Genomic DNA, 62,081 nt, shown 5'->3' with positions numbered 1-62,081 from the left:
AAGTACAGTCGCAACTGCCTTTCTGTTGTAACATCACAATAATATGTGTCAGGCCTGGAGGATGTTTCACGAAGCTCTGGAAAGGCTCAAGAACACATCCACTTTGGGTCTTCTGAGCCTCTGTGTGATGCTGCTTCTCTTCAGGAGCCCAGACACATTTGACACCCTACCTTGCCTTTTTTGTCTTTTGCGAAATGTACTTACAGCTCTGTTGCTTTGGTTCATTACTTCAAACAAAATCTTTCTCTAATTATTGACCTGAAAAGGAAATGTTTCATCCCCAGCTGGGTGAAACAGAAATACAGACTGGGGAATGACTGCAAGCACATTGCATTTCTCCTTTTTTTTTTTTTGGATATCATCTGTTTTTCCTTATTTCATATTTTCATCTGAGTTAGCTGATGCTGTGTAAATTAGGCTATTGATTTCAGAGACGTTCCTTTACTTAGTGTGATGCTTTGTGAAATTGTCAGCTAAGCATTAATCATCATTTAGCCTGTCATTTTGTCTGTGTCTGACATATATTAAACTGTACCTCAGGATATACACATCTGTCTGTGACAGTCATTTGTTAATTGAATGTGACTTTTAATGAACTTTTCACCCAGCAGGCTATTCCAGGGATTTATAAACAACTGTATTTGTTACAAGTGCTTCTGTAATTTTTGGAAGCGAACATCAAACAACAATGTCATGACTTCCTGGCAGCTGCTGCAGCACGCAGAGCTGCGTGTCTTGCCCATTAATCCCCACAGGCATCAGATTCACCAAAGTTATGTCTGACTTTGTAAATGCAGATTCCTAATGGCAGGTGTTTCATAGCCACTCTCCAATGCCTCTCCTGAACATGTCCATGCCTCACACCAGCCATCTCAGCGAGGTGCCTGCTCAGTGGCAGTGTCGCCAGCCAGACTGGGCTTCCTTCTTCTCCATCCTTTGAAGAGCAGACTGCTGTCAATGGCATGGTGCCTGTGCTGTTGGTGAGGCTGCCCGTGTGCCTGTGTTCCCCATGGCAGTGACTTGGGAGCAGCTCACTTTCCCTTGGGAACCAGAAAAAGCCTTCAAAGAGTAACACAAGTTTTTCATACAAAAGAAGTGAGGATGACCAAAATGGTAGGACACCAATCCACTGTATGTATATCTGGGATGCAAAAAACAACTTTATAGTGGGAAAAACGCTTTCCTTATTCTTTTGGTTCTGTTTATAATAGGGATTTGTTTGTAACAACTAGTTCAAGAGATGCTTCTTTCTTTATCTCAATTTCTGATTCCCATTGTAAATATTTCTTAGGAAGAACTGGAGATCAAACACAGAACAGGATGAGGGAAGCTTTGGAAATTAGCTATGTATACAGAGATTTGGCAGAAGCATTAACAGATGCAAAAGAAAACTAAAAAAACAAAGAAAGAAAATAATCTAAATGAAGGCAATACACAATATGAATATGAAAAGAGAACAGTTTGGAAATGGAAATACAGCACACTTGGAATTAATGTAGACTCTTTCTAGGCCTGGCATGATTCATGCAGTGCCAACAGGCTGTACAATTTGCATCAGTATCTATGTTTCAATACGATTTTGTAACCAGGCTATTTAAATCCTCTAAGGCTTTTATGAATTCATGTGCGAGCCTGGACATGAGGAGGGGCAGGAGACAGGAACTGGATATCTGCAAGGCACGTCACACATGCAACCTGCCAGGGCCAACTCCGGGCTGAAAACAGCATCTCTGTTCAAACCCTGGCTTTGTCATTCTGATACAAACACACATTTCAGCTGCAGATCCTTTGGGCAATGTACTCTCCCTTCTCCTTAGAGTGCTTTAACTCCAAGTGCATTTAGAGCCATCAGTTCTGTTTGAGGTCACAGCAAGGCATGATGCTTAAAGCTGTATCACAGCCGACAGTTTCCATGTATTTGGATGCATGCATGTAATCAATCTCATTAATCAGAAGCTTGATTTTTGCTTCCCAGTGCCTTTCAACTTCTGTGGAGTTCACTCTCGCTTTGTGCTAATTCAGAGGCCAGTTGCTGGAGGCCAGCATGTTGGAGGCCCTGTCCTGCTTTGGATCAATGTGGGGGTATGATGGTAACAAAAACAAGATCCCGTAATTTAGAGTAATTGTGCTATGCAAATTAGGGAGTGTTCCATGCAGTGCTCATGCTGCAGGTATTTTAATGGAAATATTGGTAAATACGTAAAAAAAAAAAAAAAACAAACCAAAAAACAACTAGCATTCCTAGTGAACACCTTTCCCAACTAACATTCTCTCTGAGAAGATTTCTGAATATCTCCAGAGTCTGAGCTTTCCTCAAGAAAAGACCACAGGTATTAAAGCTGCAAGAAGCTGAGACACGGGTGATGCACTTGCTTTTCTGTTTCTGTACCCTATTATAAGCCTTGTCATTTATTAGAGGCCTCATATATATAAAGAACTAGGAATCTCAATTTTTGTGTTTAATTGCACGTGATAAATCTTTCTCCCATAATTTGCACTTTTTTACCCATTTATGATTTTTGTTTCTACATTATTCTCTGATTATGTGGGCAAAGTGTCATTTAATAATGAGTGGCATAGAACAAGTACTTCTTTTTATTTGTTTCAAACAGTGCCTAAGGATTTCATTCAGTAACTCTTTTCTTGTTTTGTGAGACAGAAGTTGAATCTGGATGACTTTCTTTAATATCCTTAATAACTACTTAACTTTTAAGTAGTTATTAATCCTTTTGATCTCAAGGTAATTGAGACTCCTTATAAAGGTCTTCACAATTCTTTCCAGAAAGACCTAGACAGAAGTATTAATGAAATATAAAAGTTTATATAAAGTGGATCATTTACATATGAAGGAGCTTGATGAAGCCTCCAGGAGATGGGAAGAGGCACAGCTTCCTCATAAGAATTATACTATAGAATCAGACAATAGGATCACAAAATCATTTAGGTTGGAAAAGACCTTTGAGATCATCGAGTCAGCCATTAACCCAGCCCTGCCATGTGTACCACTAAATCGTGTCCCTAAGCACCACATCTACACATCTTTAAACACCTCCAAGGGATGGGGACACAGCCACTTCCCTGGGCAGCTTCTTCCAATGCTGAACAACCCTTTTGGTGAAGGAAGTTTTCCTGATATCCAATCTAAATCTTACTGGTGCAGTTTGAGACCATTTCCTCTCATCCTACTGCTTGTTACCTGGGAGAACAGATCAAACTCCACCTGGCTATACCCTCCTGTCAGGTATCTGTAGAGAATAATAAGGTCCCCCTGAGCCTCCTTTTCTGCAGGCTGAACAACTCCAGCTCCTTCAGCTGCTCCTCATAGGACTTGTGCTCCAGATCTTTACCAGCTCCATTGCCCTTCTCTGGACATGCTCCAGCACCTCAATGTCTTTCTTGTAGAGAGGGGCCCAAAACTGAACACAGAATTTGAGTTGTGGCCTCACCAGTGCTAAGCACAGGGAGAAAACCCTGGTGCTGCTAGCCACACTATTGCTGATACAGGCCAGGATGGTATTAGTTCAGAATTATTCATATGACAAGTGATACTATTTTTTAGGTTATTTTTAAGTGGATTGTCTGGAGCACGTCTCAAGATTTTGTACCTGTCTATTTGGCTGAGTTCAAAAAGTATTTGAATGCCAAATTTACCTCAAACTTAGTGGGACAGTTGTTCAATACCTGACCTCTCCAGAGGATTCCAGGTGAATAGGACTCAGGCAAGCTGATTCTATTATCCATTTTCCTTATATGAGCTTTTTTTCCTCCTTCTAACCATTCAATAGGGGATAACTGCAGATCTGATTTTTGTAAAGAAAGTGGATGGATATGAATGTCTCCAAGCTCTTTGGTAGAGAAATTGCATTAGCATCTCTTTCTTGAACTTTTTTGCGATCCTCCTACTCCTTGGTAATCCCTCAGCTCTGCTTCCTAGTTCTTGTGGTCTAAAGTTTTATGAGTAACTTTTATACTTGCCTTTAGCAAGTTGTTCTACAAACTCTTCATTTATATTTTTAAGTATAATTTGATCTATAATAATAGATCTGTGTAAGCTCCCTTGTTTGCACATAACTTCTGCTTCTGGAAAAATATCTTTTACCTTCAAATAAGATCTCTTCTTTTTAAAATCTCTTCTATCTGTTATCTTATTTGTCTAAGAATCTTTCTCTTTTTTTTTTTTTTCCCCAAGGAATATTGATTTATTTTGCACCTCTTAAGTTGATGCTTTTAAGGAGTCCAAAACATCAACTTTCTAAAATCAGTGCTCTAGCAGAAGAGAAAGAGTTCAGAAGCCTTTGCTGTTGCAAGATTTCTGCCTCCAGCTTAAAAGGCAGCTTCAGCCTCTGATACATTGCTACATCCAGTACCACGGCTGCTCAGATCCTATGAAAACCCAACTCAGCAAAGCTCTATCCCCAGGGAAGGGCCATTGGCAGGAAGTTCTCTGCATGGCCTACCCAGTAAGGTAGCCTACGGAGAAGGATGGTGCTCCTGCAGCTCCCCACTGCTCCCCAGGTGTAATCCCCTTCCCCTCCTGGCAATACTGCCAGTGCTTGCTGCAAACAGCAATACGGTCATAAAAGTCTGAATTTTGTCTTTGTTTCATTTTTACTTTATATATGTCCTGTTTATCTTTAAAATTTTAGATGCCAAGTGGAACATGGAACATGGTCACAGGACTAGCAAGGATCTGGGCCACTGACTTCATTCCCTGTCTCCTTGACACCCCAATAAACCATAATCTCCTTCATAAATTTTGCAACTGGAATTCAAAAGTAGTAATCTCCAGTATTTTCCTCACTGGTTTGTTTCCTGTGACAGCAATTGATTTCATTAGAAGCATCTTTGGGAGTCTGAAACTCCTAGCAATATGTACAATAAAATATAAAGAAAGAGAGGTTTGGCATGAATAGTATTAAAGTAGACTACAACTTTTTCCTAATCCTCCAGATATTTGAAAATATAGAAACTGCACAGGGCTAAAACATGAAAATTTGTAAGCAAGACTTACAAATACAAAATCTCTTTTTCAAGTGACATTGATTTTGCTACAAGAAAGGGGAAATTAAAAGAAAGAGATAGCAGTTTTTAATAAAGAAATGAAAGAGAAACACAGTTGTGGCTCTAAGTAGGGACGTTCCATATTTCTGTCAAGGCATGCCCACAGCAGTTGATCCCAGCTGCTTCAAAGCAGTTTTCCACTGCTGAACACCACTAAGGTATCTGATTCACTCCGTGCAGAAAGGATTTTTCTCTCAGTGCCACACTGGGAACATGCACATCCCTGAAGAACTCGTTGTCATGGAGTAATCATCTCACTCATAGGCATCAGTGGTTCCTCCAGGCGTTTGTGTTGGATCTGATTCAGAGCAGGTGTCTGCAGTGCTCCACTCCAAACCCCACACATGAAGTCCCACCTGCACACAACATGTGCCAGCTGCACCAGGGAAGGTGAGGAGCATCTCCTCCTAGAACTCCTACCATTCCTCACTCCTACCACTCCTACCACTGCCTCAGCCTGAAAGAATACACTGGTTGGGTTTCTACTCAGAAGACATACAGGTGAGCTGGAAGGATGTCAAGGCCTTCATGTCACCAAGCTAAGTGCACGACAGGACCTTGGCACTAATACCTGTGTATTCTCCTTAGCTCAAATGTTCTCACACAAACAAAGCCCTGAAGGTGACCAGCACACTGAATTTCGGTTTCTGCTGAATGTAGATCTACAGTACAAATACTAACTTTGTGAGAGGAGAACTGCAGAATCATTCTTCTGAATAAACCTTCCTTATAACCTGGAAAAGGAAAGACACCTACCAGTTATTTTTGTCATTAAGATAAAAATAGTAGTCATAAGAGGATTTTTTGAGAAATCAAGCCATCTGCCCAAATAATGAAATAAATTGCAAAGAAACTAATCATTAAAGGAGAGACAGCAAATTATATTCTAAGAAAAATATTTTAGAGGGAGTATTGGCAGGACTCCAAACTACAGCTCTTGTACTTTGAGAGGACATTTGGAAAGATCTAATAAAAATGCATCATAATCAACCGATTCTAAGCCATTACCTGAGTTATTTGGAGTTTAAAGTTCCCATTGTAAATAGGATTACTTTAACAACATGGCTTAAATAATGTTAAAAATAGATCCTAAGTATTCTAGGTCATGCCAGAAATATGTAAGAAATTAAACCAAGGGATTTTAGGTTCATGAAAGCCAACCTCATTTTCAAAATGGAATAAAATTCTAATCCTCTGTTTCTCTTTATTTGTTATCATAAATAAATATGATAAAAAGCTTGACATGGTTTGTAGTGTAAACACTGAAAAGCACAGGTAAGATACCCACCTGTGTCTGCATTTTTCCAGTTCTCAGAATATAAATGGAAAGTTTCTGAGTATAAATAGAAAACCTTTGTGCAGGTTCCCTTTTAATTTGGCTCTGACTGGATATAGGGAAACAGCTGGATGAAGTCTCATGTATATATGTATATGTATATAGATTGATAGATTGTAGTGTGATTTTCAAAACTGTTTAAAATTATTTCAAAATAGAGTCCTTTTGGTACAATTAAAAAAATAAAAAAACAACCTACAAATCTATGCTATGCTCAAAATGTCTACGTCTTTTAAAAAGCTTTCAAAACCAGTTTGGTATAATGTGGTAGAATATGCCTGAAGATGTTAATTTTGTGTTTCCACTGAACACAGTCTTTAAGATAGAGAACTTGCAGCACTCTTCACAGGGCACCATTTTAAGCGGAGAACAGCAAAGACTGCTGATTCCAGGCCACGGCTGGATTTTTCCAAACTCCTGCATGAAGGCCCATGTCCCAGAGGCCAGCAGCCTTGACAGAGGTGTGCAGCTGCACCACGGCCTCTCCCTGTGCGACTGTGAGGTAACAAGGCTCGGAGCCAAAAAGGGTCACATATGGCTACATCCAGGTGCCAACTTCTTGTCACACGCTCGCTGCTTGCGTCGGGCAGGAGTGGGAGGATGTCCTGTGTCATTTTGCTGGTGCAGTTTGAGGGACTGCAGCCAAAAAGAGGAGAAAGAAAAGGGAGTAAAGTCAGCAAAGCTCCAGGTAAGAGCTGTTTTCTCTATTGTTTTTAGGGCACCAGGACCTGCTGTTTCCCCCCACATCAGTTTGCAGCGGGACAGGGACCCTCGGCAGCTGCGTCCCTCCGCACAGGCGGCAGGGGAGGGGGTATCCCAGCCAGGTCCCCTCTCCCGGCGGCAGCGGCAGCCTGAGCCGGCCGACGCTCGGTGTTTAGGGGAATGGTGCCCCACGCCGGCCACCTCCAGTCCTGGCAGCCCCTGGGGCCCGGCCCCCGCGCTGCTCCCGCCGGGACGGGCTGCGGGGACGGGCGCGCCGGGGGGGCGGGCACGGCATCCCGGCGCCTCCCGGCGCGGCACCCCGGCACCACATCCCGCGGCATCCCGCCGCCCTCGGGCACGGCCGCGGCTCCCGGCGCAGCGCGATCCGAGGGCAGGGACCTGCGGCGCCGGGTGAGGGCGGCGGCGGCGGGCGGGGGAAGCCGGGGCCGGGCCGGGGGCGAGAGGCGCGGCGGGGTCCCGCTCCGCCCGGGCCGTGGCTGCCGGGGCCGGGTCGGCCCCCCGGGCCGGCTGCCGGCTGGGAACATCCCGCAGGAGCGGCGGGGTCGCGGGAGGAGCCGCCCGCCCTGCGCCCGCAAACCCGAGCGTTCCCGGCGACGCGGAGTGCCCAGGTACCGTGCGCGTCCCTCCCGGCCCTGGGCAGCCTTCGCGCATCGAAGGGAACGGGGAGAAGTTTGGAGCAGAGAGCGGGCGGCCCGGCAGCTCCGGACGAGGAGCGGTGAAGCTGCCGGGAGGGAGGTCCTGGGGACGTGATGTCCCGTGCCCGACCACCGCGTCCCAGGCGTTCTTCGGGATAGGTCACGGGTGATCTGCTTGTGCCTCCCTGCCCTGGGTACTTCCGGACTGAGCAGGTTTAATGTTTCTTAGCGCCAGGTATTATTTAACTTTAGGGGAAGCCGCTAATCGGTGTCATACATAGGCTGCCTCTCACGGCGAAGGAAAGTGAAATGACTTTTTCTACGGCAGAAAAGCAATCAGAAGTGCGCCAGGTGCGATTTTAAAGCACGTCTCCTTCCTGAAATTATGCTTATATGGTCAAATTCATCAGTGGTGACAACACGAAGGCTAGAGAGTAATTTACTGCTTAGGTATATTACATATTTGAAACATAACCCTTGTGCATTAAATCCATAATTTAAGTTGCACGGACAAGATAATGAACAACTAACATGCAGTTTGTGGATGCAAAATATATTCCTAGAGAACCAGTTAAAATACATCACTGACTTTCAGCTTTCTGTGTTTGCAAGGAATGTCCTTGTACTTAGATCACATGCGAGGCAGGAATTTTTTTTCTTTTTGATTGCCACAGAATGTTGGCAGCAAGAGAATTGTTTCTTAATCCAGTTATAAATGATGCTTCTTAGCAGTTGTTGAAGTTATTTGTGGACTCTGTAGAGCAGGCAAGTGTTTTTAGAAAAGAGAGAAGTGAAAGAGTATTAACAATTCCTGAAGAAATGGATAAAATTACTGTGTACATTTGGGGGCATTGTGGTTAGGATTGGTTAATGTGGAAATACACAGGGCATATTGACTTGCACAGTATAACGTCATCACCTTCTGTATCTAGGAAAAAAAATCATGATGAAAAATTTGATCAAAACAGAGACCTTAAAAACAGCTGAAGGAAAGACAATGACACTTTGTTTACCTTTTCTGACTGAAGAAGTCATGGGGATGAGAATGGTCTGAGTTATTGAGTTTTTTTATTTCAACTTACAATATTCTCTTTGAAGTTTTGAACTTGAATGTGAATGCCATGATGGTTTTGAAATATTACATTGTGGTTGATAGCAAATACTTACAAATTTAAGTAAGATAATTTGAAACTTAACTCTAAATACTCACATAACTTCTAAAAGCACACACTTTAGTGTTCTATTAGAGTGGAGGTTTAGTTTTGTACCTTTGTAATACATCCTGTTGGAACAGAGACCAGTGTCTTTTCCTTTTTTTTTTTTTTTTTTAATTAGATGGGTCATGACAGTCACAAATTAAGGCAAAACAGCATAGCACACCAGTATGCTATAAAAATATGTATGAACTTCAAATTCACAACAAATTTAAAAAATATTGATGCAAATCATGAAATGCAGAGAAACTCAGGTCATATTGTTAATCTGTCTGAAAGTGCAAAACAGTTCTCTTGTGTCCATCCACTGACTATCCTGTTAACAAATAATATTTTCTGTTAGTAATAAGCCTTTCAGAATGTAATTGTTTCCTTCAGTTTCTAAAACCTGGGGTGGAAAATCTGTGAGGAATCACCAGCTCAAGATCATATGTTTCCTGAACTCCTTCTGGCCTTTTTGCTGGACTTTGTTGATTTCTCCTCAGGACCACACTTAGTTCTCTAGGTGTGGCTTCCTTTTGAATGGCTTTGCAGGGAAAGTGAGGGAAATTGGTGTGTTCTCTCCACTTCTTGATGTCCAAAGAGCCTCTGTGCATTGCAGCTTCTCCCTAGGGTGCACCTCATTCTCTCAAATAGTTTTGTGAGAAGTGGAACAGTTCAGGATGTTGGATTGATTTTTTGCACTCTATGGCATCCAGACTGGCCACTCAGACCCATGGGATCACCCCCACCACTGAAAGGGGAGAATTACAAAAATAAATCCAAGTGATCTTGTCTGGTAGAAGTATTTAGACAGTCAAACATCTGTGTTAGAATGGATTAAGATTCTGGTGTTTGCGTTTTTATGAGGGGATCATCCAGCTTTTCATTGCAGCCTAAGAGTGTGGCTTAGCAGAAATCCTAGAAAGTCAGAAATGGTGATCTGTTTGTGAAAAGCTCCCACATCTGGCTTTCCTCACGTGAAATAATGCCTTCTGTACTTGACTTAAAAAATCCGGTTTTAGAAGTTTTTCCCATTTTAGATTTATGTTTGTTATTTCTTTCCTTCTGCCCTGACTATATTAATTTCAGCCTGGTTTCCTAAGGAGATGAAGCTGAAACAATAATAATGCTGTCTGACTGATAGCTCCCCTCATTGCCTTGGTGTATTTTTTTTTACCCTTGGGGATTAATTTCTGCCAATATAAACAGAAGAGCAGAGATTTCAAAGTGACAAAATTTTACAAACCTCAAGGCTTCTGGCCAGGGAGATGAGGGAGATGCAGTTGATGCCCTCACTGAAGGAACCACTGTAGCAGGCATTCAACTTAATAGACATCTGAAAATTTGTGCGGGTGCTACATAGAATGCTGAGCTTTATAACTTCTGCTGCTCAAGGCTTGGTGATTATATTTTTCAATTTCTTTGCTCTGTGGGAGTGCACAGTAGTGGAAGTTTTGATCGTTCTTTTTTTTTCTCCATAGCCCTCTCAAAATAAGCTCAATAGGTCTGAGATGTTTCTCATAATGAGCTATGAATACAAACACTGTCATTCCTCAAGTTCATAAGATGATGTGTTGCTTTCCTTGTCCATAATTTAATGCTTCTTGATACAGGGTTGATAGCCAGCGGTGCAATAATTTTCTTTGTTTTCTTGACTCAGTGCTAACACTCGATTACTGTGGTCACAATAAAACCTAGCTTCTTCCACAATCAGTTTCTCTCAATTGCTTACAAGTTTTTGATTAGACTTTAATTTGCTTCCTACTGCCACTGCTGTTTCTTCTGGTTAAGGCTACATCTGAACGTCCTCTTCTGCTTTTTCTGCACAGCAGGATGCTGTAACACTCTCCCCGTGTCATGAGAAGGATAATGGAGGAGAAATATGAAAAGATGTTGTGAGTTTATCTAGCAAGACCTTTATGAATACATGTGCTTTTATTGACTTTTAGGTGGTGGTTTTGTTCTGATTATTTGTTCTGCTACACAGCTGAGGAGCTGTGTTTACAGGTAATTGCCCATTTTCTCCTTTCTTGTCTTGCCAACATTAATAGCATCACAATACTTGTGTGTCTTTTCTCTTTCATTATCTCCCTGTAAAATTACTGTGGACAGGTTTTTTTGAGGTGGTTTGGTTTGGCTGATTTTTTTTTTAATTTTTTTTTTTCTTTAGAAAGTTTTAATAGTGTATTAAGTTGATTTGCTGGCTTTTGTATAAATTGTATCAGCTGGCCTTACTCTCTGGGCATGAATGTAAATATATAAATAATAAAGCGCTCACTGGATAATGTTGATTTCTTTGAAAATATTTTTCTGCATTTATATTGCACAAAGCTCTCTTCTACATCTTTTCAGTCATTTATATACATTAAAGCCTTCATTCATTCCCCACTAAAGACAGAGCACCACCATGCTTGTATAGCAATTCCATTTGACTTTATTCTCTTGTTTGATATTAGCAAGAGGAAGGATAAGGTGCACAATGATGTCTTTTTTTTTTTTGTTTTTGGGAACAAGCACAAATGCTTATGTGGCATTGTGCCCCGCCTCATCCTCTTGCACTTGGATGGAGCCAAACATCCTTCCCTGCTGCAAGGACCTGGCCTCCTGGCAGACCCACATGGCTCTCCCTGTGCTCCAGGTAGCTGCGACCTTGCAGCCTGGGCTGGGTGCCTCCCAGCTGGTGTCAGAAACAACTCCTACAGAAGTTTCTCACCAGTGGTTGCATCGCTCCCAGAAACGTGGGAAGTAGCATCATAGGTAGGTGCTATCCAGTCTGCTTCAGTTCAAATGCATCCAAGGGATGGATCTGAAAACCCTGTCAGTGGAATTTTTTAACTTGTGCTGTGGTGAAAGATTGGGTAGGACATGCAAACTTGTGCCCTTACCTTGGCAGGGCAGAGAAGGGCAGTCACATACTTCAGAGAGGGAGTGTGGCATCTGCCCAGAGACCAGGGGGAGGGCTGGGGTAGGCTGGCAGAAGGAGTCTTTCACATGGTTTAGCTGTGGCTGAGGCAGCACATCTGACTACAGCCAAAAAAACCACTGTCAGCAAAGGGAGGTGATGATTTGACCAGGATCAGGTTTGCACTGTACATGGGGAGACAGACCTTGAGCAGCCTTGCGTGTGGAGCTCTGGCCAGGTGTAGCCAGGCTGAAGCATTTTGACAGGAGGATTTCAGCTGGCTTCCCAGAGCACAAAAAGCACTGAATATATGCAGCAGAGGTTTTCTGCATGTCTTTGCTTTGGTATGTGACATCTTTCCATGCTGAACCCAGAGGCAGGGGCAGTTTCTGTGCTGGGTTGTGCTGCAAGGATGCAGCTCTGAATTAAAAATATTCCATTTTATGTGTCCCCAGAAAAACTGCAGATCAGGGAGCACTTGCTTTTTTCTTTTTCCTTCTTCTTCTTTTAATCTACAGATTAAGCAGTATTTACTACATATATAATAATAGCAAAGCTGTCTCTGTTGTCTTTCCCCATCCTGTCCACATATTCCATCCAACAGAGGAAGGTGAACTGGGTTTACAGTAAACAGTGATGTTTATGCTTGCAGTTCTGAATACCTGCTGAGGCAGAACAGAGGGAATAATTTATACTGCTTTCCATCCCCCGTGGACAAATGGATAGCCTTTTATTTTAGTCTTTTTTGCAACCAATACACAACATTCTGCTGGAAATCCAGGAGTTTGTCCATAGGCCCCTGAGCAACCTGGAACTGTGATCAGTAATGCAGCTTTGGAGTTGTTGAAATGCCCTTGGAAGATGTGCAGCATTCAACACCACACAACTTGGTGTTGTGTCTGGATAAAGTGCTATCCTTTGCTCAGGCTCAACATCCCTTTTAAGGTTTGTTTTGCCTACCTTGGAATCTTGTGTCATTTGTATCCTTTAGCTGAGCACTTGACCCATCGATATTTTATATCTTCTTCATTTCAAGGTACCTTGGTCTTGCTCAGACAGATGCAGAAGCATTGGCAGCTCTTAAATATTTCATACTAACTGATGAAAGTGCACATAAGATTGTGGTTCCCTGGACACAGGGAGTCAGATGATGTGGAGTGTGTCAGTGTAGTTCACCTTTCCTGTTTCCTTGCAAAACAGGATGGACTCTCCTCCAGGGAAGGAGCCATTTTCTAGAGTATCAAAGCCTGATGGTCATGGCTGGAGCAGTTGCCCCATGAGGAAAGGCTGAGGGACAGGCTGCCTCAGTCTGGAAGGAAATGGCTCTGGAGGTGCTGACAGCAGCCTCTGGTACCATGGGGAGGGAGGTGGTCAAAAAGAGAGTGCCAAAGACACAGGGGGCATCAGCTGGACCAAGCCAGAGAGGTTCAGATGGTCCACAAGGAAAAGAGTCCAAGGAGGAAGAGGTGTGGGCTGCCCACAGTGGCTGTGCCAGTTCTGCTCTGGGGAGTTCCAGCCCCAAGGGAGCACAGCCGTGATCAGCCTAATCTGACCTTGGTGCTGGACCAGGGAATCCTGAGCCCCTTCCAGCCTGAGTTGTCCCGTGACCCTGTAATTCCAAGCTCAAAGCTGAGCCTCTAAAAAGTTGCTGTGAAGCCTTTGTTCACCATCTATGCATGAAAAACATAACAGGGAAGAGGAACCTTATTTAACAGACTGAAAGAAGGCCGGTTGACTGTACCTTTAGTAAGAAATAACAAATAGATGCTAACAACAGCACAGTGGTTTGCAGTCCTGCCTTAAAATATCTTGCTAATAGAGTCTGCCTTAGATAAGGTTAAATTCAGTGTTGTAAAACAATTTCTAAGTGTACAACATGTGATCTGTTTCAGGCTTCAAGTCTAATTCAGTCTGCTGCAGCTTTTGTTCACTTAAGAAAAGCTTTCTCCAAGGCACAATACAGTATAATAAAAATGCAGGGACTTCTGTAAACATGTTTTGCTAAAGCTTTAATGTGATAGTTATGTTCTACGTTCAAAAATGAAACAGCCTACTGCTTTCTTGGAAGTAGGCATCATGTGCAATGGTGTGACTTTAAAAGAAAGGTCCGAAGTGGGGATAGGGTCTTCTAATGTGTCTCGCTTGTTTTTCTTCTTGGAAAGGTCAGGTGTTAGAAATTCTGTTGTTACCACCCTTCTGATATTTTCTCTAAATTTCTTCTCAGAAGAGCTGGATTGCAATGAAACCTCTTGATGACAAAGCCTCCAGAGAAGACAGCCGCTGACTAATCTATTATTAAGACTGTGAGTTGCTTCTGTTTAACAAAAAAATACTAAAGAACCACACCAAAAAGTAAATTATAAGCAATTGCTTCTACAATAGATGGAGTTTCATTTAAGCAAACATCAAGCAAAAAGCTCCTCTCCATGTTGTCAAAGCTGTTTCATAAGCAGTGATTGAACATGTGTTCCCTGAGTAACATAAAAGAGTTGGCATTAAGAAGCCAGTGGTGCTTTCAACCACTTCCCCTCTCTTCCCCATCATTACTCAGAAACTGTCACTAAAGTGCTTGCTGTTTACCTCAGAGAGCTTAAAAAAGCTTAAAAAGGTGAGTATGTGAGGGTTGGAGGGATATTTGTTTTCTTTCCCCTTGAACGTGCATTTGTTTGCTGGAAAAGCTAGAATTGTGGAAGTAATTAAATTGAATAAAAACAATTCTCAGCCAATTTCTAATGAAAACAACCTATTATTGGTGTGATTGGAAGGTCTCCACTTGAACATAGAAGGTGTTTATCATAAGGCATGATGCTTTTAGGAAAAAGCATCACTGAAAAGGCAATGCTGGCTTTTTCTGTTCTGAATTGGTAGTTTTATTATTTATAGTTTGAAGAGAGAGTACATGCTGTCCACACAGTTCCTTTTATTAATGAGTAACTCATTTTTATGTTCCTTCTCTCCTTTTGGATTCTCATTAGTTACAGGTAACTGGAAGCAACAGTCTAAAGTAAAAGAGAATAAATTGGATGGTGTGTTTCTCAAACAGATTTCCGAAGAGACTCAGTGTGTTCTGTTCTAGCAAGTTTTTAAGCTAAAAAAAAAAATATTATTATGGTGTTAATATTATTACACTGATTCATTTAGCTTTACTGACTATTAAAAGAATTCTAAATGGAAACCTACTTGCTATAATCCCATTTAAGGAGATGCAGTTTCTTGGGTTGAGTCAACTATAATAATTCACACATCTTAGCATGGAAATTGAATGTTGTTACAGAAACTTAGTTATCTTGAAGGGATGTAATGACACATTCAGCTGTATATTTATTATGTTAATTAAGTGACTGGTTAACAATCCAGCCGTTGTAGAGAGTTAAATTTTGTCATATAAAGGGAGAACGAAGAAAGCTGGAGGCCTCTTTAGTAGCAGTTGGTGGTCTACAGAACATAGAAAGAAGCTGAACAAATTTATCCAGCTGATCAATTTTGCACATCCACATGGAGTTATATCCACCTCATGATTCTGACAACTAAAAAAGTCAATTAAAACTTCACACCTTAATGATTTTAAAAGTTGCTTGCTCTTTAGATTTTTGTAAAACCTAGAACCTGAAGTTCTGTTACTTAAAATTAAATAAATACTCTGGAAGAACTGAAAGATGAGATTTAGAGATGCACCCTTTTTTTTAAATGAAGCTTTTAATGGCTCAATGTCTTGATTAATCCTTACTATAAATATTAACTATGCATTTTTTCTAGGCGTATATTTTGAGAGGGAATGGTAATTTTTTTTTTTTTTAATCTGTATCTTGGCCTCATTTCTGTACCTTTTCAGAATGTAGGAAGAAGCATGTAAGGTTAGAGGTGAATCAAAGCAAATTAAAAAAAGGTCAATTTTAATTTGAATGACTCAGTACCTATCCACCCCCACTCTCACCTCTCTTCCCAGTGCTGTTCCATTTGATTATAGCTGGGATTTCCAGCCCAGGCCTTTCTGTATGGCTGCCTTTCAGGGTAGGATTGAGTGCATTTGTTACTGCTCTACTCCTGGTTGAGAACTGGAGAGCAGAGATAACAGCCGGCAGTGCTGTCTCGGGGCAAAGGATGTCTCCTGTAATCCCAGTTTCCTTGTTCAGACTTTCCAGCGTCAGTGTTACATGGAGGAGGAGAAGCAAGGCTGACAGCCCGAGCTGCCATCTGACAGGAGTCACATTTGATGTACGGATGGCAGCGGATCCCTTGGTTGGGGCTGTGGCAGGGGAGGCAGTCCAGCCTTCAGGCTTAGAAAAGCAGGAGCCCCTCAAAGGTGGAACGTAATTACCATCTGAAGTTAAGCTGTTCCCAAAATGGGGATATTTGTTCAGATGTCTTACCAGGAGCTGGCAAGGGGATCTGGCTTCACTCCTCCTGTGCCAGTCTGAGCTGCTCCAGCAAGACAGCAGATCCAGCCTATTTATACAACTGAACAAAAGAGGTGCAGGGTAAGGCCTCGTTCTGGTTTTGGGGCAAAGGCAGAACACATAGAGACATGCTCTTTTGTTGGAGCATGTCTTTCTAAGGCTCCATCTCCTAAGTGAGAATGTGGCATTCAGAAGCTCGAGGATAGATGGCTCATCACTAAATGGGATGTGATGAGGGGGAAGATGCTCAGCCTCAGGCAGCATGGGAGCTAAAAACAGCTCGGTGGTGTTGTGAGCTGTGTTTGCACAGTGCCAGCACAGCCACTGCTGAACTTGGGAGAGGCTGGAGATGTTCTGGAAATGTTCAGAGGAGTGAAATCCTTGCGGGGTAATAGCCCTGAAACTGAGGAAGGAATATTATGGCTTGTTCGTGTCTGGTATCAGCATGGGAGTTTCAAAAATTGTTAAGAAAATAAGCATATGGACTGTATAAAAGGCACATAAGCTTATTTTGGGTGAGGAATATACATGATGCTGTTCTCCCTTTTACATCTCTTCAGAAAGTATCTTGGCACGTTTTCTGTAGATTTGTGTCTCTGAATTTAGAGGGGGAGGATGAGGAGGAAGGGAAGCTGAGGTGAGGAGGAAGGGAAGCTGAGAATACAGTGCTGCTGGGATATGACAGAGTTTAGCACCAGTTTGTTTGCAAGTGGAAGATGCAGAGGAGCTGCAGTGATGTGTTATATTGTTAATTATGTTTCAGTGTAGCTCTGGAGTTGTAGATCCTAGGAGAAATGCCACTCTGAGCAAATATGGCGTTCAGAATTTGTTGGTGAACTGTAACATCTGAAATTATACTTCTCTACAGAGAAATAGAGCTTAACTGTGCTAAACATGCAACAAACACTTATTGCAACTCCAATTTGAATGTTTACACTGTGAACAAAATACCAAGAAACACTCACTAATAATTCTGTGGCATCTGCTTTCTGGAGAGAATTGTGCCCTCATTTTCTAAATTAGAGGAATGAAAATAACAGTTAATTATTTTCTTTTTTTTTTCCCTCAGGTCATACTGCACTTGGTAATAAGTCACTGGTAAACAGCTCATGAACTGTCTGTGCTTCTTGTCTTGGATGTTGAGTTAACAGGATGTTTACTTGGAAGCCTTGGGAAAGGCAGCCAGTGGGAGAGAGGGGCAGAGAGAGGTGACAGAACAGCGAGAGCTCAGGGAACAAGGTCTGTGGCACATGCAAAGGGCTTGAGGACCCTTGTCTGTACACTTTGACAATGGGCATCAATGTTACTGTGCAGAGGAGTGAGATAAAAGGTCAGGATGGTTTTGTTTCGTAACCAAAACAGGCAGGATGTCTGTTGAGGAGAATAGTGGCTGTCTAAATGAATGTACTTTGGTAACAGCAGTTGCACCCAGGTGTTGTCTCATCTTTTGGGGGCTGTGGCACGGTATCCCAATGCAGGTTACTTTTCTTCTTCAAGGTAGAGGACACTTTGAATACCATTTTAAATCTTGGGTAGCTCCATCCTCCACTAAAAATTAATGGATGCTATAAAAATACCAAGGCTAGAATATTTCCTTTGGTCATAAATTTCCCATAGGAAAACTGCTCTGTATTCAACAGTGTAATGCTGGGGTTGGTACTGATGCTTGAGTTTAATAGGGTTTATTAAAGTATCTTCATTATTCAGAAGAATAAAATTGTTCCAGTGATTTTGCACTATTTTGCACTGCATAAGCAGCACTCTTGTGGTGTGGTAAAGATTGTCTTATTTTTGTCTCCACAATTCAGGAAGAACTGGGATGTTACAGTGTACTGCTGAAACTGTATATCCAGAAAAGATATTGGTAATCAAACACGAATATCTGTAGGAAAGGTCATCTTAGTTATCAGATGCATATGCCCTTTCCCAGTCCACCAGCTTGCTGTTTTAATGGCTCTGGGGTGGCACAGATTTGTGACTAATCCTTGCTTTGAATCAGCAGTGCCTACTGAGATAATGCAGGAATTGTTCAGAGCTTTAGAGGGATGGATGGTTCAAAATTAAAAAAAAAACCAACCAAGGAACAAAAAAGCCAAACAGATCAAAAGAGCTTTTCTATTACACCACCAAATTGATTACTTCTAATTCAGAAATTCATTTAAGACATTCTTATTTTTCATAACTTGATCTTGAAGAAATGTTTTTACCATGTAACCCTGATTTTTTTCTGCATTGTGGTTTTTTCCCCTGGGACTGAGTGGTGAGGGCAGCTATCCAGTTAATCCAGAATGAGCTTCAACAAAGCCTAGATGTGTGGGCTTACAGTACCTCCAGGCAGCATAGCAAGTGCTACCTTATCCAAGGATATAAACACCACTGGCTTTGGCCTCACACCTCCACCTCAGCTTCGTGGATTTGTGGCTATTTGTGGCCACAATTTCTGCTGATCTTCAGCTTTTACTTCAGCCTGATGATGAGCCACATCTTGCTGTCAGAGTTGTTTTGTGCCACAGTCTAGGCTGTGGCACCTGAAAGATCCCCTCCACTGTGTGGTTTGGTGACATGGATGGTTGTGGGGCATCCTGCATGGGAAGTGTTCTTCTGTGGCTGGAGACCATCCTTTCTTTGGAGATCTTTGAGGTAGGAGCAGGTTTTCTCATGAATCTCTACTTGTCCCAGCTAAAGTGGGAAAATATTGCCTTCAGAGTTGTGAGATGAAGCCTTCAAAGCACAGAATAGACAACTGTGTCACCAGGCAGGCTTCTTGAAAGACTGAGCTGTTTTTGTCCTCTAGTGAGGCGAATGAGTGATGTGCCCTGGATTTAGCTGTGCCTACCATGTGATAATAGAAATTCATTGTGAAATGTTTATGATCCCAGAAACATGTACTGACATGCTGCACAAAGCTAGGGTTCTGCCACTGCACACACTGGACAATGTTTTTTCACTCAGTTTGTTTTTCCCTACAGCCCCTGACTCCAGGTCCATTCAACTATTTTGGGTTACTTTGTAAGCAATCTGTAACCACCCTCTACTAAATACAGCTTTCCTGGATATGTAGGTTCAGCAAATTTCCTTCTTGCATGAAATCTCAGAAAGGCTATTAGTAAATTCTGAGTTTGATTTTTCTTTTTATAGTCATTTACAATTTCAGATAAAATTGCCACTTGCACTAGTAAAAGACTTAATGTGTACCTGCAGCTCACTCTCTTTTGACTAGGTTATTTTATTTGTGTCAGTTTGCGATATCTGATGCCTGTTTTTCAGCCTTTGTTTCTGTGGCTGAAAGATCAAAATTTCAGGAGAGTAGTTTATTTGTAGAAGTTGTTTCCTTTTTCTTCACATAGATACAGTTTTCATATAGATATCGAGTATTTTGACAATCAGTTCCCAGATGTGATCAAGGTACATATCTCTAAAGAGACAAGTGAAACTCAGTGACCATGAAAACTGAGAAGACACTGTAGGACTGGTTAACTGGTAGATCCTAAGAGCATGTGGTAGGAAGAGGGTTAGGCACGAACCCCTGACTGAAAGTATTTTGGGCAGAGTAGCTTTTGTGCTACTAATAGACATGATAGTTCTGCTAAATACCTGGTCTCTCCTCTCCTTCTTGCTGCCCTGAGGATTCTTTGGAGAAGCAAAACATTACTAAGGACAAAGAGAAAAAACTCAGAGCACTGTATGATAATTTGACTGTAGAGCCTGGACATCCTTCAGTGGGAATGGACATGCTTGAATTGCTATGCACGAATATTTTTATGATATTGAATAAAACTCTGAAAGGAACTTGGCTGAATACAGGGAATCTTAAGGCCCTATGCCATGTGTCTCTTCCTTTCTGTGAGATGTATCCTGCCCTATTTCTGTTTCAAGGGGCTTTTATGCATTTGTGTGGAAACAGTGCATCCTTAGAAGAACTGTTTAACAGCTCTTGGAAGAACAGTTTCCTGCCTCACAGGGTATTTTTAGCCAGCTTAGACCCACAACTCATCAAGACCTGAGGAATGGACCACCCAGGACTTGAAGGATAGAGTTTTGTGTTGGTACCGCTCTGCTTTGTGGAAGTTGAAGGTAAATGACAGTGAATTTGGCTTCTGATATATATATTCTGTTTGTAACAGAACATCTGTTAGAAATCTTGCCTGGCTACAGTAGCATCTCAGATGGATCTCTGCAGCACAGCGGTACCCTGGTTCTGCTTTTTTTTAGGAGATGCCCTCCATACCAAGGGCAAATAAAAAATCCATAGATCTGCCTGCTTGTCACTGTAAAACTGCATGGTTAATTGATGTGTGGCCTGACCATATGCTTATGTAGAGTACTGACATGTGAACTGTGCTCAGAATAAGCATAAATGCATTCATCCTTTTCCTTAGTATAGGTGAAGGGAAGAATTCACTCCTGGAATGAACAGAGGGAATGTTGTTGCTGTGCATACCTGACAGATGGACTAGGAAAAATACCTGGTGAATTAATATCAGAATTATGTGCTCTTACGGGCTGCTAAAAGCTTCACAGGTAGTCTCCCACCATTTCAGTGGTGTACATACACAGCAAAGAGAGGAGCAAGAACAGCACCACATTGCCTGAGGTTTGCTGTCACTCACCTGAGTGTGCAGGTGACCTTGAGTTCTCATTTGTGTGATACCCCGCATGCCAAGGCTTCCTTCCATTGTTTTATTTCAGCTTTGATCTCTGTGACACCAGAAGTGGAATATCACCTGGTCAGTCACAGCCTGTGAGGTCAAAAAAACCATTAATAAATGCAGTTACAGAGCCTGTCTGATAGATACCCTTGTGCTGACAGACACGGGTGTTATCATGCAGGAGGACACTGTGCAGGGGCAGGGCAGGAGAAGGTGCAGTGACAATGGGACATGAAAATAGAGAGGGATGCAGTGTTTGAGGACAATTTGAATGAGGCTTTTCATCCAGGCTTCAGGCTAATTGTTCTGCCATTAATATCAGTTATCTGATATCAGTATCTTAGTCTTGTTATTTGCTATGTGCAGGTATAAATACCATGTTTTCATGACATGTAAAATTGCATTCCCCTACTGATAGCAGCAAGGAATCTTGCAGGGAGGATTGCAAAGCACTTGTAAAAATCCTGTTCATTGAATGAAGCCATAATTGCAGAGGTTAGGGTTTAATGATACCTGCTTTTCTTCTCCTGCTCTTTGCAGAGATGCTGTTGTTCCAGGAAGTGTTAGGAAACCCCTTGGGCTGCAGCTGTGTCTGGTCTGCACAATGCAAGAATAAAGACTGAAGAAACCCCTTTTCCACTTCTGCTGTCCCTCTGCATCTCTTTAGGGATCAGATATGATTCATTGTCTTCCCTGGGACTGCCTTCCTCTCACCTCCAAATGCCATTCAGCCCTCAGAGAACCCCCATGAGAGCAGATTGCTTTACTTAAACATTGGCAAGTGACCACATCCTGCAGCTGGGGTCAATCTGGGCTCCTGGCCCCCTTTCCTTCTCATCATAGGTTTTAAAGAGGGATTTAGTTTTGGAACTGCTAACTTCAGCTCTCACATCTATGCTGATGGCTTTATTAACAGTAGAGCCATCACATAAATTGTCATCTCCTGCTCTTGACTGCCCAATGTCAGACATGTCACTGGCGGTGTCTCTGTAGACAGGAAAGCAGGTGTTGATTCTTTGGGACATTTGACTTTTAAATTTCCTCGTCATCACCTTGCTTTTAAGGGTACTGTTACAAGGTTTGGTTACTGGTTTTGGTGCCCTTTCCGAAGGGCAGCACTGCAGGGCTGCCTCTGCAGCCACCAGCCAGAATTGCTGGGTTTTCGGGATTATCAGTATGGAAAAAACTCTATTCTTCATCTCTTTGTGCACTGTGAAACTTTCCATTTTACCATTCAGGCAGAGTTTAGCCCAAGTGAAGGGGTAACATAATTTCAATAGAAAAATAAAATTGATAATCTTAGATTCTTTTCTGATTGAGCTCTTTCAGTCTTTAGAGTGCTTTTTCATTGTCTAATGCTTCTTTGAAGTAAAAAAAAAAAAAAAAAAAAAACCTAAACTGAATGAACAGTTAATAAGATCCTTTCCCATTTTCATCAGAAGGCTGATGTCTTATTAGCACAAAATACCCTTGTAATATTCCACTTTCAAATTCTGCTTCCTACCTCTTGAAAATCAGCAGACACAGTAGACTTCTTGCCACAGGAGAGAATAGTCCTTCCCCTTTGCAGGAGATTATTGTGGGGCTAGTTGGAAACCTCCTTACACACTATCTTACACTCCAGCTCTGGAGGTTGAAATCAAAACTGAAAATATTTTTTGTAGTCGTCTCGTTGTTAGAAACTTGATGTTCTGCCTTGTCACATAAAGGAATGGGTTTTCTGCAATTGGTGTTGAGTAAATGACTTGGACTTCTTTTTGGTATGGAAAGCAATTTTTTTCTTTTGCTTAGAACTGACATAATGGGGATTTCTTTTGGGGAGTTTTTGTTTCTATGCTTTTCTCCAGAGCAGTTGTGAACAGTTGAGCTGGTTCTTATCAAATGGGTATCTACTGTGTAGTATCTTGTTGCTGAAAGAGGTCAAAAGTAAGGGAAAGCACTATGAACACATGAAGGTGCTTCCTGTTTTATAGTCTCTGTATATATGTCCTGTGCTCAGCAGCTCATGGGTTACTTGTGTAAGACATAATATTTTTCTGTTTAATAACTTTTGATAGATTTTGCTTCCTTCAGGTTTTTTATCACCTTCTCAACATTATTGATTACCTCCTGAACCTCCCACTCAACTCTTTAGATTGAATGCAGTTTTCAAATCCAGGGTAGATTTGCCACAGACATCCAGAAATTGCTCCCCAAATCCACCTTCCTGACATCAAGTGGGTTCTGTCTTGGAAACAATTGTTATTTGTTGCCTCTTAATTCTGTGAATATTTGAAATACTAAGATTATGTGTAACAGGAAGCAAACCATAAATCTGTGGAGGTGAACGAATTTGCAGAGTGTTGGTTTCTGACAGACATCCTGGCCAAGTGACAGAACATCTGGAATGATAGCACAATCTTCCCAAAGCCAAACCTCATTGCTGCCATATTTCACCTCTTTTTTGGATGTTACTGTTGTCTCATCATCACCTTCTGCAAGCCGGTGGGATTCTCTCCTTGTCCTAACCACAGCTGTTGCCATTGTTTTCTTGTCCACTTCAGGTATGTAGAGATGTTGCCAGTGCATTGCAGGCTGAGCAGTTTTGAAGGCAAAAGCATTGCTCTTGTGCCTCTCAGCACACACATAAATAGTGTGAGGTGAGAAGTGGTGCATGTGCAGTGAACACCCCTCAGGTAACGTATCTATTGATTATACACACGGTTTACACTGAGATGTCCCAGAAGAAAATAATGAAACAGGAAGCATTTACAGCTCTGGAAGAAACAGGAACTCTGCTCTGTTGAGGAGAACAGTTACTCATTGTATTTGAAGATCTGAAGAAAATGTAAACCCATCTGAACTTGTGTAATTAATACTTAAAGCCTAATTATAGCAGATCATTTTTACACTCTATCATTTAACTTCAATTCTTAGAGATGCCACATGAGAAGTGCAGATACTGAGCAGTTCTGCAAATGAGTAAGAAATTCAATATGTACTTACAGCCAGGACTGTTAAGGAAATGTTGCTTAATTAAGCCTCATTAATACAGACAGTTCTGTTTTTTAAGAAAAAATTCTGCTGCTGAAAACAATCTTCATTTATTGCTCATTCCTGAATGTTTAGAACAGATTTAAAGTTTTAAATACTTATCAATAAATATTAATAACACTGTGTATGGAAAGTTTTGGGTTTTTTTCCCTGCATCAGTAAAATTTCTTCTGAAAGTAGGAGGATTTACTTATGCAAGTTGCTGGTAGAGGAAAGAACTGCAACTGTAAGCAAATTTGGCTTAAGCATAAGATAACCTACCAAGCAGCTATAGGCATTTTTTAACATTGATAAAAGAACTGATGAAATGTCATTTTTTTACATATGTTACTGCAGATGATGCTTATGGCATAAGTTGTTTAGCTTAATAGTTGTAATGATGGGTTCAGAAATTGAATTGACCTCCAGTATCTGTTCAGATGTAGAGCCCCTCTGTGTATGGGAATGGCAAAAAGTTGCAAATTGATAAGCTCCATCCATTTTTTGAAAGATAAACTCTTCAAATATGGGTTTACAATGTGGAAATCATGCCTGCCAATATCCTTCATGTTTAGTAGAGGCTGTGTGAGGAGGATTATGTCATTGTGCATCCTCTCAGGTTTCAAAGATGCTTCACAGAAGGCAGAATTACTTGCTGCTAGTCCAAACCTGTACAAAATCCCCCTCTTTGACCCCTGTCCTGCATTTGAGATCCTGGAAATGTTCCCACTTACATAAGTGTGAGTTGGATAAAGTATTCAATCCACCTTAACATCCCATCTTTATTTCTTCAACTTAGACATTTTTTTTTACTTCAAAGCCTCCAGAGACTGGGCACCACGCTGAAGTGAGGAAACAGTGCTCCAGATCAATACAATCACACAGTGCACAGTCTAAATTGGTACCATATTTGTGTATTTCAGAAGAAAGAGCAAGTTTGCCTCTTACAGTCTGTAAGATGCTGTAATTGCAGTAATGGAAACAGGAAGCATGAAGGAGAATGGTTTGTGTATAGGCTGAAGTTTGGTCCCCCCCTGCAGTGGAGCTGAGTTCAGCCAGCAATCTTGTGCCTCTCAACAACTGGCATAAAATGCCTCTTAGTAGAGATCAGCACTTAGGAGGCTGCCCCTAACATAGATGGAAATTCAGCTGAAGGCAGAATGAGGCAACAGTTACCATGAATTCTCTCTTAGGAGACTGTCACAGATGAATGGTTTAGGTCACTTAAGGAGTCACTGCCAAAAGTAATAGCAGCAACAGGTTTAATCTGGATTTGGGAAGGTGCATCTTGACAACATTCAGTGGCAAGGTTAATTTTATGACTGGCTACACAGACAGAACATACAGAGCAAACTTCGATTAGAACCAAATTTTAGATGATTGACGTGGAGAACAAGGATGAAAAATGATAAAGATCTAAAAGGTAAGGGAGATGATCCCAATGAGTCATGGGGTTCCCCTTGCTCTCTAAATTCCTATTGGAGTGTTGGTGCAGCTGAGTCCAATCTTAGTCCCTGCCTTGGTCAATGGTTCATGTCTAAAGGATTTCATAGGGAAATACAAGGAGTAGCATAGACCGTCTGTCTCCAAATGTTTTTTTAAGCAATTTCAGGCCATGCTGCCAGCAGCAAGGAGGTGAATTTTTGCCTTTCTTCCACACTGGTTCAGAGGAATGTTGGTTTTTGATGTTTGTGAGTGAAAATTCAGTAAAGCACATTAACCTCATTAATCACAGTGTGAAGAAAAACCCTGTCAGTGAATCCAGGCTTTATCTTTGCCTTTTGCTTTTTGAGACACTGAAAGAAGGAGAAAAAAAGACATCAGATGTGTCTGAATGATAGTACTGAAACTCAGAAATTATAACTGGATTAGGGAAAAAAAAACCTTTACCATAGGTGCAAGGAATGGAAGTCTGAATCTGAAAGGGAAACTTGAAAGGCAGACTGTCTGACATGTTTTGCTGGAAAGGTCTGCTGTTCTGATCCTGTTTTCTCTTTATGGACCAAATTTTTATCAAGTTGTAGTTATTTCACTACTACCTTACACAAGTGCAAAAGGAAAATATATTATTAAATCTAGTGGCTTTGTGTTTGTACTTGTATAAATAACTCTTTAGCAAGCTATTTATTAGTTATTGCTACTGTACAGCATCAAGGCATAAAAAAGACTCCCAGTGTAGATGTGCCTACACAAAGATTGTATTCGTAAGGGAACACTAAAGATGAACACCAGCCTAAAAGGCAGATGCCATGTCCACTATCTAGAATTTGGTATTTGAAGTTCATACACATAAGGACAGTAGCAGCCTTATCAGAAAGCATAAATTTAGCATTTATTTCAAAACTTGCAGTACTAACAGCTCCTACAGCACTGATGAGTTGGCTGAATAGAGGTGAAAGATTTATGATCTTCCTGTCAGCAAAAGCATATGTAGACCTGATAGAGAAGGTAATGAAAATATTCATGGCAGTTTTGACCCTCACTGCTATTTTTTTTGTGCTGACTCTTCATTTATAAATGGGTATGGGAAACAAATTAATCATCATTTTGTGGTGGCAAGTATAAGGTTCAGCTTCCAATCTGAAGAGCGTAGTTAATTCGTTATTGACAACAATGCTCTTTCAGAGTGAGGGTAGACTGCATTTGTGTGTTTCACTGCATGGATTATGTTGTTGTCTTTAAACCAAGAATTTGGGAAGGGCAGGTTTTGAGTACTGTTTTACAGGCTGATAAAGCACAGGAAGCCACAAGAGCTTTCTCAAATCCTGCAACATCATTGGAGTCTGTTGCCCTGTTGAGCAATAATGCCATTTACTGTGAGACACACGTCAGAAGCACAGCTGAATAAATGCAACTTCCACACTATGAAAGCAGATTTAAAGCTGGACTTCCTCATATATAACAAGACTGCGTGACAGCTAGTGCTGACTTGTAGAACATCACAGACAGTATAAATACCTGGTACAGCTGCTGGGAATTATTTGCGTAACATATTGAGGGCGGACAACAACTGCCACAAATATTACATATCATCAATTACTTGCTGAGCTAAACAAGTAAAATTTGACATTTCAATTTGATACATGCAAAGTGATGTGTGTATAATATATATACATATATATATATATATATATATATATATCATAACCACCCAGTTACTGCACTTTCTTTTTCAGAAAAATCCTGATAGCACTCTTCTTGAACAGCAATAGTCACATCAATTTTTTAAGCGGCCATCTGATGACTTAAGGAGTTAGTTCTGGATATAACCAGAATTCTGGAAATAAGTTTTGGAAGCATTTTCCTAATCAGCTTTTGTATTCAGTGTAGACATGAGCTCAAACCATCCATGGCAGCAGTTCCTGTGCACATAATCTGTTGTGGTTGCTCAGCAGTGAGGAGGGCATGGCAGAGGGGGGCCTGTTCTACTGACTTCAGTGAGCTTATGAAAGCATGTCTCGTTACCTCCTTGGACTCACGCGGTTTTTCCACACATCTCCAGGATGCTGTAAGAGTTTCTGTGCAGATTTGTTATCAATTCTGTGGTGGTTGGATATCCAGCTTTTGTCAGTCAATGTCATTTGCAGATTCAGTGGCTCTCCTGTTCTGAAATCTTACTCAGTAAAGGGGAAGCACTGTCAGAACAGATGATTTTAGCTCTGAATTACTTGGAAAAGGGAATGTAGAGCAAATGGAAGACAACAAAGATAGAAGCCATCTGAAAAGAAAGCCTTTTTCAAAGGAAAATTAAGAAGCAGACTTTCAATTAATGAAAGTAGCAGTAACTTGAGATAGAACTAAATAGGAAATAACAAGACTGTGTTGGAAATACTGCTGAGGCTGTTGAACTTTTTGCATGAGGTATTTTCTGGGATTATTTGTCCTTACTGGGATAAGAGGAGGCAGCAGACTGTTGAAAGAGGCAGAAGAGCAGTCACAGCACAGAGAACCCAAAGGCTGTTGGGCTGGAACTGAGCTGAAAAAAAACACAACCCACCAAAAAACCACAGAGACTTTAGCAACTACGTCTGCCCTTTGGCTGCTGGATGTGTCTGGAGGGCTGGTGGCAGAATGTACTTCAGAAACCCACAGTGCCAAGCTGATTGCAAATATCACTTCCTTATATATATTTTTCTTCTTGTACCCCCATGAAGGAATACAACTCTAATCAATGAAATTAAATTGCAGATTTGGAAAGCAAAAAGGGAGAAAGAAGCTGATGACATGTCTGGGGTATTTTAACAGTTAAGGGAAATCTGTAGTCCTGGGAAGGTGACGGGGGCACTACAGTAGGCACATTTCTATTTTGTTTTAGCAACCAGAGCATGGACATATTCTCAGAAGCCACAGTTCATGCTCTGGGGGAAAAATGCAAAGTATCATTTACATGCCAGCTGTACTACAATGTTTGTCACCCTTCTCAACACAGCACCACTGCCTTTTTTATTTTTTATCACTTTTATACACTTATACAGAATAGGATTGTATGGAGGGAGAGTCAGATGAAAAAATGGTAAGGTAAAACTTTCATTTTTGTTATAAGAGAGCATCTTCTTAGTTTCAGAAAGAAATCTCCACCTGCAGTTTTCCAGGAGGCTGTTTCTTTAAAAAGATGTTTTCAAGATTGATTGGTATCAGGTGTTCAGTGCCATGTGATGCAGGTGTTACCATGGTGACCACTCCACTCCTTTAGGTAGGCTGTCAGAGGCTATAATTGTGCTTTAAAAATCCTGTGTGCAGTATGATAACCTGCATAGAAATAAGCTGTGGCCTTGCTCAGTCACAGGTCTGTCTCTGAATTTGCTGATTTGTGACTGCAAGCCACACAGAAGATTGTATACTTATGTTTGGGGAATATTTCTTTCCTCTCTCCCTTTCTATGTGACAAACAGGCACAATAGGCTCTACAAAATAATGGGAAAGATTAAATTATTTTAGCTACGCTTTGTCCCCAGCCCCATTTGAGTCTGTGGCTCTTTCTGATCTCAGGCCAGGAGATAAAGCTGGTTGGAGCTCTGCTGTGTCTCTGTGGCTCTGCTTGTGTCTGCCTTCTGCTAGGGCATGTGAACAAAGGTGTTTTACTGACACACTGGCGTCTGTGTGGCTGTACTCCAGACGGTGATGATCCTGAAGTGCCTTCTCTCTGCCTTTGGCAAATCTCAGACCAGGGATTAAAATTGCATTACCCTTCAAAATGCTGCTTGCTGACCCTTGTATTTCGTGGATACTAATGCTGCCTTTTTACAGTGCAGCTTGCAACAATGCTACTACACTTGTTCCTTAGCTTCTGCAGGATTGGGACACAGGTGCCCCTCTTTCCACATGCTGCTTATGTCTGTGCAAACGTAGTTTGCCGTTTTGCCTGCCACAGTCTGTAGATGCCTGCATTTCTGCTTCAAGCCAAGTAAGTTGTAGTTGACACAAAAAAGTTGTAAGATTGCAATGCTTATTTATTACCTTGAATTCTGCATCAGTAAGATGGAAGGTAAAGAGAAAAGTTGGTAAAGAGTGAGGAAATTATAAGGATGGGTTGAAGGTCAAGAGGCAAAGGCTGAAAGAGTAGTAGAGTTAGAGGCTGTTGTGCATCCTGCCCCAATTCCTCTATATCCCAGCTACTGTTTCTCAACAGCAGCCAAAAGCCCCAGGCTCAGGTTCCTATGGATGCCCTTAGGCAGCATAGTATGCTGGGAGCCATGTTTTTTATAACTGGCTGTATCTTTGCTCTGTTGGTCTCCTCAGAGGGCCTGGATTCAAGACCACAGCAGCAAAATAGCCCTACAAGAACAACCCAGTCTGTTGCAGGTTGGATGGCAGGGAAAAGCCTTACTATTAGAAAAGAAAATTTTCCCAATTAAATAAACATTTCTGATGAAGTCTTTCACATTTCTTTAATTTTAATAGGGCTCAATCCTTTAAGTTGCTAAATAGCTTTTATGTCTCCGCAGCAGAGGTAGAGAACTGTAGACATCAGCAGTGCTCAGTACTCTGCAGATTTAAGAACAGAAAGTTGACCATTTGGACTTTTTGTGTCCTGGTAGTCTCTCTTAAGCCTCCAACTGCTATTTTGAAAGACAAAACTAGAAAACAAGATTAAATAAGTATTTATAGCCCCAGTTGTACAAAGTGCTTAAGAGTTTGTTTTTAAGGATGCAGCTGTGAAAACCAGACATGCAGTTGAGTGCTCATATGTACTGGAGCTGTGCGGTACAATGGTGTGTAGTGCTACAACTTGGATTTCAAATGACATTTGATTGTACAGTGTGCTTCAGTTTATTGATTTTACATTATCTTCTATTGTATTTGAGTTGTCTTTTGCTAGGTATTAAGTGGGCTCTAATACCACACATAAATGGAGCACTTACCCTTAGTTGAAGGTGAGTGCAATTAGCAGTCCTTTAGGTCAAATTTGTCATGTCCCCACTGTATTAAGTACGTGCCCTGCAGCTGTTCTGGGCATCTTTTAGAAGCCACAGCTACTCCAGGGTTCAAATGCTTAAACTGAAATTTCCCATTGGCTTTTAATTAGGTTAATATATGGATGTGCAACCAGTGAGCTGTAAGGAAAATTTCCAAATATGGAAACAACTAAACCAGACCATAATGCAGTCATCTAGCAGTTTGAATAATTAAATATCAAAAGCAGATAAAGAACAAAGGAGTCAGACTTTGTATAACGTAGAGCATGATATGAAAACTGACTGATATGAGGGGATGGTAAACAAGAGCATCTGTCCTTTCAAACATCACATTTATTAATAAAAAACAAGCATCTTAATGGTTTGCTTTGCATCTAACTGTGCAAATAAGACTGCAAAATGCCAGCCAAAGCTACTACAGACAGCACAATCAAACACTGAATTGTTTGGCATAAAAGAGAGAGCTTCCATGGCTGGTTCCTTAGTGGAGAAAAGTGACACAGAAAGTGATGTAACTTACTAATTATTGACTCATTCTTCATGTTTTTACTTCTGTTTCTCTGATTCCTTTCTTCTTTGTGGGGAAGGGCTTCCCCTTCTGCTTTTGCTGTGTTCCTCTAAGCAAGAGAAACATGCAACAGAAAACCATCTGGAAACTGGACTCAGTGCCAGCCCTATTGAGAATAAAAAAGCTGATTTTTGATTCCTGATTTGGAGTACCACATGCTCTGTTCTGTATGTCTCACAGCCAAACTGGAAATCTGTCACCATGCCCAGTTTCCAAAACATGGAAACTCTTAGAATACAGAATCCTGCTGTATCAGTGGATAGTTCCCCATCTTTTTCACACCTGTTGGGGTGAGCATCTCAACCTGAAAACTCTTGGTAACTGTAACCATCTTACCCTGCTCTGTGCATTGCCCACAGTAAACTAAACTTTATTCACTAAGGAAGGCATAACAACATCTTGGGCAGCACTCATTAAACCATGTATGGAAGATTGTCCAGTTTTGCTTCTGCCTTACCAAAAGGATGTTGATAAACTGGAGCTGGAGTTGGTCAGGGTGGAACACTTGAGGAGATGATGAGGATGTTCAGCTTGGAGAATACCTGGGAGACCTATGACCAGCCTTCTCCTATATTGCTGAGAAGGTGGAGCCAAGTCTCTTTACAGAGTTGCACAGCAGGAGAGCAAGAGACTCTGGTTATGAGAGACTATGGTTATGAACTAGAAGAGGACAGATTCAGACCTGGGGTAAGGAAGAGCTGTTTCTTCATGAAAACAGTAAAATGCTGGCACAGAGAGGTTTTGGAGTTTCTATCCTTGAAAATATTCAATAGTTGACAGGACAAATCTGTGATAAGTGTGATCTGAATTAGTTATTGACTCTGCTTGCAGTAGGAGGTTGGAGTAGATGACCTCTTGAGGTCTTTTCCAACCTGAATTATTCTATGATTTTATAACACTGAGTTTTCAGCCTTGATATATCTTCCACTTCTGGTTCTTTCCCAGTCACATCCTCCTGTCCTGCTCTCAGAGACCTACATGCAATGCAGGGTAACACTGCTGTTATCCACCAAGAGAACCTTGGTGACATAATGAAAAGTGTGCTGGTTTTGAGATGTGGACAAACTCCTGTTTTGACAAAACCCTACCTTGTCTTCATAGGAGAGCTGCTTAGCCAGGACTTTTAGATAGCTGTCTCAGCAAGAAAATGTTTGCTTTCCTTTCATGCTGCCATATATTTTATTTAGAATGATTCTTTGTTGTCTTTCACATTGCTGTTCATCTGGAAGCTGATTTTTGACTTTTCAAAATGGTGGCTGGCAAGAAGCCATAGCAGTAATTAACAGGAAGGCAGAACAGAATTCCAACCAACACTTAGCTGAGGTATTTTAGTATTACAAAAATGAAGGGTTTTTTTCTGCTTCAGCAAATGAATAAATAATACTGTCTAAAGTTCCAGCCTCAAGCAAGTTCAAAGAACTTGTATTCAGGGTCCAAAATAAAGTGGAGGAATTTCTGGGAGCAGGAGCAGGAAATGAGCCAAAGACAGTGGATACATGTTCATTTAGGCAAAAATACAGATGGGAAAAAATTTTAAACCACGTACATCAAAACCAGGTGTCATTGGCAAGAGACTGAATGACTTCTTGCATGAGAAAAGTGTAAAACATGTTTCACACCCAGTCAACACCTTGACTGATTTTGTGCCAGAGTTCAAACCTATGCCAGCCTGTCCCTGTGGCCTTGTAAATGTGCTTGGGGAAGAAGATGGTTATGACCAATGCTGAAGTTTAAGCTACTGATTTCTACCTGACTGCCTCATCCATTTACTCCCATCTGAACAGAAGAACTTTGTTTTGTTAACTTGTTTTCACCATGAAAGAGTTGATTGTTCTTTTTTTTTTCTTTTTTCCCAGGATGCAGACATTTTAGTGTATTCCTAAATTTGTGGGTGTTGAAATCCTGAAGCAAGCATTGGTGGATTGTACCCTCTGAGAAGCCACCAGAGTCTGCTTCCTCCCAGACCGTTCTTCATGTCTCATGCACCCCATCTGTTCAGAAAGTATTCAGTAAAGTCAAGAAAGATTCCTTGCTTTGATTTAAATAGTTTTTTTTTAGTTGTCCCAGAAGCAGTGACCCTAATTCATTTTTATATGCAGAGCTCTTTTTAGAAGACTAAACAGAATAAAGTTGAACTACTTTGTACTCTTCCTAATTATATTACGTGTTCCCTTCTCCTCCACAGCTGACTTTGAGAAAAGCTCAGCAAGCTCATGCTTGAGTTCAGAATTCATATAGAATGGGCAGATACAAAGACATCATCCAAAGTGTGCCTATAAGTAATCTGAAATAATGACTTAACAATAAATCTGAAATAATGCTAGGAAAATTCCAGAATTTTTTTTCTTTCCTAAAATTGAAAGGACTGCAAGGTCAAATTTCTTATGTGGATTAATGAGTGTAAAGTTTCTAAAATTGTGTTGAAGTATATAACAAGAACACTCCTTTTTTTTTTTTTTTTTTGGCTATTATTGAATGCTTGGTATTATGTTTTTTCCCTAAAAATGTTATTTTGAAGAGGAAACTTACTAGATTGGATTACAATAAGGAGACCAAAGAGTCTCTCCCAAAAAACATAGGGTCTTAGGTTGACAGAGAGGTGGAATGATGAGTTTGCCTATCAAAAGTCACTTCATTTCATCCAGTTATGCCACCTTGAGAATTGATTATTCTTGTTTTCTTAGCAGTTGCAGGATTCACTAACTTCAAATTCAATTATTAACTTGGGATGTGCCTGAAAACTTCTCTCCAGAAAAGCCATGTGAGCAAGGCTTTTCAGAACTTGGGCAAATCAGCTTTCTATTTGGTCAGGGGAACAAAACAAGGAGCATTTTTTGATGTATGATGAAAGACGGGCTGTCATCAGTTCAGGCCTCACTGTGTGATGATCCAGCTCTTGAACTTGGTGCAGCTTGTCATTGTTTGGGGATTAAGGTGACTGTAGGAGTCACAATACAAACACAAAAATTGATGCCCAGAGGATCCAAAATAATTGGATAAATAACTTCTGCTTATTTTGGACATGTTTGTGGTCTCTTTATCTCTAAAACTGTGTGTGTCTAACAGCTTACACTGACCTTCTTTATTATTTTCAGAATTCTAACTCCAGTATTCCTCACAAACTAATGTATGCCATGCGCTTAAACTTTACCAAAGGCTGGCAAGAGGCATAGGGTTTTTTTCCTGAGTATAGTTGTATTAAAACTGTCAAATAACTCTCTCCAGTATAAATTATCACAGTTTGAGTTTGATACATGCAAATAATATAAACAATTGACAACTGATTCTTCAACTTTCTTTCAATGCTGTTACTTTCTTTACAGGTGCAGTAACTCCTCGTTGACAAAGAGAAATTCCAATAACCATTCCCCCAGGGAGATCAGAAAAACAAACTATTAGGTGTGGTGAGTCAACATAGCATGTAAAGAGAGGCAACTACAACTGTCCTGTCATCAGATCAGTAGGTCTGTGTTATGATTGACCTCATTTACTTCCAGTTGCAAGAAGTAAAGAGTGGTAAAGCATCTTAAGAAATGTCATAAGGTGCTTTACCACTCTTGTCCCCAAGAGAACAGTGTCTTGTTGAGGTCCTTTTTAGTCCTTTGTCAGTATTTTGGTAATGTAATGTTGGCAATACAAGGAAAATATTCCTTCAGAGAAACATTCAGCAGTTCCTTGCAGCATAGTCAATGTTATTACTGTCAAATCTTACTTAAATAAATATACAATGTTTTGATTTGATTTTATTTTGTTTTTGCTCATGTTTGGTTTAACCCTTTTTAAAAGCTCTGTGCTTCTGACAGTTTTTAGCTTCCAGTTTTTAGCTAGGAGCTAATTGGAGAAAAGGACATGTAAGAATTCATGGCTTATGAGGAGAAAACAAGCACAGTTATTACAGTACTCAGCTGGAAATATGGAAGTTATGAATGTTAGTCTGGTTCCAGGGACTCTTCTTTTATAAGAAATAGTCACTGCAGAAATTACAGAAGCAGGTTTCTTTAGGTTACAAGAATAATATTTTTCCTTTGTATTTCAAGTGGTGGCCTGACAAATGCCAGTCCTGATCCCCAAATTTTGTGACATAGTTTTGGGGTTTTTTTTCACTCAATAAAAGCACTGCCTTAGAAATTAAAGTGTGAAGACTAGGGCAAAACTTGAGTTGACATAAAAAAAACCCCATAATATCAGTTACAATACTTCTGCACAGTGGAAAGTGCTATTACTCAACTTAATTTCTTCCCTGGGGATCAAAGCATTCACCTAGGAGACAACAGCTCTAGGCAGTTTTTCTTCAAATCCCAAGGTATTCCTCTGTGCCTGTTTTCAAAAGGAAGACTGAACCATGCCTGGTGGTTTGAGGGAGTCATTGCAGAGGTGATGATTTCTTTACCAGCAGAAGTGAGCAGTGAGTAGATGCAGGTGCTGCCTGGCAACCCAGAGCAGGGCAAAGTCTGTGATGGGTGGGATCCCTAGGCAGGCCCTTCTCCTAGGTGTTACCTGTTGGTTAGTTCCAGGTGGCTGTTCCTTCATATATGAAATTTGTAGGTTGAAGTAATTTTCTGAAGCATCCAACTTGGGAAAAAAAAGTTGGCATCTACTTTTGCAGTTTGGCTTCTCTTTATGTTGCAGATCTGCTACCTCAAATAAAGGTGACACAGCACCTGTCATACATAGACATGTTCTTGGCTGAAGAATGAAGAAAATCATGATGCTGTGAAGAAAACCCAGATGCTGTGAAGAATTGTTGTGTGTGAAACAAGAAAAAAAGGCACGATCAGTTCCAGGGACAGTAGTGGGCCTTCCTCACGACAGTCCACAAAGGTTTTACTTTGCAAGTAACTACTTGCACTGAGCTTAGCCCCACCTTTATTCACTTTAGATAAAGGTATTGGTTCATTAGTTTTAGGATAACCTCCAACAGTTTCATATCCAATGAAATTCAGAGAACTTCTTTTCATCCCTAGTTATCCCACCTTAATAGCTAAGGCAAGAGTATTCAGAAATAAAAGAAATTGGATGACACATCTCCTCAGACATCAGTGTAGGGATGTCCACACCTAAAAATACAAAATAAATGCATGTTACAAATAAGCTGAAATGCCTTTATATGTGTCTCATAAACCTAAGAACATTCTGGACATCAATCCATTAATATGCTTCATAGTCTAATTTTGATTTCTTTAACAATTTCATACAAAATAGCTTGGTTGGTGTTTAAAAAGACTTAACTGAGCTTCTTAAATGTGCTAAATTCAAGTTCAGAATACTTTGTCCATATGTTAGCAAATTAATAAATAGAACTTCTTACTGTAGAAAAAGTCAGCAAGTAAGAGTCTCAGAAGTATTATCTGAAAAATAAATTTCTTGAAATGCAAAAGTGGCTTCATAAATGATGACATGCCAGGGTGGACTTTCCACAACCCAAGTATGTTGTTTGGGAGACTCTGAATGTACTCATTGCTGCAAGACCAACAAAGTTTATCCGAGTTTACAGTGAATAACCTGTCCTTGCATATGTAATGGGCAAACTTTCATTAAAGCATCCTTCTGCATATTAGGAAGCTCTTAGATCATTATTTTATCTGGCCCCAAGCCACTTACTAAACTTCAAAGTGTGAAAGTTTGGTTTCTAAGTCACAGTTTTGGAAGCTACAGTAACTGTTCAGAAAAGTCAAGTCTTTAGCTGGTAGAATCCCCAAAGAGCTGCAAAGATGTGTAATAGACATGCTTTTGTTCTTCAAAATAGAATAGAGAGAACCCATCAACAGACCTTTTGTATGTGCACGGTGTTTTCTTCCTCCCCTCAGCACTTAGGTACCTATAAAGCAGCCAAAATCAATACACAAAATGTCAAGCTTGAAAGGGCATGTGTGCAAAGAAAGCATTTTGGGCTAAGCATGTGGTTCAAAGCACTGACTGTACTCACAATTTGTCCAGTAATGTAGTAAAAGCATGGGGTTTGGTCTTCAGGTGAGCAACAGATTTGGAACTAGACAGCATTTTACCTTGAGATAACATTCACAATTTGATGCTTCCCTGCTAATACCAGGCATGATTTACTGAAGGGAGGGGGAATGGGAGGGAAGACAACAGCTCGGGAAAAGGGCTAATGGTACTGTTAACATTGCACTACCACCAGCTGGGCTTTGTGTGAGCATCAGCATGGTATCAACAACATACCTCCTTTCTGCCACTGTAGAGCAGGTTGTGTGACTCTGATAACATTTTATGTCTCCCTGTATTCAAGTTACTCTCTCCAGATCCTGGTTCTTAATTAAAAACTCATTCTTGCTTTGCCTTGCCAACTATGCTAAAATAAATGGAGCATATTTTGTAACTAGTGACCAAAGAAAGGTACATCACTGAATTTTCTTCTGGATGGTGTTAATTGAGCAAAACAAATAAAAAAGGCATAGCTGATATGCACAAGAAGAAAACTAATTTTACATAGTGCTAAAAGCTTCACACAAGATTGTGGTTTTTCTGTAAATTTATGCTCTCTATTGTATTAGCTACTGTATCAGAAATGTTGAGGTGGAAGCTGAAAAGTAGCACTACTTATTTTGAAGTATTTTGAAATCTAGTAATCTCTGTGGTGTACCCATATCTACTTCAAAATGCTGACCTTTGTTAATATTCTAATAACTTTCTGGAGCAGCATTTTTATAACTAGTAGCTGTGAAACAGGCAGGAGTTCTCTTAGCCCTTCACAAAGTTTGTACTGTTTTTCATCAAGTGATTTAATTATTTCTCAACGTGAAAGTGCAGTGAAAAGAATGTTCATCCAAGACAGAATCTGGAGAAGAAAAGGTTATATTTGCCAAGAGCTGAATTGTCGAATACATTGGTATAGACTTTAGTGCGGTTTCATATTGTACCCAAATTAATGCATAAGTTGTTTGAAGGCTAAATAAATAGCCATTTAAACAAATTGTTTCCTTTTTTAACCTTTTTTTTCTGTCTAGGTTAAATATTTGAAATAGAGATGATGTGTAGAAAAAAAAGGAATATGTATGTAGGCAAATTATTTTCTGTTTCTGCTACCTAACTTTATGTGTTCACTGACATCCCTTTTTCACTCTAGTAGATAAGTGATCAGCTGATGTGAGCAATTTGTGGTAAGACCCCTATCTCGGTTGCCCCAGTTCACATCTAGAGAAACATAACATCTGTGAGATTGCTTTAGATTTACAGCAGCTGAATTTTATTCAGCTTGGGTCTTCTGTGTTGGAAGAAACATATTCAGTGGTAAATAAACCCCCTCCTCCCCCTCAGCCCCCCCATTTGTAGGTGACTGACCCTTGAAAAATGTCAGATGGAGCAGTCTTGTCTTGGTACAGAACATTGAATCATTTCCTCAACCAAGAAGTTAATTTTTCTTGATTGTTTATTTCCCTTTTTTTGCCCTGCTGACGTACATGGCTCACAAGATGTTTGTGGCTTCAAATTGCTGCAGCCTTTCTGATTTTTACAAGCAGAGAGGCTTTTCCAGTGGCAACTTGCTTCTTCTCTTGTAGTTATGTGATGGCAGGTTATTTTTGTGGAGACGGTGGAATCTGGAGCTGCTGGCACAGCTTGAGCAGTGGCTCTCTTCTGTAGCTCATGCCAGCCCCTCTTGAAGCCATGCTGTGGGGCTGAAGGCATATCTGAACCATGAACATTAAGGTATTAAGCATTTTGAGGGGCAGAATTGTGCAGATTGCCAAGAAGCCTTGCTAAATGACCCCCCTCTTGCAGGCTTCCTGATTCTTCATCCAAATCAACTGACAGCTAATACAAAATTAGGCAATGTGGTTATTGCCAGCTAGCTTTCTTGTCTGCTGTGAAACTGTCTGTGTTTAGATGCTGAAATATGAACTCTGGTTTAGGTATTTGCTGAAAATGTATTGGCAAAGTAGTATTTGTCTTAGAGCAGCGTGAAAGCAGTTTTTATGCCACAGTTATGTGTTCTCTGTTTGGATAGCAGGATGCCACAGAACAGCCACAGCTTGTTGCTTACACGGTGTCCAGGCAGCAGTTGCCACCTTTGGGGTGAATGTAACAGCACTGCTGATGCAGAGGGATTTGCCTTCCATTATGAGAGGATGGAGAATTCCTTTAATGGCACTGTTGTGAAGGATTTACTTTAGTACCAGAAGTGCCCTGAATGAAAAGGCTGAAGTCCTGAAGTCCACCTGTATGGCATGCTCTCAGTATGTGAATTTGTAATCTGTTCATTTATTTTAAATGTATGCAAGTTTATCTTCCTTCTTGGCAACGGTTCAGCTTTCCCTTGGTGTTTTGCTGTAGTCAGCTGAGAAGACAGACATTGAGATCACTTTCCTGTTGTTTCTGGGTGTCTCTGGTATTCATCAACCTCTTTTTGCTGTCCTGTAAGTAGCTTTTTTCTTATGCTCTCGTTTGCTGTATTATATTCTGTACCTCTTTTGAGCTGTTTTTAAAACATTTTGGCAGGGTTTCATTAACATCTGCCATTCCTAAAGAACTTTAGTTAATGAGCTATGCTTGTTTCCTTACTGCCTTGAACAGACTAAGCAAATAGAAAGGTTCCCCTTTATTTAAATGTTCATAGCCTTGCCAGTGTTCTCCTGCTGCTGAGTTTTACAAACTGTGGGAGTCATCTTTTTCTTTCTAGGCTCTCCTTTGAAACACTAGAGCTAGCTTGTTGTTTGGTATAATAAATGTGGTCTGATTAAAAGCCAAAAACCCTCCATATTATAAGTTAAAATTATGTTCTTGGCTATGACTATCAGTGTTTTAGGGAGTTCCCTGCCGAGAAGTACAGAAATGAGTTCAGTTTCTGTGGGTGCATCTTTTCCTCCTTCAGAGGGGAAGAGGAATTCATTGAGTGAAACCATTTATTTGGCCCTTAAAATGCAGACTGTCAGGTCAGCCCTGCAGAGACATCTGTATCAGAGCCAGGTTTCTGGAGCTGTTTGTGACCATGAGGAGTCTGAGATGGAGTGCTGGACACAAACAGCTCTGAACTGAGCAAGAATAGCTGGTTTTGCTTGTCCTTGGCCTTCACACAGTCATCAGAAATCTGAGGGACTGCAGTTGAGGGAGAAGTGCTGAAACTTCTCAGGCAGGAGCAAATCTTGCTCTTACTTTTCCCCCTCTATTAGCATACATGAGCAATTTGTGGAGGGGTATCTGCAGGGATTTATTTTCTGACAGTGCTCTTCTATTCCTCCATTTCATTGAACAAAGCTGTAGTGGTTTGGTTGATGTTGTAAGGAACAGAATGTGACCTATGGTTTTAAAAAGAGACTAGCATACAGGTGCTGTTCAGTGAAAGGTTGTGCCTGTTCATCTGCAATCAAGAAAATGCAGAACTATTTCTGCACTTCTTTTAAAGAAAACCACAAGTTAGAAATACAACAAACTTTTCATCTGCTCATTTTGAAGTGAGACATAAAGATGTAGCAGAGAAGACCAGAGAAAAATGCTATCAGGCCTGTAATCTTTGGTAGCTCTTCAAAAACAAGAGGTCATCTGCAGAAAGAGTCCCTTGAAATCTCCCTATCTGTAGTTTTCCACACAGATTCATTCAAGGCTCTAGAGAGGAGATGTAGGCTCTACTCATCTCCCGAGTGAAGTTTAGAAAAGAGAATCCATCATCTCTAAGGATATGCACTTATTGGGAGGCCATGACAAACACCTTCATATTTTTGATCTTTTGAATATATAGGTCTTAATGCAGAACTAAATCCCAGTATGTGAACCAAGGAGTAAATATTTTGAGTACTACAACATCAGCATAATCCCTCAATGATCTGCACTTGTCAGTATCACTTCCAGGCTTTCTTTAGAAATGTTCGACTCATACTTCACAAAAAAAGCCCAAGAAACCCTCCTATGGAATTTCCATTAAGGAATGCACTTAGGTCTGTGTGTTTCTGGGAAAGACACATCTTTGCAGAGTATGTCCTCTAAAATGGTCTTGGTTTCAATCTATCTAGAAACAGAAGTATCAGCTTGCAGAAGGAGTCACTCAGTTATAATGCCTATCTATTTTTTGCCTTTTCTATTTTTCTGTGCTTAATAAGATAAAATAGAAAAAAAAAGTCTTCTGAGGAATCTGTATGGAAAATAAAAAAAAAATAAAAGAAGACTGATTAATTTACACTGTCAGGTGTCAGGCTGTAATATGATTATGCTGACAAAACTAAAAAAGGAAATGTTCAGAGCTCATAGGCATTTTAGGAGAGGTCATTAGCTTAGAAGATGGGAAAAATTTCTTTCTGAGCATTCTGCAGTTCCTGAATTCACACATTACACGTGTAGGTACATGCTCTGACCAAATGCCATGGAGACTGCAAAACCTTAGGAGGAGCTTGCCAGGGCGCTGTTATTTCTAGTTAAACATAAAATCTGAAGGCTACAGAATGTCAGTAAGTGGTAAGTAGCTGAGTAGTAATCTTTATACAAAGGGAAATGGGTCCTTTTGGGCTCCTCATCTCCCTGCAGCAGAGTGCTTTCAGCGAGGGATTGAAATGGCAGGTGTGAGTAACTCCAAATGGCACATGTGACTCCCCCTCTGCAGGTTGTGTTGCTCATTCTTGTATCTTTCTGTGGGGAGGTTCACCTGTGGCGCTGCCTGGGGAAGAGCCTTTGCAGGGATGGTGGAGACTTTTGCTGTGGTCCTTCTGTGGGGCAGAGTGGGAGAGGCTGGGTGAGGATGGGGACACTGGCACTTCCTGCATGGAGAGAGCATGTCTATGAGCATGTGGATTTCCTGCTGTAGGACAGAGGAAGAGGAGAGAAGGCATTTGCTGCCATGGGAGGGTAGGAAGAGGGGAGGCAGGGCTGGTGCTGTCTCTTTCAGGGTAAGAGAAGGAGTTGAGGTGAAGGATGTCCTATTGCCTGCATGACCTCTGTGGCCATCAGGGTTTGACTGTTTTTGTCTCAGTGCTGATGAGAGCACAAAGGAACAAACGTCCTTTGATAAAGCCAGGCAAGGTCTGGCATTTCCTTGCCTTCTAACCTTCTAGGAAATGTGCTGTATCACTGGGGCTGTGTATGGGCTCTTTACAAAGCAACAAAACCCAGTGAAGTTGTGTTTGTGGGCTTCCAGGGGTAAAACCACAAAGTGAAAATTTCAGAGGGGTCAAAGAACCTGGTGATTAAAGTAGTCACCATATCCATAGCAACTCAGCTGACTGTCCTCCCACCCTGTGCCAGTCCCTGAATACTGGCAAGCAACTCTTCAGGAGCAGTCAGAGGTCTCTCTCTTGCCTGGACCTAGTAAAAAAGTTTCATTAAAATGATGTGATTCAGGAATTACATGGCACCATCCCTGCACAGTGGAAGTGCAGATTCACCTTTTCCTCTGAGTTTTCAAGATGAAAATCCTATCTGCTCCAAAGGGAAACAATGTTTGCTTAGACAAGCTCCTTGCTTGTCCCTTCCGCTACTCTTGTGGAAGAATGGCATTACTCTAACATGTCAAATTTAAATCCACCTCTCACTCAGAATACAGCAGACTGAATGTTAAATTAAAACTAAAAAGATGAGGAGAAAGCAAGCTGATGGTTAAATTTTTAAATCCAAAGGTTTCAATATATGGAACTTCCACTTAATATTGTTTGTATGACAAATAGGAACAAGACTTGTTTATATTTTGGTTTTCATTCCTTCACTTTCCTTAAATCCATGAGAGCCCATGAGTCAATGGCCCATGCAGATTAAGAAAGTTGCAAAGAAGTTCTATGGATCATGGTATCCCAGCTAAAATAGCTTAAGGGTCCAGCCATACTTAGAGTCATAGCATGGTTTGGGTTGGGAGGGATCTTCAGGGGTCATTTAGTCCAAGGCCCCTGCCACTGGCAGGGACACCAGCAACAAGATCAGGTTGTTCAGAGCCCCATCCAACCTGACCTTGAATGTTTTGAGTGATGGGGCATCCACCTCCTGTAAAAATTTCTTCCTTATGTCTAATCTAAATTGATCCTCCTTCTGTTTAAAACCATTATCTCTTGTCCTGTCACAACAGGCCCTGCTAAAAGTTTTTATTCTAGGCCCCCTTTCAGTACTGAAAGTCTGAGTATTTCATTCAAATAATTTCTAAAAAGCACGCTTTAACCTTCTACTGTCATCTTTAAAATTATCCTATATGTACTGGTGATTTTCACACCCTCCTTATCAATTGAGATACAAATACACCTTTTTTTGGTCCCTATTTAAAGCACTTAATCCAGGTGTTTCAATAGCAGGGCATGTTTACTGAAGGATCATTTATCAAAATGGAAAGGGTTCTTTGAAATCCATTTGCCTTAATTAGAGATAATTTTAATTGAATTAATTTAAAATACATTAATTCAACTGTGAGAAAATGACCTGTCTGCTGGCCTCATATATGCCTTGGAAAGGTCTGTTTGGTTCTTGTTATTGAAAAGCAGATAGGCTATAATAACTGGAGGTAGGGATTTGCTTTTAGGGCTTAGATTTTTTTTAAGAGACAATAATTTTTCTTAATTGCCAAGTAAGCTCTCTGAGACCATGAAATATTTTCCTTACCATATTTAGTAGAATTTTGATTGAAATATATCTTCTTTTTTATGGAACTAGTCTATAACTGTGAAGCCCTAAGATAGGAAGGCTGGTTTGGTGTCCCAGGCTAAGGTCATTAGAGGGTAATAGGGATGATTCATACTTTCATAAAATAGAAGTATATTGAAAGGCTAAAGAAATTAAACCAAATTAATCCCATGTGTATTTTACTGACTTGTTTAGGCTTGTAACTACTATGAATTTTACCTATTAGAATTATTCTCCTAGGAAAAAGAGACACTCTGAAACAGCATGAAAGTCAGGAAGGTTTATAAATTGCTGTGATCTATGGTATCCTTTCAGCAGACATACAGAGGAAACAAATAGAGTAATCTAAAAGTAAGAAGGGGGAAGCAAGTATAGTATTGCAGCTAAACACTTCACCTGAAGTGTAAAATTAATCCAAAATAAGTTCTAAGGAAAAAATTCCTAATGCGTATTTTGGATAATCATATAGCCTATTTGTTTCCTTCATTACTCCTCAAGAAATTGTGGGATTGTGGATTTTTTATTTATTTAGTTTCTTTCATTGGTGATACTCTGGAGCAGTAAATTTTCTGGCTCATGTCCAGGAAATTTAAGAAAGAGATGCTCTCAAATACTTATGCCTCTATATTCCTTATTCTGTGGAAAAAGCTTTTCCCCCAGTCGGAACATTTTGACAGAGATTAAGTCCGAGGGTTTTGTTCTTCTGATCCTTTGTATCATCAGGTGTCCTATTCCCTGGAGATAATTCCAGTCACCAAATCTGAGTGGGCCAAATCTGACTCAGTGATCTGCTCTTGAATGTCAAAGCGCTCATTCCTAGTACTGTGTCCTGGCTGTGTTATCAAATTTCAGTGAAAGCAACACAAGCCTTGCAATTAGATGAAGTACGTGGGGAACTGCAGGGTCAAATTGTAAACCTGTGCTATCAGGATATGTCTCAGTGAATTGTAATTGATTGAATTTTTTTTTACTTGCAATTTAAAGTCTATTGTAAATATAATTGAGAAAGCCTTGTGAATCAAGGTCATTATTTAACTTAAATTATAAGACTAAAAGAAGACGGATTTCTCAAATCTCAGTCTATTTTCTTGGTGAGTCACCATGAAAGGGGGCAAATTTTCCTAGCTGTAATTTCATCAAAATCAGTAAATAGGACCACTGCAAAGACTGAACAGGTAAAATGTGACATCAGTGAAATTCTATTAAAGTAAGCATGATGTATGCTGGAGAATGAAATGAAAATGAAGGATTATTCATTGAATATTGAATAAATACTGTTTCTGAGGTAAAAAAAATATGCTAAAGCATAAATATAGTATAAATGGAACATACCGAGCAAGGAACTGAGGGTCCTCATTTGAAATGCAATTGTTGAAGACAGTGCAGCAAAGTCGTATAACTTCTCAAAATGTATCCATATGTCCTATTGATTTTTCATCTTTGTGAATGTTAAAGTCACTGACATGTCAAGGAGAGCAGTAGGAAACTTAAGAAACTCATTAAAGGCTGTTTCAGGGCACCAGGTTGACTTACAGTTGGAGGTTAGCTTCATTTTCCTTGTATTAGACTTCACTTGCCAAATGGCTGTTTCCTGCCTGGGCTCGCTTTAACAGTCACCAGATTAAGTCTGAAAAGCACAGTGTTCTCTTCTCTTCTCTTCTCTTCTCTTCTCTTCTCTTCTCTTCTCTTCTCTTCTCTTCTCTTCTCTTCTCTTCTCTTCTCTTCTCTTCTCTTCTCTTCTCTTCTCTTCTCTTCTCTTCTCTTCTCTTCTCTTCTCTTCTCTTCTCTTCTCTTCTCTTCTCTTCTCTGTTGGTTCATCTTCCCCTGAGGGCAAATTGAACCAGAATGATTTTGGAGAATTTTCCAGCACCTGTGGTGGTCTAAGGAATATGGTCAAGACAAAATTTTTAGAGAAATAAATTATCTTTTATTAGTTACAAAAATGTAATTGGAAAAACCTTTGAGTAGACCAGCAGAGATAGCTTTATAGAATTATCTTGCAAGAGTTCACTTATATAAGCAAAATCAAAGACTTTTTACTGCCCTTGAACTGAGTTAATAAAATAACATTTTATTAACTATTTAAGCATTTACTGAATTGAGCAAATATGAATTTCTTTCCACCATCCTATTCAGTGAAGAATGGCAAATGAGGTATTTTGGATTGGATTTCCAGGAGTATTCTTAGATGAGCCAGAAGAATAGTTCAGGAAGCCCAGATCATTTGCGGTGCATGAGACACAACTGAAGTGAGAAATAGATGAATAATTATGGGGGAGATAGTTATGCAGAGCTTCATGGCAAAAGCAAAGAGCACTGAGACCCCAAGAACCCTGTTTGAGAGAAGTGTTGGGGTGATGTCTGCAAAATATCTGAGTGGCTCTCAGACTGATATTTGCTGAAGAGGTTGGTAGAGATATTTCCATCAACAATAAGCACTACTGAAATAGCTGAAGTTGTCTTCTGCTTTACCTGTCAGGCTGGTGCTTAAGGAAGCAAACAGAATAATAAAAAACTTGGAGTGTTAGATTTACAGACTTGCTTATGACAAAGCAAGCAGGTTTCTTGCAGATTTCCATGGTAAAGAAAATGAAATTAGCCTTTATTAGTATGTTAGTACTTTTACTACTCAATAAAGAATAGATTTAAGCTTACTTTGTTTTAAATGCTGTTTCCAGTCCTCTATGATTATGTAGCAATTTAAATCTAAATTTCACTTCATTTTTGTTGGTTTGGTTTGTCTATGAGTAATTCTTGTTCTGGAAATCATGACTCCACCTTGTGTGTGCTTGCACTATGAAACCAGAAGGCAGAAATTAAAAACTTAAATAGGAAGGTTTTACTCAAGGAAAAAAAATTGTGCATGGATTTGGTTGGGCTTTAGCTTTTCTAAAGTATTCATCAGACATAAACTATATCATTATAAGATAGAGAGGATCCTTTTCTATGCTCAGGTGAAGAAATGCTGGGGAATGTGACTGCAAAACTGGCTAAACCCAAGTGTTTCCACATCAGTTAGGTGAAACTGAGATGAGCAGGGAAGTAGCCCATGAAGAGGATGGGATGGTCTTCTGGTCTGATCCAGGCTAAAAAAATACAGCTTGTAGGTGTGAAGAAGGAATAATCATAAAATAAAATTAATCTGGCTTTATATATAATTATAGAATGTTACCTGACTGTGACAAAATAAAATGTCAGCTTTTATTTGCATAGCTAAATCAATAAAGTACTTCTAAGAGCTTGTCTTTGCTTTTTAATGGAGATGGTGTCAGTCCCATGCTTTGAAGGCTTAGGAGCTTAGCAAGGTGCCTGCAGCTATTCACACTGCAATTCCTGCTCGCTGCCGGACTGTTATCACCCAACTGCTGAATGGAAAGAAGCACAAGCTTCTGTGCCTCACCAGTTTCATAATGGAAAGGTAACCCTTTCATCAAACCAACTTCTACCTCCAAGGGACACTCTGGAGGTCTTAATATGAAAAAAACAGGGACTTTTCTTCTAGGAAGGGTGCTGCCTGCAGGGCAAAGAAAATGCACTTCTGTGAGCTGCTTGTTCTTTTGAGGGCTCCAAACAATAACAGTCTGTAAAGGTTGTCACAAATACTACATACTTGGTGGCCAAGGTGTTGTAGCACATGTCACATTAACATAATAATTTACCCCCTTTAAAAAAACCCTGAAAAGAAAGATCCTTGGTGTAGTAAACAGTTTTTTTAAGTTAAAAACTAAACAGACCTGTTATACTGTTATCTAGCTCGTCTGCTGCTAAGTGTAGGGTCTCCATTGTACCCATGTCTCTGCTCATCCTGCACCAGAGCTGGTTTCCTGCAGTGTTCCCCAGAACTGAAGAAGCCTCTTACTCCCATCTTGCTTGCTTTCCAAAGAAACTCCTCACTACTGATTGTGTTCCTCTTCCTCAGCAAAGTTCCAGAGCTCTCCTTTCTTCCTGTGTCCCTTTAGCTTCCCATGTCATTTTTTCGTCTCACACAGACCCTCAGGTAATCTCTCTTCTCTACGTAGAAGCACAGTTACAGCTCCCTGTGGTTTTTACTTCTCTGTCAGCCTTGTGCTCCCAGCTTTCAACCCTTTGTGCCCACATGTTGCTACCAGGAAATTTCTCTTGCTCCACAACTCCTCTTCTGTAAGCACTTCCACAAGGACTTCCCTTCCTGGGAACATACTGTATATACAGGTACACTCGAATTCACTGAGCCAGATGGAAACATCCCTCATTCATGTCAGTAAGATCTCAAGGAGATTTGGGCCTTCCCCAGTGAGAGACTTTGGCCACATGGTCATGTTATGTGCATGGGATTGTTTCATTCTCATATATCTGCTAAATTATAAATTCATCTTCTTACAAAAGCATTTTACATTTCACTGGGCTGATTCCTTTACTGGAGTGCATTGTGTAAGTGGACTTCAGCATGCCTCAAGTTCTTTGCTTGCCTCAGTCTTCCCAGTGGTTTTGTCAGAATACTTTTCTTCCACAGATCTGGCACGTAAAGAGCCAAATCCCTCGCTGCTTCTAATGAAGAATACAGATTGACGTACATATGCTGGTTTATGTAGAAGACTTGTTGTGTTACAGAAGTGTTTGTGGCATATGGGGGTAGCAGATATCAAAGCAGAGGGGAAAACTTACTTGATGCTTCCCTGAGGAATTCCCAGTTGAATGGCTGAGGAGAAAGGAGATTGAAGAGGTTGGGGGATACTCATTTCCTTGTGTGCCTTTGACAGTGGAAAAGATCATAAATAAAATTGAGCTGCAATGTTGTAGTTGCAGGGACTCAGCAAGGCAAGATTAGCTGTAAAAATTATTTCTAATTCCGAAATTACTTCTCATACATATTCCTGAAAGTGGGCAAAATTCTCTTGAATTTCAGGCCAGATGCAGATTCTAAGAAAGGATTTAGCAGGTTGGAACTGTGTGGCTGAACTCAGAAAGTGATATGTGCATTTGCAACAGGAAATGAAAACTCAGTGGGGATGAATGGACAAAATATAAGAGGAAGAATTAGGTTGGTCAGTTGATTTGTTACTACTGAGCTTAATTTCTCATTCCATAGTAGGGGATGTGTTTGATTTCTTTCCAGCATGGCTGATGAGTTAGATTTGAATTGTTTCCCATTAGGTTGACTAGCATTTATTTCTCATTGCTCTTGGTCACTCACAGGCATTTGGAAAGTGACATGCTTGGTTGCCTGGTATTGACTGCCTTCAGCTAATGTCACTTCATTTATTAATCACTGCAGGTAACTTCTGATTCAGTTGTCAGTATCACGACCCCTTCTCCTCTCTCCCTTATTTTTTTTTCACAAAGAGAAAATTGTGCCATTATTTAGAACTGCTATTAGTTCTGTATGTGTTCTCCTGTGTATCAGAGCACTCTGCATATTCCAGGGTCAGACACCGCTCACAGTCAAGCTTTTTCCTCTGTACGTGTTGTTGGTTGAACTCCACCATTGGTATCTGCACATTCTCCAGAAGCTTAAAGGCAGCAGGATCAATCTTATGTTGCTTTTTTTCCCCACTTGTCTTTCCCATAATATTGGCTTTATGGAAGCGATCAGAAAATTTAACTGAAAGTTTCAAAGTTCCATTCTGAGGGAAAAACAGTCCTACAGCTTTGGTTAAGTTTTTCAAATTCTGTGTCCTAAAATGATGTACTTCAGAACAAAAGGATCAAGATCTTGGGTATTCATTCAGTGCAGATTCTGAGAGCAGGAATTGGAGGAATGGTCCCAGTCTGACCATTTTGGTATTAAGTGTCGCCTTCTGCTGAGAAGGCGGGCGACCTGGTGTCAAGACACAGCACGGCGACCCGGCCTCGCCCGGGTCACTCGGTCCACTGACATGCACAGACACCAATGTGGTGGATGGTCAAATGGCGTTTATTATCTCATCTCGTGAGGTTAAATAGTCAAGGGGGCTTTACTACGTCAAAGGGGGACGGTGGGTTTGGCTAGGGTTAGTAAGGAGTGGAAAACTACTGGAGTTAGGAGGGGCTGCATGCTTCAGGGGTGATTGATCATCTATAGCAGGATGAGGGGGGAAGGGTCTTGCTTTCCGTCACATCCCGAGATTTTCCATTCGCCTGTCCCTATCTACCACATTAAGAAGATCATGTATGTATGGAAGCTGTTTTTACTATTGATAAGGATGTTGCTTCTGGTGCAAGTGTAGAGGAGGTCATGTACCCAGAGCAGAAGTAACACACAAGACCCTTGTGTAAAATGTCTGTACAGCTGTCTACACTGCAAAGAACCAAAAGGGAAAACCTGTTATACAATACACCAAACTTTCAAATATTATCCCAAAAATATGATGTGTTATACAGGCTGTAACATATAGACTGAAACAGATGTAGAAGGACATGCTTCACAGTAGATTTACTGAGATGGGATATAAGTAGTTTCCCTGCATAGGAAAACAAAAAATTTTTCTGAGAACTTTTTTTTAGAAAAGCTAACACTGTTGGTACAGGAAACCCAAATCATCTTTCTAACATGATATAATAAGAAGTACTCTTGTTTCTAGTTTAGTGATACATTAAAACACCTGGAAAGTAACAAATTTACTTCTTTTTCATTAGTGGATCACTTCTAACATTCATATAGCTAGCTATATTGCTTCTGCATACTTAGAAATGTGTGATTTCTTGTCCTAAGCCCTAAACAAAATCAAGACCCCTGTGTTTGGATATACATATGGTAAAGGTGTATTGGTGAAGAACACTTGCTTATCTTTCTGTGTGCTTCCCAGCAGTAGGATTGCCAGTGTGTAACAAATGCTCTTGATGTTAAAAAAAAAAACACATAGAAGAAATTTTTCTCACAAAATTTATGCAAGTGCCCAGGTTACTGTTAGTCATCATCATCATCTCTAGGCTGTCTTCCTTAAAAGCATGGATGTTCCTAGGTTTTTCTTTTCTGTGGTCCAGAAATGCCTCAGGATAAAGCATAATGATTACGTGAGCATGTATAATGAGAATGTTCCTATTTTGAGACCTTTGGTAAGAGGAGACAAAGACATGAGGATGCAGCTGCAGCAGAAGTGGATGTGAAAGCGTGGCAACTGCATAGCAAGAAGACGTGGTTTTCATCTCAGTTGCATGGTAGGAAGCACTTCATTCAATATGTTTTCTGTTCTCCTTACTTAGAAAGTTTTGAATCTACAGGCTTCTGGGGTAGAGGTACATGGAGAACACTCATTACAAGTAAATAAAGACAAACTAAACACCACTTGAAGGACTAAAGTTTTTTCTGAATATATTAAGATGCTGAAATGCATCTTACAATAATAGACCCGCAAGACACAGAATCAGTCAGTCTGGTTCTGAAAGTACTACTTGGCTATTGAATTTTTCATCTATTTTGTGAGAGGATTTCATGCTTTCCAGTTTGTTTCTGCTAAAGGGCATTCAGAACAAACAGCATTTGGGAAATGTAGCTTTCTCTGACAGCACAGGCAGAGGCTATTCATACTGTTTTGACAAAAGTGCCTGAATAGCAAGGAGTGATGTGTTTGGTCTTTCAGGCTCCTGCATGGAGTGGAGTTGCCACATTGCCAATGTTGGGAACCTTTTGATATTTATTGAGGAATAGTTTGTCCTTCCAAGCAGAACAAATCTGGTGTTTTGTCTGTGTTAGACAGTAGAAAGATCAGAAGCAAAATTAGGTTTCACAAATACTTAAGGTGGTGATTTATCTATTTTCTAACAGATAAGAGTGAAGAAGTGACAACACTGACATTAAATGGGGACTGTGGCACCTGCTACAACTGAGCACCTTGAAGCATTATTTCCCTTGATTCTCAACACAAATTGCTTCAGGAGAATTATTTGTTCTTTTCCTGTCATTTATTTAAAAAAATTCTCACCAGATTCTGTGACTCATTTTCCCCCAAAGGGATGGCTATGCTGTCAGCAAAAGAAGATTCAAAGATTAACAAATTAGCTGTCTTTTAGAGAAAATGCCATTGGTAGTTTACTTGGCATTGTTTTGGGGACACTTACCTGAATATCTGATAGATCATTAATTGAGTTTTGCTTTTGACTGTAGTCAGTTTTCACAAGCAGAACGTTTCCTTCCCCCATGCACACCTGAGTTGTCTGTTGTGCACTCTGGATGATCCTGCAGGCATGTCAGAGGCATATATGAGAGGATTAATCTGATACTCCCAAAACCTACTTAACACTATCTTGGCCCAGTACTGAGCTGCAAAGTTAGTCCTGGTGATAGAGTGCTAGCTGGGCTGCTAGCCATAGCCTTCAGTCTCTTAGCTGGTAGGTGAGCCCTTCTGGGACATGCACCTGCCTTCCTACTATTGACCCTCTGCAGACAGCCTCCATCCCTGCCCAACTTTTCTTCTCCACCCAATCACCTTATACTTTTGGGTGGACTGGGCTTTTGCTGTGGCAAAAAGGGAACTGGGTAGTACAGAACTTTGTGATTTGGAAATGTGGCACTGTACTTTTGGAATTGTGCTCCATTACTCTGCTGAGTAGTCACACAGGAGAGAAATGACAACAGTAATTTGGAAACTCAGAAGCAACTGCACACAGGCATTGGCAACATGTAAGTATCTTAATCTTGGATAAGGTTAGAGAAAAATGGGTTCAGTGAAGTGGAAGAAGATGTTGGCAGCAGGAGGAGGAGGAGTGGATTTGAGAAAAATAGATGCTGTGCACATTGTAATTATTGTTTACTCTGTGAGAAGGCATGAATAATACTGAGCTTAACAGATGCAAGGAGATGCCAGAAAGGTAGATATTTTCCAATGAATGTGTTAAAAAATGTAAAAGTAGGAACAGCTGAAGAGCAGAGAAACTTTGTATCCTTACTTCGATGTAGGCCTTTGTGGCAGTAGCTCTCTGGCCACAGAGAACAGGCACAGACTTTCCCAGGTATTTTCCCTGTGAAGGCTGTGAGAAGATCAGAGGAAAGAATGAGAAACAATTCTTATCTCCACTTGTTGCACTTGCTGTTGTGCACATGTGGAATGTGTCATGGACATTTGTTTACCAAAGGGTGATTTCTTAATTGGACACTGGATGGTGTTTGAATGGATTGACCAATTCAGCCAAAGCTGTATCAGACTGGCTGTAAGGGTTACTGAGTTTCCTAGTAAGTATAGTATAATATAGTATAAGATGAGTATAGATAGTATAATAAAGCAATTGATCAGCCTTCTGCAATCATGGAGTCAATGCTAATTATTACCCGGCTGGGGGCCTGCGGCGACAGGCCTTAGAAAATACTGATAAAAGAGAGCCTCAGAATGAAATTGAAGAAATCCTTTAGAACATTAACGAACAAAATGGCATTTCTTTCAAATACTGCTGCAAGCTACTTTGAATAATGTCTGTCATATGTTGGGAATTGAGCTTGTTTTGGCTATAAATGGACTTACATTTTGTAATGTCAATTCTAAGCCTTTTGGGGTAGTCCCTCATCTTTCAAATGTACTTAGAGAACATGCTGTGCTAGTGCAGTGCAGATAGAAAAAACAAAGGTAAAAACTCTTAATGGTAAATGTTATGTATATATAGGATCTATTTTTAGATAGCTAAATTTGAATTATGGCCACCAGACAGATGGATAGTGATCAGCTGATTTTCTGTCTGACAGATGTTCTAGATTTGTCTAGATTTGCATACTTTTTTAATCAAGTGCATAAATCAAAATTCACTTACATGGAGGCACATCAGACTGTGTCCTTCATCATCTTCCTGGGTTGTCTAGTATTATGCAGTGAAGGGAGATTACATCAGAGGAGAAAGAGATGTGCTGGAGAGGAAAGGGAGGGCTTTGAAACAGGTGCAAAAGTGCAAACTGTACTGCAAACTGTACTGCAGAAGAGAGTAGCTTCATATGGCATGAGTTGTAGACCAGGTTTTCTCCATTTAAAAAGTAACCATTTAGGGGCCAAAACATCTATGCAAGAGAGAAAAGGAGGGCGGGGAAAAGTCTCAAGGCAAGCTTGAGAAAGTGTGTTTTGATATTAATGTCATTCTGTAGATCTTACATGAACAGCAGTCTACTCACAACAGTACTTTTGGCTCCACCATATTAATGGCTGAAATGAAATGGGCAGGAAAGGCAAGCATACTGGTATTTTGGCATTGAGAGTAATTTTAACAATTTTACTAAGCAAAAGAAGACCCCAAACATTTTCTGTTCTGAAGTGTAATTTACAGTCTTCTTACTTGCTGTGGTGAGCATATGAGGAAAAGCATTTAGGACACCTAGAGTTTAATAAATATGAACACCCTCAAAAAGCCATGAGACTGTGCATATAAACCTGGATTAGTTCTCCTTCTTTTCATATTTTGTGCCAAGTGCTGATCGCACCTTCTGATAGTACAATGCTAAATCTAACTGAGAATGTCAAGGCATGTTTGACCATTGGCATGTTTGACCATTGGACTGGATCATCTTAAAGGTTTCTTCCAACCTTGATGACTCCATGATTTGTATGTGTTTTCTGAAAAATGTCATTCTTGAATGCCCATGTATAGTTTCAACTTTTTGCCACTGATGGAAAAATTTCATTTGGATTTGACCTGTTTTCCTGCAGAACAGGAACCTTCAGCTACATTTCCAGGTGAGACCTTTCACTTACTGCCCTTGGTTAAAGCAAGCAGTTTATTTGCATGTTTAGGTCACCTTTCAGACTTAGCGGTCCTACTTGTGCCTTTCTTTCTTGCCAAGAAGGATTCATTTCTTCTATTGCAAGGTACTTAGAGATACAAAGAAGATTAAAAATAGTTCTTCTTGGTTTTGGATTGACACAGCTGAAAGGCACTTTGATGGAGAAAAGAAAATGTTTGTAATAGAAATGACAGGTCAGCATCAGTAATCAAAGTTCTCTTCCTTCCGGCACATCAGAGCAAGTCAGGTTCAGTATCTATTTGTATAATTTTTTCTATCCATGAAATGAAAGCAGTAATATTTTCCAAGCTTAGCAGAATTTTTAAAGGGGGACTGTGATGCTCTGCTTCTTATATGAACAACGCTAACATGATTGACACTTTCCATATCTAGTTCTTAGTCTAAATACAGCCAGTTGTCAACCAAAAACTGACAGCCTTCAGTCAGATTGGTCTCCAGTACCATCTGTATCCCTTCCCACACAAAGCATTGACCAGATTTACACAGAGACAACATTCCTGCTCCCACATTGCAAACAGAACTTCATTCATATAGAGCAAGTAACTATCATTTTTAATTGAGTAATGGATACCTAATTATTATAAATTACTCTGTTAATTATCACATTATTGTGTAAATTACTGTATTATAGACTTTTGTGACTGCTAAGGGCAGTTTTCACACTGTCTCTTGTGTGCCTCTTGCAGTCAAGTATCCTTCTGCTCTAGGTGTTTACACTCCACCTGTTTATTGTGACCATGCAAACATCTCTGAGCCTGATTGAAAGCCCATTGTAGTCCGAATTTTTCCCATTCAGTTCAATGAGCTTTGAGACAGGGATCACAGGAGCAGAATATGGTTGGTTCCATTATTTCCAGGATTCCGTTATTTATTAGATAAAAGTCACATGCTCGAGTGAAGGTTAAACCAGACTAACAAGCAGCAGAAGAAAACAAGTGATTTGATATGTGAAAGATAAAGAAATTCTACAAAGGGTTTCTGTTTGTATTTTGAGAGGTCATTTTATAAAGTTTGCTCCTTTGTATAATGAGTTTGTTCTAACAAGATTCTAAATAAGGATCTGAACAAGATTCATAATAAGGAAAACATGTTTTATTTCACACAGATTGTATGACAACGGAGCTTAAGTTCACTTCCAAATGATTGTATGGCAAAACCGCTTAAAAAGAGGGAATAGGTCAAAAAAGGACATACAGATGGCTGACAGAAAGGGCTGTTGCTGACCCTATTCACGGGTTTCTTGTTGGTGCAGAGTTGATCATTGTGCTAGTCTGATGTGCAAATGGCATGGTAAGGACATGCACAGACAGTCTTCTATCTTCTTCAGGGGCAGAAATAAAGCTTAAACAGTAAGTGTTGAAATGTATGATTTTTAATAACAAAAAAAACATTGGGCAACGCCTCTGGCTATTGTACTATTGAGCAGGTGATTAGCATCCATCAGGCTACAGCTGTTTTCTTCTTCTGTTTGTTCCATATACAGATGTTGCTATGAGGAAAAGAGTCAGCAATGACTGATGTGGAGCCTGTGGTCACAGATTTTGCCTCATCAGGACGGTCAGGCCGCCGAAATGCCTTACCAGATATCCTGGGCTCCCCTGCTGGTGCTGGGACTTCAGACCTGCCACACAAACTGGCTGAGCTCTCTGTTTCAGAAGGTAATGGCTGGGCATTCAGAAAAGGACATTTATATGAAGTAGTCATTTGCTTTTTTTTTTTTTTAAGACTTCCATCACGTTGCAGTTTTGATATCAATACTAATATTCCTTTTATAATTTAGAATTAAATTCAACCTTCCAAAGCAGTTATCACTTGTGCCTCCTGATAAGACAAGTTAATATTAACCCATATCCATCCACAGATCCAGTGTTAGCAGCTTAGGGAAAACAGCTCAGTGCTGAGAACTGAATTCCAGTTCCCTTAAGGGTGAGAAAACGCAGTTGTATGTCCAAGCAACTTGGAAAACACATCAGCTATAAATTCCAGTGTACTACTGCACTGAGATAACTTTGCATAAGACAGCAGAGCTGTGCTCTTAGTAAAATGACAGCTCTCAGAATATACAGGCATATACATTAAGAGTAGTGTTCATAGTATTTTACTCCTGCTTAGTAGGTTTTCAAATTTGCTATCTGAGACCAGTGCCCTATTTTGCCATGTCCTTTAATTTGATAAGGTGCTCCGTTGATCAAGCACAGTTTTAATCAACACCAGCTTTATGAGTTGTTTTTACTTTCAGAGTGACTTCAGGGGAATTTTCAGATTCAGAAAAATCTGACTACTAATGCTTAAGAAACAAAAAATATAGACTGGCCCTGAGCATGGTCTGTCCCTACTTTTTTTAATCTGAATCAGAATTCTTTTCAGAAAGCTTTTTTCTTCTCATGCTCATCACTGTTGCTGTTGTGGTGCCACCACAACAGATGGTCCCACATCCTGGAGCAGTGATGGTGTGAGTGCAGCAAAGGGGAAGAAGGCAAGCCTGTGCTGAGGTGTGAATAGTCGGTCCATGAATCTGAACTGAAGTAGATCATTAAAGGGATTCCTAGTCTCCAGGGCTGCATAGTCTTATTTTACATTGCCCAGAGAAATTACAGGATAATAGGTGTACAGCCTCATAAAGCACCGTAAAGGCCAGGGGGAAGGATTTATTTGATCTCAAATTGTTATTATTTTGGTGATTTAATTTATAGTCGTGTGTTTGGGGTTCTGTAATGTAAACCGCACATGGGTCTATCAAAGGACAGCTAAGCATGTAGAAAGAGCATTTCCTGGAAGAGTGAGAAGGGCAGAATGACCATATTCTGACCTGAACCAGGAGAAGCAAGGAAAATAAGAAAATAAAATAAGAATAAGAATCCAGAATGTATTCTGGAAGAAGGTATTATTTTGTCTTGAGGAGACATTTTTCCCTATGAATGTGAAAATTATGTCCCTACAAAACAAAGAGGAAAGAGTGAAAATCTTTTTATAAGAAAACTTATAGCATGGCATAAGGTAAATATCTAGCCCTCCAGATGACACAATAGTTCTCCTCTCCTGGTCTCCATCCAATTCATTAAGAAGAAGAAGAAATGAAACACTATGCTATGTTAGTTTTAGCAAAATGTACTGATGCTTTCTTAGACATACAGGACCAGCATTGCCAGGATTTTAAGAACAATTAAGAACATGGAAGTGTCCTTGGCTTTTGTCATTGACATATAGCTGTGCCAGAGCATGTTGGAAGGCAGCACATTCTGTTATCAGCAGTTTACAGTAGCGATAATAAGAAGTAAGTACAGGATGCAGTTAGGTCCACTCTGACAGCTTGGGTGCTTTCTGGGGATGGGAATTCCACAAGTATCAGATCAGAATTTCAACTTCATTGTGTGGTAAGTTAAAGTTTTCATGAAACAGCAAGCAAACAAAGGAGGATTCATCAAAATGGAGAGACAGTTTTGAAGTTCAAATGCTGTGACAGGGAAACTGTTTGTGAAACATTAGGGGCTCTAACAGGCATCTCTTTTGCCTATTTCTGACTTTAACAATAAGTCATTAAAAAAGGAAAGTCATTTGCAGCTCAGCACAAAGAAATTAGATAAATGAGAGAAGTGGAGAAGATTGAACATGTGGCTATATAAAGTATGCCCTATTTTGTTGCTACTCTCAAATTCAGATTCAGTGAATATTATGGGAAATGGTGAAGACTCTCTCCATCTTGTTTCAAATTTAGCTAATGCTCATTGGATCATATATTTCCTCTTTCTAAAATGCCGTCAGCTACTGTCATAGTGAAAAGTCAGGAACAGGATGTGCTAATACTTGCTGGTTTAGAAGAGAAAAGAGACTTTGCTCTATTTTTTTTTATCAATACACAAGGACTGTACCTGTATGATAAAAATGTCCATGTAATCTGCAAACCACACGAAGCTGATGTTCTTGTGAGAAGAACAGGATATATTCTGACACCAGCTATTTATCTTGGAGCCTAGCTCTGAAATGCAGACTATCTGTATCCTATCTGATCCTCCTCTGGTGGTGTGCAAGTTTTGGAGTGCTGAGACTTTTCACGAGTGGTCTGGAACCACATTGAATAGTTGATTGGTGTCACTGATGATCCAAAGGTTGAAGAGGAGGCTGCAAGAAGTTTGAGATTAAGAAGCCAATCTGGTCTTCCACATTTGGTAACCTGTGTTAGGGCACCATTCTGCTGATAACACTCAGCAGTTTAACTAGCACTTATTGCACACCTAAATGCCACCGAGTATGAGATTAGATTTCCTCTAACAAACTGTTTTCCTCTACCCTGTCTGACTCCACTGATATTAGATGTCCAGCCTGCAAAGAAACAGACAATAGAGGAGATTGCTCTGTCTCCCTTTCCACAACAGTGGTGTGCTACATAAGGCTGGAGGGTGTCAAGTAACTCAGTTCTTTATTGCTATAGAAGTCCAAAGCCTCTGAATCTCTGAGCAGACTTAAAACATCAAGCAGTTTCTGCTAAGGGCTCTAGCTGATGAATTGTGTACAGCATTATATATTTGCTGTGATATGTAGTAACCAAGATATATAATTCTTTTGGGTGTTTTTGATATTTTATAGGAAGTCAGAAAATGTACCCCTTAGATTATGACTGTGGAGGAGACGCAGTATGAAGTGGAGGACTGTACAGCCAGATGTGCTGAGCAGGCCTCTCCTTGTCCCCAAAAGCTATGCACTGCCATAGGTTTGGGTATGCTATTACCACTGGTGCTACCATGTGGGGCTTGAAGGTAATGTGAAAATTATTATTATGGTTTGCAAGGAAATCAAGGCAAGAGGAGTTTCTGCTTCTCAGTGAGTAAACTTGATCAAAAGAAACAGCATGGAACAGTACATATAATGACAGTACATATAATGACAAAGAGACACTGGGAAGCTTTTATTTATACCAGTCATGTAAAAATTCTACTCTAATCTGTGGAAAAGTGGACTTCCAACTCAGAGTAACAAAAAATCCCCCATCTTGTGAAGACAGGGTAAATTCACATAGGTATTTCTAGTCAAAGAAGATCACACAGAACACTGGCATGTCCATAAACCATGCTCAAAGGAATGCAACATTTTAACTTGAAAAAAATACTTACAGTAATACAAAGTTATTTCCAATCTATTTTTTACAGCCAAATGCACATTGATCAGCTTGTGCAAGAAGTGGGCAAATCAACACCAACAGGCAGCAGCTTTTAGAATATGCTTCTTAAAGTTCTTTATCTCTTGAGTTAATCTCTCTTTCTAAAGCACCCATGACTGTGGTAGTAAAGAACCAGTCCAAACAGAGATGATCATTGAACCCAAATACTTGGTTGCATTAAAAAAGCTGCAAGAATGTGTGTGGCATAAATGTTTAATTCTGTCTCTGTTTAGATGCAGGAGCAGAGGGCGGAGAAGTGTCATCATCCAAAGCCTTGCTGGAAAGTCAAGAGGCGGAAGGAAAATGCAATGATTCCTAACACCTAAGGACTTCTGGATTAATGAATCCCATCAACAGACTTCCCAGTTTCCCTGTGTCACCCCTTCTGAAGTGTGGTAGCAACTTTAGCATCACAGACATGACTCTGCAACACTGTTGTAACTAGATGATTATGTGGATGGCATACAGTTCTTTCCACTGTCATCCTTCAAAAGCAATGTTCTACATATCCAAACAGGAAGAGAACTAAAGAATGTATCTCTTGTTTTCAGTTTTCTCTCTTGTTTTGGTTATAGTATTCATACTAACTAATCTTCTTTGACAGTTCCAATTAATATACCTACCAGGAACTAATCATTGTTTCAAAATAAAAATCATGTTTCTTGATTTCTCAAACCAGCTTGTTTCTCTCTGACACGGAGGTGTGTTCACTCCCCGCAATGTGGTATTAAGTATATATTAGATTACAGACATTATCTGTAATTTTTCTCCTGAGATTTTTGTTCTCATTAGACATATGTAGATGTGTGTGAGATGGGTGTGAGAAAAAAAAAATACATAAAATAAAATTTTCTCCTACTCCTGTCACCAGAAGGTTTTATAAACTACTTAAACATCAGTGTTAATTTTCAGACTCTCTTTACCTCTCTTTGATTATGGCAGATCATCTCAGTTCTCCCACTCTTAGCAGTCTCACCACTTCAGCCATTCATTTTCATGCTGAATATTGTAGCTGTTCATGTGTATCTAAAGTAAACTAGGTATGTTTGTATATGATGAAAATTGTTTAATCTCACTGTAGAAATTAAATATCTATAATCTTTTCTGTCTTCGGTTGATTTCTTAATGTTTCTTAATGTAGGACAAAATTTAAAGCCCAGTAATACATATTTCTTTTATTTCATCTGGGTTTTGCTTTGTTGTTTGTGGACAGTGAAGATGTTTCAATCATTGTGATTTTTGCAAAGATTTTAGGCAAAGTTGTTTCTCTACTGAAAGGACTTGTTTTGTTTTGGAGATCATGCTCCTGAAAATGCTTGGCATTCACTCCATTGTTGGAGGAGACTTAAGATTCAGGTACAGACATGAACCTTCACAATTCCTTGGGTAGCAGCCACTTATGTACATGATGAAAATGGCAGAAGCATCTCTGATGGGTACATCCCACATGTGACTGGTATTCCATCTATGAAATATTAGTGTAATCTAAACCTGGCAGAGAGCTTGTAAGAGCTCAAGAGAGCTTGTAAGACACAACTTTCATTCCTACTATGCATTTACTCATACGCTGGCTTTTGAGGACCATTCAATAAAGGATCCAGTTTAATTCAACTGAACTGACAATTAGTTCCCTCTTCTTAAATCTGTTTACATTTAAAAACTGCAACATCTCAAATTTTTTTCAGATTTGGAAAGGTAAAATAACTTACTCCACTGAATCAAAACAGGTGGCTTAAGAAAGTCAGAGAGAGTGAACTAGCTGACACTAGAGTATACCAGAGCTGAAAACCACAGTGGAGACGGACTAGGAGGTAACTGTATTTGTGGTACACACTCTTGTTCTGGGTTGTAGTCCCATTCTCCTATTCTAGCCTCCCTTATAGCATCACATTACCAAAAATGGTAAATTAGAAGAAGCTTTGGTGATCCCATCAAAATCAAGTATATGAGTATTACTGAAACATAAGTCCTTATATGCTTTGCTCTTCTGGGTCATGGCCTATATCAAATTCTGCACTTCTTTCACAGTTGCAGCACTGGATATATTTAGTTTCTTCTCTGATACAATACAGACACTGAAATTTGGTTTACAGGAATAGATTAGGTACTTTATTAGTCTAAGCTAGCTTGAAATTTTTTCCTATTAAAACACCAATTATGAACCAGCTGAATTTAGCAAATTATTAATGTTCTAAATTCTATGTAAAAACCCCCCAATCTATAATTATATACATAAAAGGCATTAACTGCTCACAAATGTATAGTTTACAACTAGTCAAGAATTCTCAACACCCTGGGGAATTTATTGTAAGCACTCAGGTGATTACTTTGTACTTGAGCTATATGAACCTGTCGTTGAGAATATGTTGTGTATAAAGAAGAATTTTTACAGCAAATTTGAAAAAATGCAGTAGTAAAACCTAAAATTTAAAATGCAATTTAATTAAAAGCAGGATGAACATTTTTTAAAGATTTGTAATATGTTATATGTGTATTATTTAACTGTAGATTAATCAAGTTGCAAACACAGAAATGCTTCTTTGCCATGTGCATGTACGGTTTGTATTAGTCTAGATTGCATGACAGATCCCTTTCCTAGTTAGTTGCAGCAATAAGACTATTAAGTTATGCCTGGATTTGACCAAATTTCTCCAGTTATATGAGCCAAATGCATTTTTCTGACCAGTATAAACTGACTCACAAACTGACTGATGTGGGAGACATTGTACCATATAAACTTTGGTCTTTGGAGCAGAGTTTATTAGTTGTGCATGATTCTTGATTCAGGTAGAAGGCAACTCACCCCTTTAGGCTGT

General features: G+C 40.1%; 1 protein-coding gene across 12 annotated transcripts; it reads left to right on the top strand.

Annotated features, from left to right (window-relative positions):
* Positions 1–7,000: 7,000 nt before the first annotated feature.
* PKIB (cAMP-dependent protein kinase inhibitor beta) lies at positions 7,001–60,367 on the top strand. Of its 12 annotated transcripts, none has more exons than XM_053937783.1 (4): positions 7,043–7,085; positions 34,219–34,299; positions 55,594–55,768; positions 59,499–60,367. In XM_053937783.1, the coding sequence occupies exons 3-4, from the start codon at positions 55,621–55,623 to the stop codon at positions 59,582–59,584; spliced, it is 234 nt and encodes a 77-aa protein (XP_053793758.1). In that variant the 5' UTR covers positions 7,043–7,085; positions 34,219–34,299; positions 55,594–55,620; the 3' UTR covers positions 59,585–60,367. The 12 variants fall into 12 exon arrangements, with proteins under 12 accessions (XP_053793759.1, XP_053793758.1, XP_053793757.1 ...); XM_053937785.1 differs by lacking the exon at positions 7,043–7,085 and adding an exon at positions 32,888–32,904; XM_053937784.1 differs by lacking the exon at positions 34,219–34,299 and having other exon boundaries at positions 7,001–7,085.
* The last annotated feature ends 1,714 nt before the right edge of the window (positions 60,368–62,081 follow it).

Source organism: Vidua chalybeata, chromosome 3 (assembly GCF_026979565.1).
Source record: "Vidua chalybeata isolate OUT-0048 chromosome 3, bVidCha1 merged haplotype, whole genome shotgun sequence".
In the NCBI taxonomy this organism is placed as follows: Eukaryota; Metazoa; Chordata; class Aves; order Passeriformes; family Viduidae; genus Vidua; species Vidua chalybeata.
This window is presented reverse-complemented; position numbering and strand designations above follow the sequence as displayed.

Bases quoted from the DNA above. Each gene is read 5' to 3' on its own strand.
- PKIB (XM_053937784.1), top strand. From the start codon at position 55,621: ATGACTGATGTGGAGCCTGTGGTCACAGATTTTGCCTCATCAGGACGG. The intron at 55,769-59,498 runs GTAATGGCTGGG...GTCTCTGTTTAG, and splicing joins TGAGCTCTCTGTTTCAGAAG to ATGCAGGAGCAGAGGGCGGA.